Raw genomic sequence first — 70,495 nt, forward strand, 5'->3', positions numbered from 1 at the left:
TTAGTGCTTGGTTGGCCACTCTCCATAAGGACCGGTTCATAGAGTGACAACCTGGGACAACAGCACTACCACAAGGCTAGAATGGGATAGACTTGGCTTACTAATTAGGTCTTTTTGGTTTGGAGTAACTTACCTGCGGGGCAAGAGTAGTAAGCTTCAATGGTCCCTGCTCCTCCGGCTGGTCTGTGCTTGGTTTGCGTACCTGTGCTTGTACCCCCGTGAGGTGGGCCCATCGTCGCTGACCTAACTCTCGCGGTTACGCCTTACCAACGAGATTCTTTGTAACGGCCTCGTAGTGAGTCGCTAGCCATCTCACCTAAGGAAGTGTGATGAACCTCTAGCGTAGCTCACGACTTGTGGGTAAAGATGTGCAACCTCTGCAGAGTGTAAAACTGGTATACTAGCCGTGCTCACGGTCATGAGCAGCCCAGATCCTCCTTTTGATTAGTGGGGTTGTCTCCTTCCGACGAGGGAGGTGCCTCTCGGGGTTACCTTGGTGGCTTGGTTTCGGTTTGGTTCTCAGTAGTAACATGTTTAATCTTGATTAATTACTATGTAACTGGGTTAATGGTAATTCATCAACTCGTAGTAAATAGCTTTAATAAAATTTTGCCAAGACTTAAAAGCTAATGCAGTTGAGTCAGCCAACCTTAGAGCCTCATATTTTGTGTTATACTTGTTGAGTACAAGTTGTGTACTCACTCTTGCCTCTTCTCTACTTTTTCCTCTTGGCTACACTACTGCTGCTCAGTTCCCGCCGACACGAGGGAGTTCGTCCAGCGCTTCCAGGACTACGAGGACTTCTAGGCGTTCGTCTCCCAGTCGACGTCCCTGTGGCGCCCTGCTTCAGCTTCGGAGAGCTTTTATCGTATTTTGTACTTCGCTTCCGCTATATCAGACATTTTGTCATTAATGTAATAAATAACATTCGTATTCGCTTTATTATATCTTTTATGTGATATGTGCTATGATATACTATTCATTCTGTTGTATATACGTGTGACTTGATCTTGGCACGTATATGATTGCTCGGTTTATGTTCTTTTATAAACTGGGTGTTACACACCATCAGATCGGATTTGACGCTTGTCGAATTGCCGCTCTCGGTGCTCGAGGGGCTGGTGGATGGGTTCCGGGGAACCGTAGTTTCCGGAAAACTACCGCAAGTGAAGAAGAACCTGGCGGCGGCTTGCATCTAGACGCTGACGTTGGCGGAGAAGAAGATGCTGGATCTTGATGCCATCGAACTCGCTGCAAGGACTCATGAGAAATCTCCCCTACCTGGCGCGCCAACTGTCGGATTGCTTATCCGGCAAGTCCACCAAGGGTATGCCAGGCGGTAGATTTCTAGGTCAAGGGGGGATTCCGGAGCCAAGATCAGATGGTTGCGAGATGACGCTAGGGTTTAGATAGGTTCAGGCCGCTCGGGAGCGTAATACCCTACGTCCTATGTTTTGTGTATTGTATGAGCTTGATGATGAATGAGATGCTATGATGTGATGTGTTTTCTATGGGTCTCCTCATGGCACCTTTATAGGCCAGGTGCCGTGGGTTACAAGTAAGGGAGGACATCTACTCGGGTTGTTACATGGAATCAGGTCGGTTGAGATCCCTAGATATCCAAAATCCATATCCGCGCCTTGATCCTCATCCTCGGAGGAACCTTCTGACGTCCAGCCAAGTGCCTGTTCGCCGGGTAGTCATACAGAGTGGTCCTGGCCGAGTAGGTACCCAGTCGGGAGATAACTACTCAGCTGGGATCCTGCATAGCATCAAGAAGTGGTATGTTGCCATAAAGCTTCTTAATTACCTCGACGAACTTGCCAAATTGCTCGTCGGCCACCGGCCTCCTTCTCCGCTCTAGAAATGGTAAGGCGGTTGTATCGTGATAGTCCCGTGAAGTTCTAGGGGGTTCCACGGGGCCTTCTTGGGTAGCAATGGTGTTGGATTCTTTGGCCTCCCCCATCTTCAGCATCGGTATTCCTAGCGGTTACAGTCTCCCGCCGTGTACCTACATCCTGCGGAGGAGGTGGTTTCTGTGCGGATTGCCTTGCCCGCACAGTTACCGCATTCACACTTTCTTTCGGGTTCACTCCCAATTGCTCGGGAAGCTCCCCCGTGTTATGGATACGACAGGATGAGACCAGTTGAGTTACTTTAGTTTTTATCAATTCATTGAAACTCAATTGATTTTTAATAACAGAGTCAAACCCCTCTAGTTGAATAGCCAAAGATTCAAGAATTTTATCATTAGCAAGAAACTTCTCACTAATATTGTCATTGATTTATTTTTGGCCGTACATGAAGTTTTTAAGCGAGGGCTAAAAACTATTATTAAAATTGTTACCTTGTTGTTGGCCGAAGGGAAGGTCGGGCTTAGAATTCCAACCTTGCTGAGGATGGCAGTATGAGTCATTGGGAGTGTCATTCCCAATGGAGTTCTCGTCCTCTTGAGTGAACGGGCAAGATTTGCTAGAGTGTCCAGTATTGCCACAATTCTCACATGTCATCCAAGACATAGTCTGGTTAACCTCCTGGTGTGCAGATTCCATCTTTTTCATGAGAAGATCCATCTTAGCTACCAGCCTATCGACACTGTCGATTTCATGTATTCCTTTTGCATGGGCGGCTGCCTATCTTCCTTCCAACTCTGGGTGGAAGCAACCTTGTCGATGAGCACTCTAGCTCCTGCAACATCGAGGCAGAGGAATGCTCCTCCCGCTGCTGCGTCCATGTGATCTTGTGATCGCTGGTTCAGGCCATGGAAGAAGTTCTGGATGATAAGCCATTCTTCCATGCCATGGTGTGGTCATGCTGCAATGTATTCCTGAAGACGTTCCTAGGCTTCCGGGGCTGTTTCATCCTGGAGTTGTTGAAAACTGGTAATCCTGTTCCGAAGGGCGTTGGTTTTGCCCACCGAAAAGTACTTGACTAGAAAAGCATTGGCGCACGCATCCCAAGTGTCGAATCCTTCCTTGTAGGCGTAGAACCACGTCTTTGCTTTCCCAAGCAAAGAGAATGGGAATAACTGAAGACGAATATTACCCATCGTAGTGCCTTTTGGGTTGATTATGCTGCTCACTTCTAGAAAATTCTGCAGATGAGCGTTGGCATCCTCTGATACCTTTCCGCATAAGGGACTTGCTCGGACCATGTTGACAAGATCAGTCCTTATCTCAAAGCCATTAGTGCCTTGGTCATTGGTCAGTCCAGTAGGGATATGGCTATTGGATGGGGCTAAGAATTGACAGAGTGTCTTCTGAGCCATGGGTATTGAAGCTGGTATTGTCAAACCTTGATCCTAGAAAGTTTCTTCTGGTTGGACGACTATGCATCAAATAATTCACCCAATTCTTCTGGATATGAGTTGAAGTGATATGGTAGATCGAATCTGGTCATGCACTGCTCTATAGAAATCACAAAGATACCGAGAGCAATAGTAATCCCGCTAAAATTAGCGGTGATAAATCAGTAAATTTTATCAAACTATTGAACGATATCTTTAGCCAATTGTTTCCCCGGCAACGGCGCCAGAAATGCTTGTTGGTGTTTCTTATGCTCAATACAATATGGATTCCGCAAGCGCACAGAATCACCGTTGTAGCACTTCACCTTGGAGTATCCTAGGGTATCGTATTTTTCCTCAGGAAAGCGCTATGGATAAAGAGTATCGAAGAATTGAATGACAAACTTTACTAGAGATATCAACTGACTAACTTAGTGGTGGTAAGCCTGTGATATGATAGATAAGATAATGGCCACGATGACCGTCTAACACAGGAGACTCTAATCCTTAGAGAGGTAAGCAGCTGGGAGGACAACGAGCGAGAAAGACTCCTAAAACACTTCTAAACTATCGAGCTAGCATCTCTAGATTAAACCTTGCTTCTAACTAGTTATTGGGACCATAGAGCTTACGTCAGTGGCCTCAGGGAAGGACTCAGACTGGGGTGAGAAGGGAGTGCAACGGCAGTCGGCACTACTGCTATGAAAGCACCCGAAGTTGGTGGACTACAAGGGACGGACAGGGCTGTCACCACCTGCCGCATTCGCCTAGTCGGGCGATGAAACAACTGAGAGCCGCCAGGAAACCGTGAGCCTCTACACTCCCTTAACGCCTCGAATGGGGCCCATGTTGGTGATGGCCGCGATCTTGTCGCGGTTGGCTTCGATGCCGCGCTCAGACACCATGTATCTGAGGAGCTTGCCTATTGGGACCCCGAACAAGCATTTCTCAGGTTTCAAATTGATGTTGAACCATCTGAGATTGGTGAATGTCACGCTCAGAGTGGCAACCAGGTCGTCTTCCAAGGGTGTTTTGACGACGATGTCGTCGACGTAAACCGCGACCGTCGGCCGTGGAGGCTCTGTTTGGTCTAGGTCTCCCGGCGGGTTGATTTGATCAGTGAAACACAACTGCATACAGGGCTGATAAGTCACACCCGTGTTCTTTAAGCCGAATGGCATTATAACGTAACAATATGAACCGAACGGAGTGATGAAAGATGTCGTGAGCTGGTCGGATTCTTTCATCGCGATTTAATGGTAGCCAGAGTAGGCGTCCAAGAAGGACATGATCTCACACCGAAGGTGGAATCCACTACTTGGTCTATCCTCGGCAAAGGGAAGTGATCTTTGGGGCATGCCTTGTTCAGGCTGGTGTAGTCGACACACATCCTCCATTGACCATTCTTCTTCTTTACAATGACTGGATTAGAGAGCCAGTCGGAGTGATACACTTCTTTAATGAAGCCTGCAGCTAACAACTTAGCTATTTCTACTCCTATGGCCCTGTGCCTCTCATCGTCGAAGTGGCGCAGTCGTTGCTGAACGGGCTTGGATCCCGGCAAAATGAGGAGTTTGTGCTTGGTGACCTCCCTTGGAATGCCCGGCATGTTAGACGGCTTCAAGGCAAAAGTGTCCTTATTGGCGCGAAGGAAGTCGAATAGCGCGAGTTCCTGTTTGGGCGACAGCTGAGCCCCGACCCGAATGGTCTTGGTCGGGTCGTCAGCATCGATGGCAACCGACTTTGTCTCTTCATTCGAGATGAAAGTAGGAGCCTAGCTTGGCTTGCCAGGGTTGGGGCGATGCTGGCGCGGAGTTGCCCGAGTTCCGCTGCATTCGCTGTCATTGAGGCGAGGTCGAAGTACTCGTGGCTGCTGGTGTAAACCTACTCGAAGGACCCGCTCACAGTGATGATACTGTTCGGTCCGCGGAGATTGAGATTGAGGTAGGTGTAGTTGGGTACTGCCATGAACTTGGCGTACGTGGGGCGTCCCAGAATGGCGTGGTACACCCCCTTCCAGTCGACCACCTCGAACATGAGGGTCTCGGTGCGAAAGTTGCCTTCATTGCCGAAGGTAACCGGGAGGTCGAGGTTGCCGACCGGGTAGGCCTTCACTCCCGGCAAGATGCCGTAGAACGAAAAGACGGAGGTCCACAGGCAGGCCCGTGGAATCCCCTTGTCGTCGAGTGTGTCGATGTAGAGGATGTTGAGGCTGCTGCCTCCGTCCATCAACACCTTGGTCAGCCTCATGTTGCTGACGATGGGGTCGACGATGAGCGGGTAGCTTCCTGGTCGGGGCACGTTCGGCGGGTGGTCGTCTTGGTCGAAGATGATCGGGGTAGATGCCCACCTCAGTTTCTTGGGAACTAAACACCCTGCAGAACAAACTTGGCGGAGACGTACCTTCTGCTGGCGCTTGGAGCAGTCGTCTTCAAGCCCGCTGATGATGACGAGGTAGCGATCCACGTTGGGAAACGTCTCCTCTGCCAGCTTCTCCTTCTCCTGGTCTGCGGGGGGGGGGCGCTTGTCGCAGCTGTCGTTCCCATTCCTGTCGGTCTGTTGGAGGAGGCGCTTCATGAGATCGCAGTCCTTGAACTTGTGCTTCACCGGGAAGCCGTGGTTGGTGCACGACTTCTCGAATAGCTGCTCGAAGTGCTCATTCCTGAGCTGATGCCTTTCGTCTTCTTCTTGTTGTTCTGCCACCGCCACCTCGTGGCCCTTGAGCGGTCGACGCTTCCTCTTGTTCTTCTTCCCCTCGCAGTCTGCGGGGGTTTCACCTAGGCTCTCCCTCTTCGCCCTCGTTGTGGGTTGGTCCTGCACAAAAACAGCTCCAACGGCCTCCTCTCTAGAAGCGTGATTCGTGGCGATGTCCAGGAGCTCACGGGTGTTGAGCGGCTTCTAACACCCTAGCTTGTGGACCAACGTTTTGCAGCTGGTGCCGGTGAGGAAGGCGCTGATCACGTCGAAGTCGACGATGTTGAGGAGTTGTAACACCCTGATTTAAATTTCAGCATTTATTAATAAATTTAAATGGCTTTATTCAAATTTCTAAGGTTTATTGTGTTTAGTTGGCATTTAATCTAATTTTTGTTCCTTAAGTAATTAAAATTTATCATAGGTTTAAATTTTTTGGTGTTGCATTCATGCTGGAGCATCTCTTTTATTTGTTCGAGTGTTAGAGTGGAATTCAAATTCAAGTTTGAATTCAACTAGTTTTGGTTGAGTTTAAATAGGAATTAGAATTAGAAAAGAGAAGGAAAATAGAAAACCCCAACCCAACTTGAAACCCGGCCCAAAGCCAACCACCAACCCAGCCCAGCTCCTCTCCCTTCCGTGCGTGGCCCAAACTCCCCGCGCGGCCCAGCCCGCCTACGCCCCGCGCTCCTCCCTCTCACCCCGCGCTCACCCGGGCCCACCTGCTAGTCACCCAGCGCGGCCCGCTCGCCCGCACCCCCCTTCTGGCCCAGCGAGCCGCTCACCCGCCCGCCGCTCAACTCGTGCGCGCGCGTCTTCTTCCTGCAGCACGGGCCCGCACGTCAGCCGACCCCCGCGACACTGACCGGCCGGTCCCACCCGCCAGGCCCTTCTCCCCCGCCTCTCCCGGCCGCGCAACGGCCATCCGCGATCCCCGGCCCGGTGATCTCGCCGGCCTTCCTATTCGGGCGCGCACGCCGAGATCCCGGCGCCCCTTCTTAAATCACCCCGCAGCCCCCCTGGAGACCTGCCCCAGCCGAGATCCAGCGCCGCCCCGCACCGCTCCGCCGCGCAGAGCCCTCAGCGCCGCCGCAGGTGAGTGGTCCGCCGCCCGTTTTCCTCGCCACCGGCAACCTCGAATGCCCCCTGACCCCTCTAGCATCCCCGCAGGAGCTTCACGAGCCGAACCGCAGGATCCCGAAGCCCGGAAGACCACCACACCGCCCTGTCCGCGAGCTCCGCCCTGACCACGCCGCCGGTACTCGTCGCCGACCGCCCCTGGCTGCAGCTCCGGCCGTTTTGGGCCCTCGGTAAGCACCCTCAGGCCATCCCAAGCCTTTTTGCGCTAGATTAGGTCTGCCGTAGCCCTGGAGTCCCCGGAGCACCCGCTCGCCGGCGAGGGTCTCCGTGCAGAGCCGCCACCGTCCATGTTCACGCCGTCCCGAGCTCCAATCCCCCATCCTGAGCACGCAGGTGGACCACGCGTGCCGTTCTCGAGCTCCTAGGCCAAATCCCGGGGCAAACCATGCACGGGAGCGCCGTTTTGGCTTGCTCCGGCGAACTCGCCGCCGCGGAACCGCGCTCCGGCGAGTCCCGCCGCCGCCCCACGCGCCCAAACTCCCAGGGCCCTCCGATCCGAGCCCAGCGGTCACGATTAGATCGTGGCCTGATCCGATCTGATCCGTCAGATCGTGATCCAACGGCCCTTATCTGAAGATACCGGTTCAGCCTTGTGTTTTTGCTTAAGAGCCCCTCTAGTTTTTCATATTCAACCCGCACTCCTTTGTAGTTCAAAAATAATTGCAAATAAGCCCAAAACTTTGCACAGACCCCCCTGAGCTTTCCAGAAATCAAACCCGCCATCCAGGGCCGTTGGTTTTGCACGTTAGCCCTTAGATTTAATGGTTAATTATGTTTAGACCCTCGGTTTTTGCAGAAAACCCCCTGGAACCTTAGTTTTCTCGCAGATAAGCCCCTAGAACTTGTTTTTGGCCTAGATTATGTGTTTTAACTCCGTTTTAAGTGTTCTTTATGTCCACGCGATCGTTGTAGCGCGTAGAATAGTTTTAGACTAGTTTAGTGTGCTGTTTTTATGTATTGATGTATTGTTTCTTAGTTTTTGCTAGTGTTGGCTTGTATGCTTATTATTGTGCTTTGTTTTGGCCATGTGTTCGTGAGTAGACGTTGATCCATCTGAGGAGCCCCAGTACCAGTACCCGGAGCAGCCGTCTTCGGAGCAGTTTGAGCAGCAGCCAGAGCAGTACGAGGAAGGCAAGTGTAACATGAACAACCTATCACTTTTAAATACATTTTACATACTGCATTTTAATACTGTATGCCTATAAGGACTTTCCTAGCCACTTTATATCCTTTATATATATCCTTTGGGTTGCATTTCGGTTAGTTGTGCTAGGTTGCTGCGCTATAACACAATCTGGTCCTTTTTAATTAATTTGACTAATGGTTTACTTGAACTTAATTCTGAGAGTGGCCCTCTGTGTGGATGAGTGGCTCACGTCTCGTTAAAAGATGGTTTTTGTAGAAACATGGTTTAGGGGGCCAGCACGGTGCTTAGTGCTTGGTTGGCCACTCTCCATAAGGACCGGTTCATAGAGTGACAACCTGGGACAACAGCGCTACCACAAGGCTAGAATGGGATAGACTTGGCTTACTAATTAGGTCTTTTTGGTTTGGAGTAACTTACCTGCGGGGCAAGAGTAGTAAGCTTCAATGGTCCCTGCTCCTCCGGCTTGGTCTGTGCTTGGATTGCGCTCCTGTGCTTGTACCCCCGGAGGTGGGCCCCATCGTCGCTGACCTGACTCTCGCGGTTACGCCTTACCAACGAGATTCTTTGTAACGGCCTCGTAGTGAGTCGCTAGTCATCTCACCTAAGGAAGTGTGATGAACCTCTAGCGTAGCTCACGACTTGTGGGTAAAGATGTGCAACCTCTGCAGAGTGTAAAACTGGTATACTAGCCGTGCTCACGGTTATGAGCGGCCCAGATCCTCCTTTTGATTAGTGGGGTTGTCTCCTTCCGACGAGGGAGGTGCCTCTCGGGGTTACCTTGGTGGCTTGGTTTCGGTTTGGTTCTCAGTAGTATCATGATTAAATTTGACTAATTACTATATAACCGGGTTAATGGTGATACATCAACTCGTAGTAAATAGCTTTAATAAAATTTTGCCAACACTTAAAAGCTAATGCAGTTGAGTCAGCCAACCTTAGAGCCTCATAGTTTGTGTTATACTTGTTGAGTACAAGTTGTGTACTCACTATTGCCTCTTCTCTACTTTTTCCTCCTGGCTACGCTACTGCTGCTCAGTTCCTGCTGACACGAGGGAGTTCGTCCAGCGCTACCAGGACTACGAGGACTTCTAGGCGTTCGTCTCCCAGTCGACGTCCCTGTGGCGCCCTGCTTCGGCTTCGGAGATCTTTATTCGTATTTGTACTTCGCTTCCGCTGTATCAGACATTCTCGTCATTATTGTAATAAATAACATTCGTATTCGCTTTATTATATCTTTTTACGTGATATGTGCTATGATATACTGTTCATTCTGTTGGATATACGTGTGACTTGATCCTGGCACGTATATGATTGCTCGGTTTATGTTCTTTTATAAACCGGGTGTTACAGAGTGGTATCAGAGCCGTATCGACTGTAGGACGAAGCCTAGATAGAACTGGTCGAGTTTTAGGACTTCTTCTCTCCAATCCTTGCCTGCTGAAACTATTTTACTATTGTACCCCTTGACTTCTATGACTTTTACCCTTCTTGCCTTGATTTTTCTCTCTGAAGAATAGTTTTCGTAGATTTTGGCCTGAATCAGTCATCTGACCACCATGAGTATAGCTAGGTGACCTCTTTATAATAATATGATAGCACGTTCTGCGACGCGTTGTGTTAGTCGAGTCTTTTGCTAAACTCGGCTAAGTCGTGAAAATTGTCTGCTTGTTATTATGCTATATGTATGATTTGGATTTTTGAATGATTGCATAGCTTAGTAGTTTAAATTTGTTTAAAGAAAATCACTTTTATGTTAAAGTTAACTAATTAATAAAATGAGTTAGATCGTTGGGAGTAAAACAGTCCACTCTATCCTGTCTACTTTATCATTGCTGAGTCTTTTTCCGCAAAGAGTTATCATATCCATCTGAATTTATTCCTGCAATATCCTTACTCGTGAAACCTTTTGTCCAACATCAGATGGTGAACACCAGGCGTGGTTCTGACCAGCAGGGGCAGAACAACCAGGGTCAGAACACCCAGGGGACCGGGATCCCGATGCCGCCGCCTTTGACTCCGGAGCAGTACTTCCAGCTCCAGATGCAGATGATGGCCACCCTGAACAACACTGCTCAGGCTCTTCAGCAGGCTCACACTCAGCCTCTGCCTCCACCACCGCCGCAGCCTCGCGACAGGCGTGCTGAGTTCTTGAGGGGTCACCCGCTGACGTTTTCACACACGTCCGACCCTCTTCAGGCTGACGACTGGCTCCGTGCAGTGGAGCGTCAGCTGGACATCGCCCAGTGCGATGATCGGGAGCGAGTCTTGTACGCAGCAGGACAGCTGCGAGGGGCAGCATTGGACTGGTGGGAGTCCCACCCAGTTCATGACCGCGAGTCTCTCACTTGGCTCCAGTTCAGGGAGCGTTTCCGCAACCACAACGTCCCCGCGGGCGTTATGAAGATGAAGCAAAAGGAGTTCCTTGCACTGAAGCAGGTAACCTTGAATATAATCATTCAGCGGTTTCTTTTGAGCTAATGCCCCTTGTTCCATCCTTATGAAATCTTGAGTTAATCTTTCGATATCTATCTGTCTTTGTCACTTCAGGGGACTATGTCGGTCACGGAGTATCGTGATCGCTTTCTGCAGCTGGCTCGCTACGCCCCTGCCGATGTTGCGGATGACCGCAAGAAGCATGAGCACTTCATGGAGGGTCTTGAGGAATACCTCCAGTACGCGCTGCTCAACCTCCGCTTCGACGACTTCAACCATCTGGTTGACAGCGCGCTCAACACTGAGCGCAAGGACTTGGAGATGGAGGACAAGAAGAGGAAGATTGTCCCCGTTGCTTCCGGCAGCAACACTCGTCCACGCCTCCAGCAGCCTCAGCAGTACCAGCAGCAGTACCGGCCTCCTCAGCAGTACCAGCAGAGGCCACCACAGCAGTACCCGCCTCGACAGCAGCAGCAGGCGGGGCAGGGCCAGAGGTTACCGGCACCTCCGGCTCGTGCTGCTCCATCGGTACCGCAGGCTCCACGTCCGGCAGCTCCTACCGGATAGCAGGCTCAGGGACCTCCTCGCACCTGCTTTCACTGCGGCCAGCCGGGGCACTACGCCAACGCTTGCCCCCGGAAGGCGCAGGCGGGACAGCAGGGGCGCCCAGCTCAGCCCAGGGCGCCACTTCAGGGCAGAGTGAACCACGTGACGGCCGAGTCAGCGGCCGAGGCTCCCAACGTGGTTATTGGTACGTTCATGGTTAAATCATATCCAGCTACAGTTCTTTTTGATACTGGTGCTACGCATTCCTTCATTACTCAGTCTTTTGTCGAGCATCATGGTATTCATACTAGCACATTAAAGAGGTGCCTGTTAGTATCTTCACCGGGAGGATAGTTGAGGTCTCACACTTACTGCCCGAGAGTCAGTGTTTCCTTGAGGGGAGTTGAGTTCTGTACTGATCTGATGGTGCTAGACGCCAAGGGCATTGATGTCATTCTGGGAATGGAGACTCTGGCCAAGTGGGGAGTTCGGATAGATTGTGCTCAGAGGACAGTCTTGCTATCAGCTTCCAGTGGCCAAGAGGTTGTCATCAATGCAGTGGAGCCTTCGGGATTTCTTCATCAGATGAAGGCTAGACCCACGGACGGTATTCGCGTGGTGTCTGAATTCCCGGATGTCTTTCCGGATGATCTGCCAAGTATGCCGCCTGAACGCGCCATTGAGTTTTGTATTGATCTCTTGCCTGGCACAGCTCCTATTGCAAAGCGGCCCTACCGTATGGCACCTATAGAGCATGAAGAAGTCAAGAAGACTATTGATGAGTTGCTAGCCAAGGGCTATATCCGTCGCAGCTTCTCTCCTTGGGCTTTTCCATTATTGCTGGTAGATAAGAAGGATGGCTCGAAGAGAATGTGTGTCGATTATCGGGAGCTGAATGCAGTCACTATCAAGAACAAGCATCCACTGCCCCGTATTGAGGATCTCATTGATTTTGCTTCGAGGTGCTCGTATATTCTCGAAGATTGATCTTCGTTCGGGTTATTTTCAGCTAAGGATCCGTCCTGGGGATATTTCGAAGACGGCATTCACCTGCAAGTACGGGCTATATGAGTATACAGTCATGTCCTTCGGCTTGACTAATGCCCCGGCTTTCTTCATGCATCTGATGAACATGGTCTTCATGGATTATCTGGATGTCTTTGTGGTGATTTTCATTGATGATATTCTGATCTTCTCCAAGACAGAAGAAGAGCATGAGGAGCATCTGAGACTCGTGTTGCAGAGACTGAGGGAGCATCAGCTATATGCCAAGTTCAGCAAGTGCGAGTTCTGGATTGACGAGGTGCCATTCCTCGGTCATGTTATCTCTCAGGGGGGCATTGCTGTTGATCGGAGCAAGGTGAAGGATGTACTCGAGTGGGAGACACCGCAGACAGTAAAGGAAGTCAGGTCATTCTTGGGCTTAGCTGGATATTATCGGAGGTTCATTGAGAATTTCTCCAAGATCGCAAAGCCTTTGACTTCTTTGCTGGAGAAGAATGTGGCTTTCGTATGTACTGATGAGCGTCAGATGGCCTTTGATGAGCTGAAGAAAAGGTTGACTACGGCGCCAGTCCTGACTCTGCCAGACCAGACGAAGAGGTTCACGGTATATTGTGATGCTTCGAAGGATGGTCTTGGGTGTGTTCTGATGCAGGAGGGCAGAGTGATTGCTTATGCTTCACGGCAGTTACGTCGGCATGAGCTGAACTATCCCACTCATGATCTTGAGTTAGCCGCAGTTGTACATGCTCTGAAGATTTGGAGGCATTACTTGTATGGACAGTGGTGTGATATCTACACTGATCACAAGAGCCTCAAGTACATTTTCACGCAGAATGAGCTGAACATGCGGCAGAGAAGATGGCTAGAGTTGGTCAAGGATTATGACCTGGAGATTCACTATCATCCGGGCAAGGCCAATGTTGTAGCAGATGCTCTGAGCAGAAGAAGTTATGTCAACATGGCCGTGGCTTTCCAGATGCCTCCAAAGTTATGTGAGGAGTTCGAGCAGTTGAGTCTGGGCTTCTTGCATCATACCTCCAGTGCAGCATTTGAGGCAGTACCGACTCTAGAGTCAGAGATCAGGCAGCATCAGAAAGATGATGAGAAGCTGCAGGAGATCCGTGAGTTGCTCAAGAAGGGAAAGGCTCCTCATTTCAGAGAGGATGATCAGGGTACTTTGTGGTACAAGAACCGGATTTGCGTGCCTGATGTGCATGATCTCCGGAAGTTGATTCTGAGTGAGGCCATGATACAGCTTACTCTATTCATCCGGGCAGCACGAAGATGTATTATGATCTCAAGGAACGTTTCTGGTGGTATGGGATGAAGCGTTCAGTGGCAGAGTACGTGGATATTTGTGACACCTGTCAGCATGTCAAGGCTGAGCATCAGAGGCCAGCAGGTCTGTTACAGCCTTTGAAGATTCTAGAGTGGAAATGGGAAGAAATCACTATGGACTTCATTGTTGGATTGCCTCGTACTTAGAAAGGGTATAACTCCATTTGGGTAGTAGTGGATCGACTGACGAAAGTTGCTCACTTCATTCCAGTGAACACTACTTACTCTGGTGCTAGACTTGCAGAGTTGTACATCTCTCGGATTGTCTGTTTGCATGGTATGCCCAAGAAGATCATATCTGACAGAGGGTCTCAGTTCACTTCTCGGTTCTGGGAGCAGCTCCATGATTCGTTGGATACGAAGCTGCGTTTCAGTACGGCTTATCACCCTCAGACAGATGGGCAGACAGAGAGAACCAACCAAGTGTTGGAGGATATGCTGAGAGCTTGTGCCATTCAGTACGGTACTAGTTGGGATAAGTGCCTGTCTTATGCTGAGTTCTCATATAACAACAGCTATCAGGCCAGTCTGAAGAAGTCCCCCTTCGAGGCATTGTATGGCAGAAAGTGCAGGACTCCTCTCTATTGGGATCAGATTGGTGAGAAGCAGTTCTTTGGCCCTGAGATCATAGATGATGCAGAGCAGATGGTTCAGGCTGTGCGAGAAAATCTGAGAATTGCACAGAGCAGACAAAAGAGCTATGCAGATGGCAAACAGAGAGACGTGACCTTCAGTGTTGGTGATTATGTGTACCTGAAGGTGTCTCCGATGAGAGGAATCCGCAGATTTAATGTCAAGGGGAAGTTAGCACCTCGGTATGTGGGGCCATTCAAGGTGCTAGAGCGGAAAGGCGAAGTTGCTTATCGCCTGGAGTTACCTCTCGGCCTCTCGGGAGTTCATGATGTCTTCCATATATCTCAGCTGAAGAGGTGTCTGTGAGTACCCGAGGAGCAGGCACCACTGGATGGAGTAGATGTCCAGGAAGATCTGACTTATACTGAGCATCCGGTGAAGATTCTGGAGACATCAGAAAGGGTTACTCGGAACAAGCGCATCAAGATGTGCAGAGTTCAGTGGAGTCATCACAGTGAAGCTGAGGCTACATGGGAGCGGGAAGATGAGTTGAAGAAGACATATCCAGATCTCTTTGCTAGCCAACCCAGCTAAATCTCGAGGACGAGATTTCTTTAAGGGGGCAGGGTATGTAACACCCTGATTTAAATTTCAGCATTTATTAATAAATTTAAATGGCTTTATTCAAATTTCTAAGGTTTATTGTGTTTAGTTGGCATTTAATCTAATTTTTGTTCCTTAAGTAATTAAAATTTATCATAGGTTTAATTTTTTTGGTGTTGCATTCATGCTGGAGCATCTCTTTTATTTGTTCGAGTGTTAGAGTGGAATTCAAATTCAAGTTTGAATTCAACTAGTTTTGGTTGAGTTTAAATAGGAATTAGAATAAGAAAAGAGAAGGAAAATAGAAAACCCCAACCCAACTTGAAACCCGGCCCAAAGCCAACCACCAACCCAGCCCAGCTCCTCTCCCTTCCGTGCGTGGCCCAAACTCCCCGCGCGGCCCAGCCCGCCTACGCCCCGCGCTCCTCCCTCTCACCCCGCGCTCACCCGGGCCCACCTGCTAGTCACCCAGCGCGGCCCGCTCGCCCGCACCCCCCTTCTGGCACAGCGAGCCGCTCACCCGCCCGCCGCTCAACTCGTGCGCGCGCGTCTTCTTCCTGCAGCACGGGCCCGCACGTCAGCCGACCCCCGCGACACTGACCGGCCGGTCCCACCCGCCAGGCCCTTCTCCCCCGCCTCTCCCGGCCGCGCAATGGCCATCCGCGATCCCCGGCCCGGTGATCTCGCCGGCCTTCCTATTCGGGCGCGCACGCCGAGATCCCGGCGCCCCTTCTTAAATCACCCCACAGCCCCCCTGGAGACCTGCCCCAGCCGAGATCCAGCGCCGCCCCGCACCGCTCCGCCGCGCAGAGCCCTCAGCGCCGCCGCAGGTGAGTGGTCCGCCGCCTGTTTTCCTCGCCACCGGCGACCTCGAATGCCCCCTGACCCCTCTAGCATCCCCGCAGGAGCTTCACGAGCCGAACCGCAGGATCCCGAAGCCCGGAAGACCACCACACCGCCCTGTCCGCGAGCTCCGCCCTGACCACACCGCCGGTACTCGTCGCCGACCGCCCCTGGCTGCAGCTCCGGCCGTTTTGGGCCCTCGGTAAGCACCCTCAGGCCATCCCAAGCCTTTTTGCGCTAGATTAGGTCTGCCGTAGCCCTGGAGTCCCTGGAGCACCCGCTCGCCGGCGAGGGTCTCCGTGCAGAGCCGCCGCCGTCCATGTTCACGCCGTCCCGAGCTCCAATCCCCCGTTCTGAGCACGCAGGTGGACCACGCGTGCCGTTCTCGAGCTCCTAGGCCAAATCCCGGGGCAAACCATGCACGGGAGCGCCGTTTTGGCTTGCTCCGGCGAACTCGCCGCCGCGGAACCGCGCTCCGGCGAGTCCCGCCGCCGCCCCACGCGCCCAAACTCCCAGGGCCCTCCGATCCGAGCCCAGCGGTCACGATTAGATCGTGGCCCGATCCGATCTGATCCGTCAGATCGTGATCCAACGGCCCTTATCTGAAGATACCGGTTCAGCCTGGTGTTTTTGCTTAAGAGCCCCTCTAGTTTTTCATATTCAACCCGCACTCCTTTGTAGTTCAAAAATAATTGCAGATAAGCCCAAAACTTTGCACAGACCCCCCTGAGCTTTCCAGAAATCAAACCCGCCGTCCAGGGCCGTTGGTTTTGCACGTTAGCCCTTAGATTTAATGGTTAATTATGTTTAGACCCTCGGTTTTTGCAGAAAACCCCCTGGAACCTTAGTTTTCTCGCAGATAAGCCCCTAGAACTTGTTTTTGGCCTAGATTATGCGTTTTAACTCCGTTTTAAGTGTTCTTTATGTCCACGCGATCGTTGTAGCGCGTAGAATAGTTTTAGACTAGTTTAGTGTGCTGTTTTTATGTATTGATGTATTGTTTCTTAGTTTTTGCTAGTGTTGGCTTGTATGCTTATTATTGTGCTTTGTTTTGGCCATGTGTTCGTGAGTAGACGTTGATCCATCTGAGGAGCCCCAGTACCAGTACCCGGAGCAGCCGTCTTCGGAGCAGTTTGAGCAGCAGCCAGAGCAGTACGAGGAAGGCAAGTGTAACATGAACAACCTATCACTTTTAAATACATTTTACATACTGCATTTTAATACTGTATGCCTATAAGGACTTTCCTAGCCACTTTATATCCTTTATATATATCCTTTGGGTTGCATTTTGGTTAGTTGTGCTAGGTTGCTGCGCTATAACACACTCTGGTCCTTTTTAATTAATTTGACTAATGGTTTACTTGAACTTAATTCTGAGAGTGGCCCTCTGTGTGGATGAGTGGCTCACGTCTCGTTAAAAGATGGTTTTTGTAGAAATATGGTTTAGGGGGCCAGCACGGTGCTTAGTGCTTGGTTGGCCACTCTCCATAAGGACCGGTTCATAGAGCGACAACCTGGGACAACAGCGCTACCACAAGGCTAGAATGGGATAGACTTGGCTTACTAATTAGGTCTTTTTGGTTTGGAGTAACTTACCTGCGGGGCAAGAGTAGTAAGCCTCAATGGTCCATGCTCCTCCGGCTTGGTCTGTGCTTGGATTGCGCTCCTGTGCTTGTACCCCCGGAGGTGGGCCCCATCGTCGCTGACCTGACTCTCGCGGTTACGCCTTACCAACGAGATTCTTTGTAACGGCCTCGTAGTGAGTCGCTAGTCATCTCACCTAAGGAAGTGTGATGAACCTCTAGCGTAGCTCACGACTTGTGGGTAAAGATGTGCAACCTCTGCAGAGTGTAAAACTGGTATACTAGCCGTGCTCACGGTTATGAGTGGCCCAGATCCTCCTTTTGATTAGTGGGGTTGTCTCCTTCCGACGAGGGAGGTGCCTCTCGGGGTTACCTTAGTGGCTTGGTTTCGGTTTGGTTCTCAGTAGTATCATGATTAAATTTGACTAATTACTATGTAACCGGGTTAATGGTGATACATCAACTCGTAGTAAATAGCTTTAATAAAATTTTGCCAACACTTAAAAGCTAATGCAGTTGAGTCAGCCAACCTTAGAGCCTCATAGTTTGTGTTATACTTGTTGAGTACAAGTTGTGTACTCACTCTTGCCTCTTCTCTACTTTTTCCTCATGGCTACGCTACTGCTGCTCAGTTCCTGCCGACACGAGGGAGTTCGTCCAGCGCTACCAGGACGAGGACTTCTAGGCGTTCGTCTCTCAGTCGACGTCCCTGTGGCGCCCTGCTTCGGCTTCGGAGAGCTTTATTCGTATTTGTACTTCGCTTCCGCTGTATCAGACATTCTCGTCATTATTGTAATAAATAACATTCGTATTCGCTTTATTATATCTTTTTACGTGATATGTGCTATGATATACTGTTCATTCTGTTGGATATACGTGTGACTTGATCCTGGCATATATATGATTGCTCGGTTTATGTTCTTTTATAAACCGGGTGTTACAGGAGTGAGTTGCACTGCTTGGAGAAGCGATGAATGTAGTCCCGGAGGGACTCGCTAGGCTCCTGCTTGCAGCTCTTGAGATCCCAGGAGTTACCCGGGCGGACTTACGTGCCTTGGAAGTTGCCGACGAACATCTTTCGGAGCCGCCAATCGAATCGGCCGGCAAGAACTCAAGCCAGGCACAGACGTTGTCTCCCAGGCAGATGGGTAGGTACTGGATGACGAACAGGTCGTTGTTTGTGCCTCCGGCTCGACATGCAAGCCGATAGTCCTCCAGCCATATGCCAGGGTTGGTTTCCCCTGTGTACTTTACGACGTTGGCCGGTGGCCGAAATAACTGGGGGACCTGCGCCCTACGGATCGCCCTGGAGAAGGCACGCGGCCCCGGAGGATCCGGGCTCGGGCTTCGGTCCAGGTCGATGTCGGGGTCGCACGGACGTCTGCCTCGTCGGAGCGGCGAGAACTCTGGGTGGGGGCATAAGCCTGTGTGCCTTCCGTGCGAGCTGCCGCGTGGTCGACGTCGGCATCGCGCCGCGCTTGCTGGCTTCTGCGGATAACGCTCCGCGCATCATACCCCGGCCCGATGCGACCACGGACAGGAGGCCTCGGTGGGAGCGGAGCAGGTGCAGGAGTGACGGCTGGCGCGTAGTTGCTAGCGTCCGGCGGCGCGGGCGGAGCCTGCTGAGCTGTGGAGAACTCTTTGCGCTGAGATCGCGCATCCCCGGCAGGGCATAAAGCCGCCTGCTGGCGGTGTAGGGAGGAGCTCTCCGTTTGCTGAACCGCGGCGAGTTCCACCAGATTCCTGACTTGGTGCTGCAGAGAACGCTGCGCCGGGTCCTCCGGCTCGACGAGCGCTTGTAGGAGGATTGCTGCCGCAGCGATGTTCTGACCCGCACGGAACTCCTACAGGAGCTGCATGCGGGCATCATTGACGATGTTGCTGTGGACCCCGCGTGCGCGGCGGCTAGCCACTCCCGCAGGCTCTCCCTCCTTTTTCTCGGAATGAGCCCGAGGCGGAGGGTTCACCGAAGGTGGGCCCTGCGCCGGCAGGGTGCGGAGCTCGGCGGCGTGGACCTGAGCATTAGCTAACAAGATTATCCAATGATCCGGAGGAGTGTGAGTCGTGTTCGACAGCTCCACCACCGGCGGCTGCTCGCGCGGTGCGGTGGCCATCGCGCACATGTGCGGGGACGCGTGAGCGTCACCCAGATAGTTGTCTCCTGTGCTGAAGGTGTCGCTCAGAGGCTCCTCGTCACACAGGAGGTCGTGGACAGAGTCGGGTAGCCCTCCGTCATGCCCACGAGCTGGGACATGGAGCGATGCTCGCACCTGGTCTTGTGCGTCTCCCGAACACAGGTGCTCGCGGAGTTCGCCAAACACGAACGATCCCGGGGGTGATTGCGGCGGAGGAAGTGATGCCAGGAAAATGGGCGGCCGAAACGGCCGGTCTCCACGTCAGCAGAGACAAGTTAAATTTTAGTTAACTTGAATAGAACAATGTAAATAAATTTAGGTATTGCGAGTCCATACTTCCATAATTCTTATATTTGCATAAAATTATGTTAATTACATCTCCGTGGAGAACACCCCTGATTAAGAATTCCGGCATGAGTACATAAAAGAAAGATTCTGTGGAGAACACCCCTGATTAAGATTACATCATATGGCTGCCTATTACATGACTACAAAAGAAAAATCTTCAATCTTCTCGCCATAGTGATGAACGCTTGCTGGGTGATGCCTTAATGACATGATGCCCATCCATACATGGGGCACGATCAATGAATATGTGTTTGTATGTATTAGCAATTTGAGTTATATGCTAACACAATCATGATTTTGCCACTAGCGCCATGGCATGTACGCGTGCAGTGTACTTTGGACAAAGAATATTTATTTTATCCATATTTGTTTTGATCATAGCGAGCATCAAGCCTGATCGTTTTGCTAACAAGATTATTACTCCAATCATGCATGGAGCCTATTTCATCCATAACATTTCAGATATTTATTGGTTTATATATGACCAAAATTGAACATAGCTACTGAGCGGTAATGCAGCATGCTCCTAAATACGATGTTCCTTCTTTTAATATTTAATTTTAGAGCCAAGACTAAACAATATGAGTACATGGCGTGATTTTTATTTGAAGCATGTAGCCGTGTCTCATTAGTTACATGCACGGATGGCATTTTTACTTATTTGTTCCAAAGGAAATTACTACATATGACGCCCTGGTGGAAATAACTTGACGGCGCTTTGCAAGAATTTGTTTATATATTTTATTTGGTCCGATTCATGAGCGAGAGACCAAGCATGAATATGGTCAGCTTAGGATTTATGCAATGCCCGTTATACACGACCTCAATTTGTATCCATCGTAGGGACCGAGCCAATATTTATGACTTGTATCCACTAACTAGACCGAATTGAGGGGCATAACGATATCAATAGTGCAAATGCAATGAGAATGAATTCAATTTATCTAGGCTTATATCCAATATGGAGGATCGAACCTAGATAGTAAAATCATTATATATGGCGTCAGTTTGTATCCATCGTAGGGACCAAGCCAACATTAATGGTTTGTATCCACCAACTAGACCAAACTGCAGAACTTGTGCAAAATATATGACAGCGAATGGTTGATGATGAATTTAATGCATGAGCCCCAGTTTGTATCAAAGTAGGGACCGAGCCAACATGAATGGCTTGTATCCGCTAACTAGACCAAACTGCAGAGCTTATGCAAAGTATGATGGTAGGAACAATACATGAAAAGGATACGATGGAGGGGAATTGCAGACCAAAGCAGTGGCGAGAAGAAGCCGATGGAGCATTCTCACCTTCACGCAGGGAAGCGCAGCAGTGATTTCTCGGCGTTGATGAAGAGCGAAGCGCGCGATCTTCCGGCGAGGAGCGCAGCAACCTTCCGGCCTCGCCTCTTCTTGATGATGTTTGCTGACAAAACTTGATTGCAGATCTTCACGCCGGGCAGAACTTGACAATGCTTAGGACAGCGAATGACGATCAGTTGGGAATATGCCGGTGCTTTTGGGCAACCTGGCAGTACTCCTCGGTGATTGAATATGGTCGGCAGTGGATGAGTGTTTTGGATGGTGAATGGCCAGGGGCCGGACATGATCACGGAGGCTTGTATTTATAGATTCAGGTGAGGGGTGCTCTCTTGAACGGCAACGCAGCGCCATGGCTCGCACTTCTCGCGCACGTCCCCAGAGAAACCTGGTTCGTTGAGGACGGGTGTCTTTATCCCAACCTGATCAGCACGTCCGTATCAGCTTTAGGTGCGGAACCATGGGCCACCAGAGGATTTAGTTAATAATTTATTTAATTTGCTACTTGACGGTAACTTAATCCATAGGCCTAGCACTTCCACGGGCACACCACACGTATCCATTTACCATGCCGGATAAGGGTGTGAGGTCCATGACATTCATTGGCTGACAAGTGGGCCAAATTAACAACTTGGTTAGTTAATCCATTCACATGCCTTTAGCAGGTTGTACATTTTTTTTTCTTCACCACACGCGGAGGCAAATATACGTGTCAGTTTTGATCAGCCTAGAGACACCAAGTAGCCATGTGTATTTTAGTTATTTTATTTGCATGGACGTGACTCCTATTTTGATTGCCTTGTATGAGCACCAAAGAAATATTTCAATGTTTGCACATACGCAAACATAATTCATTCTGTTCTCCCGTTATTTAATTTCCTTGCCAAGCCAAGGCTATAATTTTCTCTATCACGCTAAACATGAACAATATTATGTCCGTGTACACGCATTTGAATAAGTGTACACAGATATTTATTTTTATATTTAAAAATTTAATCTTTGGTATTATTTATAGACCATTTCACATATACAGGGGAAAGCCAAAATATGTGTCAACAGGAAGTGGTGGCCCACCCTTCAGCTATTGGGAGATGTTGGCCAACGAGTAGAGGACCATGTCGACATCCTCGACAGCCAGGATGGAAGCCATCATGAGCGCGATGCGTCAGAGCACCGCACGCACGGGCTGCGATGGCATGTGCTTTCTGGTGCGCGGGCGGAGCACACGACGTCGCCTCAGCCTGATGGGCCTGGAAGGCAGAGGAAGTGGCTCTGGAGCGTCCTCCGGGGCCACCGGGGCGGCCTCCTCCTCGCGGAGCCGGAGGGTACCGAGCTTGTCGGTGATGAACTCCAGACTTCCAAAGTGGAAATTCTGGGAAGGCTGGAACGGTGGAGGCACCCACAGCCCTTCGCGGGGGACTGCGGGGAACTCCAAGGTGCCAAAGCGGATCGTCTCGCTTTGGCTCGCCGTCGGAGCAGCGGTGGAAGCAGATGAAACCATCCGATCGCCGAAGCGATGAACGCGCGAAGCGCTCCCCACGGACGGCGCCAATCTGTCGCAACCGGAAATGGGCGACTACCAAACTACTTGATTGCTCGTGTCTCGCGCGTTGGATCGGAATGGTCTACCACACAATGACTCGAGGATTTAGACTGATTCGGGTCGAAAATGCCCTACGTCCAGTATGAGGGGTGGCTCTCTCACTCTGTTGCTCGAGCCCAGGTGCTCAAAGTTGCCGGGGAGCTTACAAGCCTTCGAGTAGTGAAGGAATGGTTCTATTTCTTGCCTACGTGAGTGGGATCCCCTTTTATACTTCAAGGTAGGACCCCCAATTTACACGGTTCTACTGCTAGCGTGCGTTGCTTGCTTCTCGTAGTTGACTCTTTATCTTTGTCGGCATGCGGGCCCCGCTCCATCGGTCGCGTGTGCCGGTAGCCCTCTTGGTCGGTTTTCTTGGGCAATGGGTCTTCGTGCTCCCGTCCCATCCCTGGTCGATCGGGATGGTCTCCCTGCTCGGTCGGGGCTCAACGGTCGTCCTGCCGTCTGCCCATCCATACGTCCTCCGCACGTCCCTCCCTGAGCAGACTCTGACCGGGGAGTGGCAGGCTTGCTGATGGGCTCAGCTTGTCAGGCGGCCTCGCCCGGTCGCAATCGCCTGGCGCTGATGGTGCGGTGTCAGGGTGGTCATGATGACGGCGTGCGGGGCGGAGGAGTTGACGCCCTCTCTCCCGTTTTCTGCCGCAGGTACGGGTAGGTGGCACAATTCGCACTGTGACCCCGTCAGGAGGTCCTGTTCGGGTGCACGAACACGCTCCATGGGAGTGGGCAGTGCGTACGTTGGCATGGGGGGTAGGCGTGACCACCACGCCCTCGGCCTGGGTCGTATCCTTGGCGAGCAAGACCCAGATGGCCCGTACGGATCGCTTCCGCATGTGCCTGCGGTCGGGGTGCTGCCGTGTGTCCCTTCTTCCTCTAACGCGGTCGGGTGTCGGACGCGACGTACGACTGTTTTGTAGACCACTTGAGCCCTTCTTGGGCCGATGGCTGGGCTCTGGAGAGAGGTTGGAATGTGTTTGTTGGGGGACCCGTCCCTACCTATCAGTACCCCTCCCAGCAACCAGGCTTATTTGAATTTCTATTGGGCTGGTCCATTAACCGAGCCGGATCTTTATAATGTGTCCGCCTCCAAAAATAGGGGTATTATCCGAGGCAGTCATTTTAATTGTCTCCACTTCGGTTAATGTATTTTGCGATGTGATTTTCTAACCACCTCGGTTAATAAAAAATGACCGCCTCGGAGCTGCTAAAAAAATTTGCGGTAATCATTTTATATAGTAGTGTGCGCTCCACATCGAGGTGCGTGAACACAAGCCAGAAGAACCAGGAAGCACGGCCGACAAGAACATTGAGGTGCGCGAACACAAGCCAGAAGAATGAAGAGCACCGGAGAGGTGCGTGAATATTGAGGCACAAGAAGGAAAAACAGCACGCGGAGAGGGGACGCTCACATGGCATGAGGGCGATGGCGAGGCGCGTTAACTCCGTAAAGATGCAAAGGGAGGGCGACGGAACACCAATCGAGATAAATATAGAGGAAAAATGAGATTCAGTTGGATCCCGTTTTAACCGGATATTTTCTTTTTTTTTTAACGAGCCAGTCCGTTTTACCACGTTTTAACCGGGTATTTTCTTTTTTTAACGAGCCAGTCCGTTTTACCGAGCCTCTTGGAGATGCTTTTAGACACACTAAATCAAAGCAAAGCCAAATCTACATTTCATTTAAAAAACGGACAAGTCCAATCTACCTTGTAAACACACATAATAGCGATGTGTTGTGTCTTGCTCAATTACAACATTAATGGATTAACACAACAAGCAAGGTATTTAATTTTGGATGACGTCCATTTATCAGCATGGAAGTTGATCTGTTACTGAGGCTAGAAGGAACTCTTCAATCTAAAAGCCAAATTACAGGTACTCCAAAATTGGACTAAGAAAAATCAAGCTCTAAATATCAGACTCGTTAGCTCGACACCATCATTTGATCGCACGCCTGCAGGGCCTGGTTTGCGTAGTATCTTACGTCCACATCAGGGTCCTCGCTGAGCTCAACAAGGCACGGTTTCACAGTCTTCTCCAAAACCTGCAGAGTAAGCATTGATGATATCCCCAATAACATTACTTCAAACGTATTGTAAAAACCCATAGGAACTCACAAATTGATCAAGGATTGGTACAAGCGACTGCAGTACTTTTGCAACATTGAACTTGATGTTAGGAACCCTGAAAAATTTAATCCATGTTAGTGAGACCTTGAAAAGATGGGATTTATCTCAGGATGCTCTGATCACTCACCTGTCCTTTGAAGAATTAATGACGACTGGAAGCAGCTTTTGACAAGTGATTTCTGCACCCATGACAGGGGCCAACAATGAGATAGCTTGCAGAATCGTCATGCGGTACAGGTAGTGCGGATTGTTGATCTTTTCCAGCACCTGAAAAATCAAACAAGAGAGTTTTTAAGGTTGGAATGCAAATGGCACATATTCACTAAAGTTAGTTATTCATTGCCAGGATAATTTGCAGCAGCATGAAATTTGGAGGATGTGCAATTCTTTCAGATATGAATTTACTTTATTTGGTATGACCAAACTTAACTAACATTTGCACACTGAGCTACAAGTTTAATTAATTGATATTTACAAAGTTTACAGCACTTGCACAATAACTAATTGGCATCATGTTAGGTATCAAACAAATCAGAGAAAACCTAAGCCATAGAATAACTGACAATTCTACTGGAATGATAACTTGAGGAATAAAAATGCAAATATCAGGTGTTGAGATAGTAGATAAATAACCTGAGGAATTATATGCTGCATTGCCCACTCTGGACCAAACTCCTCTGCAAGGCGCTTCAAGTTGTTAGCAGCAGCATCTCTGATAGAGAAGACCTGAAATTCAAATTTTCATTAGTTAATCATACTGATCCAACCATCAATCAATACATTACAAGGTCCTATACATGCACTCAGGGATATTAGAAGATAGAGACGCTCGAGAGAAACCATGGAATTACTGTTATGATATTCAGCACATCAATAATTAATAATACAAACCTTATCTTCCAACCATTGCATGCAGAGCACCCCCAACTTGTCATCGAAAAACCCAACACCTAATTGACTTGCTAACAATGGGATGTACTCAATTATTGCAAGCCGGACTCTCCAGTGCCTATCCTCTGCAAGTTCTACAATGGCTGGAAGCAGTGATTGAGACAGCAAGTCAATTCCAATAACCTGAAAGATCAAAACAAATTCACCAATCATCAGGAAATTTGATAATAGAAAACGGTACCCAACATACTTGTAGCTGGAAAAACTAAAAAGAACAGCTAATTTAAAGATCCAAAACGCAAAGAAAAAGACGGACCTGATCCAGTAACAAAAAATGGCACTGACCTGATTCACTTGATCAAGTTTGTTGATTATGTTGAGTCGAACATCAGGAAATTCATCCTTCAACAAAGAGAGAAAAATAGGAAGAAGTTGTTCAATGGTAGCATCCTGCCAAAAATCAGAAATTAAGATCAGCTTTCATGGACTGCCAACAGTTGTTTACAGCAAACTCTAGAAACTACGTTTGCATCACGGATAGCACCTTTCCCAAAACAGGAGCCATCCCCATAATGACTGAAGCCAAAGCTGAACGAACATGCTGGGATGAATCTGATGACAATTCCTGTAAATGCGGTTGGCATGAGTTAGTTCGCTGAGAAAAGAATGTAACAAAATGATGTTTCATAACTTATTCCCCCCCACCTTAACACATGGAAGAATGTGTTGAATTGCGAGCTGTGGACTTAATATGCGACAGAACTTAGTAACTTTTCCAGCAGCGGCTATCCGCACTTCAGCCTCATTGTCACGAAGGAGACGAACATATGCAGGCGCCAAATCAGCTCTATTGCCAAAAAAGAAGAGTTCATCCACTTAAAAAGTTTATGGGGTTATATAGTCCAGAAGAATTTAGAAAATATGTTTTAGTATCCTACAATTGTATGTTTAGCTATCTTGTAAGGAAGACATAATACCTTGTAGGCTCAGGGCCAACAGCCTCACAGAGCTCATACAATTGATTGGCAACCATATAACGAACACGCCAAGATTTATCCTATCGAAGGAAACAAAGGAACTCTAAGCATGTAACATATATGAGTGGTGATGTATTGAATTCAGCAAGTTGAAATCTTAAGAGAGAACTCTGATAAATTATCAACCACTGGCAACTACGAATGTGTTCCAAAGATGTATGGGTGCAACATGGGAGCAATGTACCTGGGAGAAATTGACAATAACTGGGAGAATATGTGCTACACAATCTTGTGGTTCCAACAATTTACCAAGAGCAGCACAGCCTTCAACAGCCAACAAACGCACTGAATCTTGATCTGAAATATAAAGACCATAAGTTTTAGACAGTTCCAAACTTCCAAAGATGCTCAAAATGCATATGACAATGAGCATCCACTAACTCATTGATTCAAGCCTGATTAATGGTTTCCAAATATTGGTACAAAGCCTGGTGTAGTGCACCTTTCAGAGTGAGTTCTGACTTTAATATATTCAAGCATAAAAAATAGCTTGAGTTTTTACTGATTTTAGGATAAATAAAACAGAAGGCATGTTTCAGGTCCCAAGGACAGTCAAAGAAACATGTATAAACACATATAGTTATCTCAAACAATATAGATAAGGAACAGGACATATCCACTGTGAGAAATGAATGAAGAACCATAAAATAATGTATAAAAATTTACCATCTTGGGTTAAATCATCAAATATTGACATTATTTCCGTCTTCAAATGACTTTGTTCAACTGTGGCCGCAAACTTTCCAAGATTTGATGCAGCTGCTCTTCTGACCATAGGCATGTCATCCTGACATAACTGACCATAGATAGTCCTCAATTCTGCTTTCAGTTGGTCCGGGGCACTTGAATAGGCAATGTGGAAAAGACCACATGATGATACCCGAGCTGCAAACCACTCACCTGCAGCTAGCCTCTGAATGGAGTAAAACATGGACAAATAATTCATGGCCATAAGAGGTTCCAATACAACATGACATGCAACCACAAAATTGACATTCACAGATTATTTGTAATAATTGAACACTGAAGATTCACCAAAATGGAGTGGTAAAATCATATTAGAATGAAAATCTGCATAGATAAGAGATCAAATGGAAAACTAGCACAAAACCATGTGATATAGCAATGAGTGGTAACATAACATCTGCTCAGGAATGATGACTCGTAATCAATAATTCGACCTATGAAATATAAACCTGTGAAACTACACTATCAGGAACATCAGGTGATAGTGCACATGGTTCAGAAAACTATGCTAAGCTAATCAATACAAGACATACTGAAATTATTAAAGCATGGGAAGTGGGAAACACAAGAACCATACATGAGTAGTAAGCTAGCCTGTAAGACAAAGCAAGGAAGATTAGATAAATAGTTGCATGAAATATAATGTGGACAGTTTGAGCTAACAACATTCACAAATATTAAATAGAGTTACAATGGCAGCATAATTTATTTAGAACAAATAGCAGCATAATTTATTTAGAACAACAAATGTACTTTCCAGTACTTATGAACCTCTTACCTTTACTACTGGAATGAACCAGTCGACAATGTCATTTTCCTTCATCTGCGCACCAATACGGCACAGAGATTCAACTGCCTTATCACGGACACAAGTTTCCTCCACCGTACACAATGTCTCCAATGGAGGAAGCAAAACATGTGCATGTTCTACACCCCCAACATAAGGAATGAACACACCCAATTCCTCAGCCATTGCAAGAAGCACCTCGTCTTCATCGTCATTGTTTTCACTAAGAAAAGGAATCAGTTCCTTTCTGGTTCTTTCTTCCCCAAGCGCCCGTGCAATTGTGGAAAGTCTTCTGATGGAGTTTAGACGCAATTGGATATCCTCATTCTTAAGCTCGTCAATCAGTACCTCAATCGGATACAGAGGCTCATCAATCATTGCCATCAAGTTTATCAAGGATTTCTGAATTTGTAAATGAGAAAACATAAGCAATTAGTAATTCTAAAATTTCTAACAAATAAAAAGGAAAAATCATCATAACTCCAGTTGCATAAACAAAGAGAAACAAATTAGAAAGGCATGTTTGGATAAAAAATATCAACAATAAAATCTCTGATAACATAATCAAATATTAGATAAACCAAACTATTACAAATTTGCAATTCAAGAAATCCCTGAGATTGACTTGCATGAACATAAGGATGCTACTGTGACAGACATGGTCCAGATAGAAGTAACAAATTCATGTACCCTAGCAGTGTGACAAGTACCTAACTAAAAATGTCATACAAAGATGCATATTTATTGTCTAAACATGATTTTAGTGAAAGAAACACCATCCTTTAAACACGTTGAGGAATTGTATCAGGGCAGGCAGATGCTCCAGAAAATTGATTTTCGGAATCAATAGATCTGGTCATCATGTACCAAAAAAGTTTTTATGGCTTCAACTTGTATGGTTATTTTTTCTTCTCATTAAAGCAGCATGAAAAAAAATCGACTTCTGTTTCGGAAATCTAATTTGTTTAACCAGTCAACCACATTATTCACCTCCACAATTGCTTATTGAGTTTCTGAATAAATTACTGAATTTCAATACGAGATGGATAGTGATGCACACATAACGAGACGGATAACAGACCGACACGGCGATATACTCATCTACAAAACACAACGAGAACCGATCCAAACAAGATATATATACCTACCTAAATAACCAACAGATCACCGCCTCCCAGGCTCGCGCCCATCCGGCAATCAAATCCACCTCCACACACGCCGCCTAACTCTCACAACCAACGAGAACCCAAACCATGACGAACCAGAAACTCCCGCATCTGGCAGGGGAATAACCGAAACCGAACGAAGGCGGCAACAAGCCCTCGACCCGCAGCGACAGCGGCTGGATCGAGGACCGGCCGCGGCGATCGTGGAGCGTGGAACGCGAGAAGCAGATCTAGCGGTGGAAGCAGGCAGAGACGGGCGGCGGATCTCACCTGACCTCGGGGTGGTCGGATCGGCCTTCTGCGGCGGCGGCAGCGGGGCGGCTAGGGCGGCCGGAGAAGGGGCAAGCCGCAGGGTAGAAACTGACGAGGCGGAAGGGGGAGGGAAGGGGATCGAGACGGGACGGGAGGCAGTAGGCAGCGAACGAGGGGTCACGGGAGAATGCGCTAGGTGGGCCGGGCGGAGCGCTGCCAGGGCTGGAAAAAAAAAACTGGTTAATCTGGTTCGGTGGTTTGTTTCAAAATTGCTCCGATTATGTTCGTTTTTTTTTTTAAATAAAGATTAGTTGATTTGGAACAAAAATCAATTTTGGCAGGCTCGGCTCGGCTCGTTATGCTCGATTTGAAGTTGCATATCAAACAACGCGGGAGACTATAATAAATACGAATATATTGATTTCGAATAAAGCTCGAAAAAAGTCGAGGCTCGGCTCGATTCCACCCCTGGTGCCGCTGCCGTCCGAAGGAATGTCGGGTGCAGCTCTTTCGGTGGAGCGGCATCTCAAATGTTTGATAAATTGAACTTATAAAATGTTTCACTTGCTCTTTTCTATACTTTTTTTTCTTTTTTTCTTTTTTTATTTTTCTCCTCTCCTTTTTATTTTTCTTTACTTTTTTTCTCCTCTCCTTTTATCCATCCGCCCCACACCTATCCCCGTCTCCTTCCCCGCACGGCCGCACCTCCTCCCAGCACAGCGGCCCGCACCTCCTCCTCCCCAGATCAAGCGTCGACGGCCCGCGTCTCCTCCTCCCCCAGATCGAGCGCTAGCGGCCTGCATCTCCTCCTTCCACATCGTCGGCACCCTGCGCCTCCTCCTCCCAGCGGCGGCGGCCCGCCCGCGCCTCCTCCTCTTCCCAGTGGCGGCGGACCGCGCCTCCTCCTCCTAGCGCCAGTGGTGGCGGACCTCGCCTTCTCCGTCCTGCTCCTTCCGACAGCGGTTCGTGCCTCCTCCTCCGCCCACGTCTCGCTGTCCCTCACGAGGACAAGGTGGTCCAACGGACAGAATGATCTCCCCAGCTCCAACTCCGTCCTTCTGCTCTAGATGCTCTAGAGAGCGGAAATTCCGAGACTCCGGCGAGGCTCCACCCCTGGAGCCGCGGTGGACATTCCGTTTGGCAGGGCTCTGCATAGAGCCGGAGGTGAAGCCCGGTTTGGAGCCTTGCCAAACAGGGCTTTTTTATAGGAGTGATTGATTAGGTGCACAATCCTCCGCAAGTGTATTTGTGGCGTGCACTGCTGCGCATTGCGCTATCGCAGAAGCACCTCGTGCTGCAACACACGTCTTTTTTATTTTTGTATTTTTCAAAAAAAATTACAGAAATATATTTTTGGTTTTAGGTTTTACAGTTCTGTACCCCTACCGCCCGGCAGGGAGGCGGTAGGGACCTATATATAAATAAAAATAAATTTATTTTTTATTTATTTCTAACAAATTCTATAAGTTTTGAATAAATTATGATTTTAGGAAAACATGTGCTAAAATGGACGAAATTAGGTGAATACCCAGGCCGACCGGCCTATCCTAGGACGACCGACCTGGCACCCCTACACAAGCTACCACGTCTTCGATCCAGGAGCAATGTGGCCCAAGTACAATGCTTCAGAGTCGAGGATTGAATGTCAGTTTGATCAAAGGGATAGGAAGGCATTGGCATGGATCAAAGGACCCACAAGTCAGTTGCCGGGAAAGCAATTGGCTAAAGATATCGCAAATAGTTTGATAAACTTTAATAGTTTGTCACTGCTAATCTTAGTGGGGTTACCATTGCTCTCTCTATCTTGCGATTGACGCAGAGCAGTGCATGAACGGTTTCGACCTTCCAAATAACTTCAATCCAAATCCAGAAAGAATTGGGAGAATTGTGAGACGCCGTGTCGTTGTTGGCGCCTACCAGCGTCGCCACCGGGAAACAGCGATGACGCCCGCAGATGCCAATTGGGGTGATAGATATTTCATGAACCACGAATAAATCCACAAGCGCACGAAATACCACTGCAGCATTTTACCCGGGAGTATACCGGGGTGTCATTTATATTTCCGCAGGGGAGACGGTGAAGGAAGAGATATAGACTAGTTGATGAACTTTATCTCAATTGGATATTCAAATGCATAAATAGGGGTAAGATATATAACATGGTAGGAGTTAGTGTGATACACACACAAACTACCCTCAAGATAAATAAAAGAAAAAGAAGATGCTATAGGCCGGGAGCAAGGTAGAAGTTAGAGCTCGAGTCAACTGTGATAGGCTAGCTATATCTATGCTATCTTATGGTTAGATCATCAGAGATTAAACTACACAACTGGGAGACCGCTATCGAAGTAACGAGAGAAGCCCGTACACCCCGGCGGATTTATGCACCTTCTACCCCCCATACCGAATGTGGAGGATTACTAGGGCTCGATGAAAGTGATCGGGTGCTCTAGCCTAAGAGGGGGAGGGGGTGAATTAGGCACTAATAAAAACTTAGACCTATGGCTCCAACTAGTTTGCACAAAGCTTAAACTAAAACAAGCTATCTAGATGTGCAACTAGGTTGTTCTAGTGTAAAACCCCTATCCCAAAAGAGTTTAGCAACCTATAGCCTTTCCTATCAAGAAACTATTCTATGAAAGTAAAGGTATACAAATTACTAGAATGAAATGCGGAAGCTTAAAGAGCGGGATAGGAGATAGCAAACTCTTGACGCGGGTGTTTATCCCGTGGTTCGGTTAGCCACAAAGGCACACCTACATCCACGTTGTTGTAGCACTCACTAAGAGTATTGCTACTCGGCCACCAAGTCTCTTCCGTGAACACAATCACAGTCACCTTGGCCCTGGGTTCCACTAAGGAGCTTCTCCACAAAGGATGGGGGTCTCCACGTCCCCCGCACAAAGGTGTCGTCGCCGCTCCACACCAAGTCGGAGGGTCGATGACGTTGCCGGCGAGCTCCACGCTCCAAGGTGCCGGCGCACCAAGCTCTTGTTTTGGTTCACTAATGAACCACAGCACAAAGGCTCTAAGCCTTGCAAACTCACTCACTAAGAGCTAATCCTTTACACAACACTCTCAAAGTGTGCTAAGGGCTAAGGATATGATCTTGATGCTTTTGTATGGCTTGGAGATGTTCTTGGGTGTGTGTGGGATGTCCAGCAACTCCAGCGGCTCCCCCTCGACCCCCGTCCGCTAACCGGGTAGCGGAACCCCCGTAGGGGCTGCCCTTCGGGCCTTGCTACGCATATTTTCTCTTTCTCTTTGTCATCACTTGAACCTAAAAGCCTGAGAATGATCATCTTAACAATCATATTAGTCCAAGTGTTCTGTTGTCATTCGATCACCAAAATCACTCGAAATGGCATAAATGGTGCCATGTTCGTTACACTCGAACAGGGCTGTCATCACCTGCCGGCTACCTCTACAAACCGTGGGTATAGTTGACATCTAGCAACTCTTAGCTAATCTAGACACCATGTCTACGCTAGTAAGCAATATTCTAGTGTCGTGGGATTTCTAGGGTACCCACAGCCGGGTGGCGGAACGCACCCGCCTATTCCCAGAGAGGGAGTGCTCGGGGAGGTACTAGGCGATTGGGCTGATCTAGCTCTGAGGTAAGCACACAAGAACACACGATCTAGAGTGGTTCGGGCCGCCGGAGCATAATACCCTACGTCCACTGGGAGAAGTTTTGATCTCTGTTGTGTATGAGTCTATCCTCTGCCGGGCCTTGGCTCCTGCCCAGCCTGAGTCTTCCTTCTAGCGGGCGCGCCCTTTTATAGACCAAGGGGGCGGATACATAGGACGTTGGGGCCCCGACAGGTGGGCCCAACGTGACTGCGCAGCATACTACGCAGAGTATTTAGATGGGTACAGTGGTTACGGATCTTTCCTCCGATACGCCCTGCTAGCGCTACAGTGGTCTTCTCTTGTCCCGTCACCAAGGTGTCCGTTGGGGGAGCGTAGCTTGCGGCGTAGCCTGTGGAGGCTATTATGTAGGCGTCATAATGGGTGAAGCCGAGCCGTCGTATCCATCTGTTATGGCAGACTTGGCAGGCGCGGCATGGGCGGCGCCAGCGGCTCCACTATCTTGGTAATACGCGATCAATAGTGGCCCCTGGTCAAAGAATCGCCTCGGCTTCCACTGCATCAATGCGGGCGTCCACCTACCACAATAAATGCAGTGGTGGGTGAGGCTTAGTATGGAAACGAAGCGGCCTTGTACACGTGTCCGTGCTTGTAGACACGTGACGGCTCCGGACCACCCCGAGGCAGGGCGTCGACTTCTTCCCTTAGCGAGGGGTCCGGTTACCATACAAGGGGTCCGGGACCCCATGAGGGGTCCGGGACTTCCGCGGGGGTCCAGACCCCTCGGGAGGTCCGGAGCCCCGGCTGTTCGGGCTGCCCACCTCTTCCGGGACACGCGTCGTTCCCGGATCTTTCCCAGTCGTGAGGCAGGTCCGGAACCGTCGCCGAGAGATCAGGACTCCGGACCACAAGGGTCCGGCTGTTTGGACGTAGTCAAGGATAACTTCGAGGCCCTTGCCTAGACACAGCAAGAAGGGGTACCCCAGTCCTGGGGTACCGACAGTGGCCCCCGGGCCCACCTCGGGAGAGGTACGAACCCGCGGGGTGGGACCACTACCGTGATGTGTTTCTACGCAACTTGATTACGTTGGTGCGCTCATGGAGAGAGAGAGAGCGAGTGTCCCGGACCCCTGAGGCCGGTACACCTGTTGCCAGGTTCAGGTACTAGAGTGCTCTCCACAGGGCGATGAAGGTGTTGGCTTAGGGTATGGAACCAAGCTAAGCGGCTACACAGACTTCGGATCGCTCAGGGAGCAAGCACTACTTCCCGGACCTGGCTCTTGCCGACCGTGGCGAGCGGTCTCCGCGCGGAGCGGGCCACCGGAGTGGACTTGGAGCGACCGTGACGAGCGGTCTCCACCGGAGCGGGCCACCGGAGTGGACTTGGAGCGACCGTGGCGAGCGGTCTCCGCCGGAGCGGGCCACCGGAGTGGACTTGGAGCGACCGTGGCGAGCGGTCTCCGCCGGAGCGGCCAACCGGAGTGGACTTGGAGCGACCGTGGCGAGCGGTCTCCGCCGGAGCGGGCCACCGGAGTGGACTTGGAGCGACCGTGGCGAGCGGTCTCCGCCGGAGCGGGCCACCGGAGTGGACTTGAATTATTGCTGACGAACCAAAGGAAAATGTCACCGGACCTCACAGTAAGGTGCAAGAAACCAAGCCTTATACTAGAAGGGAGCCCGGGACCTCTAAAGACAGCAGTCTCGGATACTAGAGTACTTGTAACAAGGTAGTGAAGTACGTAAGCTTAGGATACATTACCAGGCTAAGCTACGCGGAGCTCCTCTACCCCAGGATACGAGTACCACTTCTCCAGAGCAGGTCCTTAGGGGTCCGGACTGCCTTCTAGCTAGAAGGGGCGTCCTCACTTGACTTCAAGCCGGCAACTTAACTTGAATCGCTAACAAAAGAAAAGACCCTGTTTGGGGGGAAGAGACGGTTAACCAACAAATAGCCAACCAGAACAAATGAATGTAATTAGAGTAGAGTCGAGACAAGACTAAGAAAATAACTCTCCTTTATTAGTGTGGTTATCACGGTATACATCAGAGGTCGGGATTACGAGGTCGGACCTCCACCGCTCCGGACCGCTTTTTGCCTGTTTGTGTGATATGGCCAGAGGACGGGTTTACAAGGTCAGACCTTGACCGCTCTGGACACACACATAGGCGCCACGTTATTACAAAGGAGGACTCTCTTAATCTTTTCTTAGGAGTAACCTACGGCTGCATGCTATACAGCGTGTTCTTCTCCGGTTGGAAGTGGTACGGCCACTCCTGAATTCTTCATAGTCGTCGGAGGTGAAGGCGCCCTAGATGTGCCTGAACTGCATCATCCAGCATCACCTCGGGAGCTTGGGGGGGCACTCCTTGCCTAAGAGCTGTCATATGCTTAGGTAGCATGAGACAAATTCTTTGGCTTTGAGTGGGAGAGGCCCCCCTACCGCCATCGTCGTCTGCCGATGGAAACCAGACGCCCTTGCGCAGCAGAAGGACCGGTGCGAAGCGCGGAGAGGTGCGGTCGTTCGCTGGCTTGTCCTTGGTGCTAGCGCCAGGGGCCCCCGCGCCTGGCGGCGGGGCCTTGTCTGCAGCAGCACCGAGCTACGCTGAGGCGGATCTCCGGTGCTGGCGACGGCAGGACGACACGGCCAACTTCCTCCGGGATGGCCGTCGGCTCCGGGCTCCATGTTGAGAGAAAGCCTTGAGCCGACGTCATGCCGCCGGAGAGGAAGCATGGCCGTTGCTTGAGAGAAAACCTTGAGCCGACACTGGGATGGCGCGGGGCGGCACGCAACAGGCGTCGACCTCGCGCACCACCGTGCCGGCTCTAAGGCGTCGCCGTGGCGACGCACAGCAGGCGCCGCTGCCGTGTACCGTCGCACCGAGGGCGCTGGTGCCACAGCGTAGTAACATGTGGCGTAGGTGCCACCATGCCTCTCTTCATCTTCTCGTTCGTCGTTGCAGAGGATGAACACGGCCCAGAAGCCTGAAGATCCAGCCAGCGTCTGATCCTCCCCACGGACGGCACCAAATGTCGTGGGATTTCTAGGGTACCCACAGCCGGGTGGCGGAACGCACCCGCCTATTCCCAGAGAGGGAGTGCTCGGGGAGGTACTAGGCGATTGGGCTGATCTAGCTCTGAGGTAAGCACACAAGAACACACGATCTAGAGTGGTTCGGGCCGCCGGAGCGTAATACCCTACGTCCACTGGGAGAAGTTTTGATCTCTGTTGTGTATGAGTCTATCCTCTGCCGGGCCTTGGCTCCTGCCCAGCCTGAGTCTTCCTTCTAGCGGGCGCCCCCTTTTATAGACCAAGGAGGCGGATACATAGGACGTTGGGGCCCCGACAGGTGGGCCCAACGTGACTGCGCAGCATACTACGCAGAGTATTTAGATGGGTACAATGGTTATGGATCTTTCCTCCGATACGCCCTGCTAGCACTACAGTGGTCTTCTCTTGTCCCGTCACCAAGGTGTCCGTTGGGGGAGTGTAGCTTGCGGCGTAACCTATGGAGGCTATTATGTAGGCGTCATAATGGGTGAATCCAAGCCGTCGTATCTATCTGTTATGGCAGACTTGGCAGGCGCGGCGTGGGCGGCGCCAGCGGCTCCACTATCTTGGTAATACGCGATCAATAGTGCCCCCTGGTCAAAGAATCGCCTCGGCTTCCACTGCATCAATGCGGGCGTCCACCTACCACAATAAATGCAGTGGTGGGTGAGGCTTAATATGGAAACCAAGCGGCCTTGTACACGTGTCCGTGCTTGTAGACACGTGACGGCTCCGGACCACCTCGAGGCAGGGCGTCGACTTCTTCCCTTAGCGAGGGGTCCGGGACTTCCGCGGGGGTCCGGACCCCTCGGGAGGTCCGGAGCCCCGGCTGTTCTGGTTGCCCGCTTCTTCCGGGACACGCGTCGTTCCCGGATCTTTCCCAGTCGTGAGGCAGGTCCGGAACCGTCGCCGAGAGATCAGGACTCCGGACCACAGGGGTTCGGCTGTTTGGACGTAGTCAAGGATAACTTCGAGGCCCTTGCCTAGACACAACAAGAAGGGGTACCCCAGTCCTAGGGTACCGACATCTAGCATCCCGCGCGGAGCCCCCACCCTCCGGATGGACAGGCATCACACTAGAGCTAACATACAAATACTGGAGCAGTTGATAGAGTTCCTAGGCTGATGTTAACCATCGCAAGCATAGGACGATCATGCAATGCAAGCATTGAATAATAACACAACCAGATCAAGGAGCATATATCTGATAACTCAGAACATACTTCAAGTAGATATCGGTAACCATAGTCTAATTCTATTACAAACAACCGAATATTACAAGAGAGAGCTAGAGATGAACCCATACCAGAACTCCCGAGCAACTCCGGCAACTCGATGACTACTAAACTTCTCCTAAACTCCACTAAGCCTATAGACTACACAAGATGCACTTGAGAAGAGAGGGGAGAGTGGTGTGTGTGTGTGTGTGTGTGTGTGTGTGTGTGTGTGTTCATTCTCTACCCATCCCCTTGTATTTATAGGAGGGAGCCACAGGATGAAACCCCTGGAACCTACCTAAGCAACCAGTGAGGAGGCGCCACGTGTTGAGGTTAATGCGGTGGGGCCCATGGGACTGGTCGGCCGACCAGGGTGGTCGGCCAACTAGCCCAGGGCGCCAACCGCCCCCAACCTTCTTCTGGTGGGCTGCCCTAGTCTCCCTTGTCTGATCCATGCTGGTCTCGGCCTATCTTGAGTGGTTTGAATTGGATTCTTGGGCTACACTTGGTTGATTTGAGCCTGAATTGGTGCTCTGATATTTTCTATGATTTTATGTCGGACCAAAGTGTGCTTGCAACCTGCATTTTATCTCAAAAACACATCTTGCATTTTCTAGAAGGTGAAGTGTGGTTTAGGGATTTTATTGGATAAAGATACATGTAAGAAATGCAAACTCTCATGATTTTCTAATCAAATTGATGCCTGGAAATAGTCGTTAGTGAGCGTCAACAGTCGTCCCACTTCAAAAAATACTCACTTGGCCCCCAGGTTCCCCATCCACATCAGCTTCATCACCCATGGCTCAGAAGACTCTTTGTCAGTTCTCAGCCTCGTCCAGTAGCCACATTCCTACTGGATTGCACCAAGACCATGCCGGCAATGATGGCTTTGAGCTGAAAACTGGACTAGTGAGCATGGTCCAGGCAAGTCCGTCCTGCAGTAAGGCATCCGAGGATGCCAATGCCCATCTCCAGAATTTTCTGGAGGTAAGCAATACCATCAACCCCAAGGGAACTACATTGGATATCGTCCGCCTTCGGCTATTCCCATTCTCACTGCTCAGGAAGGCCAAGACGTGGTTTTACTCCAACAAGGAAGCTTTCACAACATGGAAAGCTTGTTCAAATGCATTTCTGGCCAAGTACTTTTCAGTGGACAAGACAAATGCCCTTTGGAACAGGATCTCCGGTATTCAGCAACTACTGGATGAGACCATCCCAGAAGTCTGGGAGCGTATCCAGGAGTACATCCAAGCATGCCCACACCACGGCATGGAGGAATGACTGATCATTCAGAACTTCTTTTATGGCCTGAATCAGCAAGCTCAAGACCACGTTGATGCAGCAGCTGGTGGTTCCTTCCTTTCTCTCGATGTCGCGAGAGCAAAGACGCTGATTGACAAGATAGCTTCCAACCAAAGTTTGAAAGGTGAAAGGCACCCAGTCCGTCCCAGGGGCGTGCACCAAATCGACAGTGTCGACATGTTGGCTGCCAAGATGGAACTTCTCATGAAGAAGATGGAATCTCCGCATCAGGAGATTAACCAGGTCTCAGAGTCTCGGATGACATGTGGAACATGTGGCGAGACTGGGCACTCGAGCAACTCTTGCTCGTTAACTAAAGGGGACGCGAACTTCGTAGGAACCAACAACAACCCCAACTCGAGATTCCGTCCTCAACAAGGTTGGAACTCAAAGCCCAACCTCCCCTTCAGTCAACAACAAGGTATGAATTTTAATAACAATTTTTAGCCCACCTTGAAAGACCTAGTGTATGGCTAGAAGCAGATAAATGACAACATCAGCAAGAAATATCTTGCTAATGACAAGATTTTGGAATCTATGGCCGCACAACTCGAGGGTTTTAATTCTATTATTAAAAACCAGTTGAGCTTTAACAAGTTGATAGAACCTCAGGTAGCTCAGCTAGCCTCTTCTTGTCCTAATGCTAACATGGGGAAATTGCCCGGGCAACCGGAAGTTACCCCGAAGGAAAATGTTAGTGTGGTGAGTACGTGTAGTGGTAAGTCCACGTGAGAGCCACCTTTCCCACAAGATGCAGGAACTCGGCGAGCCATACCGACATTGATGATGAGGTGCAGGAGGAGGTCGTCGAATCCAATGCCTCTGCAGTCCATGAAGACCCCGTGGAACCCCCTAGAACTTCACGGGATTACCAGATACAACTGTCTTGCCGTTTTCGGAGCGGATAAGGAAGCCGGTGACCGACGAACAATTCGGCAAGTTTGTCGAGGTAATAAAGAAGTTATATGTCAATTTACCACTTCTTGATGCAATGCAGGTACCCACATACGCCAAGTATATCAAGGATATCCTTGGAAACAAGAGGACACTGCCCACCACCGAGGTTGTGCAGTTAACAGAAGAGTTCAACGCAGCTATACTCGACCCTCTCCTGGTGAAGAAGAAGGATCAAGGATGCCCTACCATCACATGCTCAATCAGGACCCAACATTTCACAAACGCTCTATGCCACTTGGGAGCAAGCGTCAGTGTCATTGCAAAGGTAGTTTATGACAGACTTAACCATCATGCACTTGCCCCTACTGCTATGTGCTTGCAGCTTGCAGACCAATCGGTTCGTTACCCCGCGGGGATAGCGGAGAACATTCTGGTCAAGATCTGGAATTTCTTCATTCCCGTCGACTTCATCGTCCTCGACATGAAAGTCGACACCAAGACGCCTCTCATCTTGGGAAGGTTGTTCTTGAGCACGGTGTTGACGGTCACTAACGACTCATTCTGACCGTCAACTCCTGCACAAAAATCAACCATAATGTGGAATACATGTTAGGATAGTTTTATTTACAAAAGAATTCCACAGATGATGTTTGAGAATGCTTGCAGGTGATTTTAAACTAAATTTGCAGCAAAATGGTGTGGCATGATCCAAGACACGATGTTCTGGTGAATCAGAGCGTGTCACGTGTCATAATATGAATTGGAGGGCCCATCAGAGCAAGAAACCGACATAACAGAAGCCATGCCTCGTGCCAATGACAAGTGGGCCTAGAGCACAGCCCATTAGGACAAGGGGGAAGGTCTGTGGCCCTACTGGGTGGCCGTCCGGCCGACCACCCTGGTCGGCCGACGGCCCAGTGGGCCCCACCGACTCAACCCTGCCACGTGGAGCTTGCGCATTGGATGCATAGGTCTATTTCGAGAGGCATACCTGCAGATGGAGCTCCCCTCGGCCATGGTTCCCTCCTATAAATACAAGGGGGGAGAAGAAATGGAACACACACCACACAACTCACCTTCTTCCTCTCTTCCTTTGGAGCTTGAAGATCTTCATCCTAGATGCTTTAGGCAGCCTAGGGGTGTAGAAGATTAGGAGAAGAGTGAGGAGGAGTTGGGGGAAGTGCCGGGTTTGTCGGCACTCTTCTCTGCCTATACCTCGACGGATGCTTATTCGGTTGTAAGTGTTCGATACTTTCTTTATTTAGAATTAGAGTTTCATTGCAAGTTATTTCTTCTGCCTTATATTAGTTAAGTGTATGCTTAGAGTAGTATTTGATCCTAGCTTAAGACTCCGGATAGAGAAGGATAATCTTGGCCAGGGTTAGGATTAGTACGGAATAGCGTAGAAACCATGTCTAGGCTAGACTTTATCACTCAGTTGCCTTCTGGTCCCACGGTTTGTAGAGGTAGCCGGCAGGTGGTGACAGCCCTGTTCGAGCCGTAGTAACCCTCCACAATTGGATTTTGGATAGAGCACTATTACTAGAGCTACTGGCTTGTATAAGCCAGTCGAAACCGGTAGCTCGAAGTATAAGGTTGTTGGTACTTTGTAACGTCACGAATAAAATCCGCAAGCGCACGGATACTGATGTAGCTTTCACCTAGGAGTATTCCGGGGTATCGTATCCACTGAGAAATGTGATTACACTATCTACGGGTTCAGGCTAATCCAAGGACACACACTGGTGCAGAAGGGGTAGGACAGAGAGGACTTCCTCAGATTTAGAATCTATGTTTAGAGGAAGAGATACTTCGCCGTTATACTTCGAACTACTAGTTTCGATCAGCTTAAATAAGCCGATAGCTCCAATAATAATGCTCTATCCAATATCCGAACGTGGAGGCTTACTAGGGCTCGAACAGGGCTGTCACCACTTGTCGGCTACCTCTACAAACCGTGGGACTACCAGACAACTGAGTGGTATAGTCTAGCCTAGACACCACGTCTACGCTATTCCCTACTAATCCTAGCTCCGGACAAGACTACACTTCTCTATCCATGGTCTTAAGCTAGGATCAAATGCTACTCTAAGCATATACTCAACTTATATAAGGCAGAAATAATAACTTGCAGCGAAACTCTAATTCTAAATAAGAAAGACTCGAATACTTACAACCGAATAAGCATCTGTTGAGGTACAAGCGGAGAAGAGTGCCGACAAGCCCGGCACTTCCCCCGGCTCCTCCTTACTCTCCTTCTAACCTTTTTACACCTCCTAGGCTGCCTAAAGCATTTAGGATGAAGGCCTCCAAGCTCCAAAGAGAAGAGAGGTGAGTTTTGTTAGGTGTGGTGTGTTTCATTCCTTCACCCCCCTTTGTGTTTATAGGAGGGAGCCACGGCCAAGGGGAGCTCCATCTGTAGCTGATCCTCTCGAAATCGACCTATACATCCAATCAGGAGCTGCCACGTCAAAGGTTTGAGTCGATGGGGCCCACTAGGCCGTCGGCCGACCAGGGTGGTCGGCCGGCCACCTGGTGGGCCCACCGACCTTCCCCTTTGGTCCTGTGGGTTGCTCTCTGGGCCCACTTGTCATTGGCACGAGGATGAGCTTCTGAAATGTCGGTTTCTTGCTCTGGTGGGCCCTCTAATCCATGTTCTGATATGTGTCGCACTCTGATTGGCTGGAAGGTCGTGTCTTGGATCATGCCACACCATTATGCTGCAAAATTAGCTAAAAATCACCTGCACACATTATAGAACATTATTTGTGAAATTTGTTAGTAAATAAGTTTATCCTAGCATTTATCTCACATTATGGTTCAATTTTGTGCAGGTGTTGACGGTCAGAATTACGATTATAGCACTCTTTGAGTGAAACCCAAAGATTTTTAGGGTCTTCTTCCATCATTTATTCATTCTTAAGATCAGAATGAAGATGGTGCCTTAAAAGAAATGGAAGGTTGTAAACTTGACCGATGATGAGCTTTTGGATTAGGTTCATTAATTGCATTAATAAATGTTTTTGCTGATATCGTTATTTTCACATCCATAGCCCTAGTTACATAGTTGCTACCATCTGCTGCAAGTTCAATGAAATCTTTATTGACTAAATGAGCCATTTTTCTACATGAAAGATAATGTATAGGATTAACTTACTGTGGTAAATTAAAATTTATGTGTGTGTAAAATCAAGATGATTCTTGAATCATAATTCAAGGTATATTTATTCAATAGTGAAACTATTTTTAATTGTTTTCCTGCAGGAAAAAATAACTTTATAGTCTTAATGTATACAAATTTAATTGTATAGAATAGTTTGGATAGGCACATTATAGGTAAGCAACATAAAATGTAGACTTTTAGTAATGGGCAAATAAATTTTTTAAAAAATTTATTGCAGTCGATGCCTAGATCTCCATTAGCTTGTTTTTCCAAAAATTCAAATTTATATATACCTTAATTTTAATTTTATATATTACTACATGATGTAGAATATAAATTAAGTGTCATATTTGCAATGGTATAAAAAACAAATAGCACATGAAAAATATTGTTCTAAAATAATATTTGTGTAATCAACGTGAGATCTATGGATCACATAAAGTACAATTACTGTGGTAATCATAGCATCCATATTACATTGGTGCTTAGTATTCAAATCTGATGGTCTAGATAGCTATTTACAATAATTATGCAAATTCAAAATAGTCTGATGATTAAAACATAACAATCTAGGGCCTCAAATATAAATATGCAGAACAGAATGTTCTAAATTTGTAAATAGATAAATTCTGGCGGTGGTGCAGTTGTGGAGGATGACACCTGAGGCATCCCCGTAGCGAGGACATCGTGTGCGAACCACCAAGGGCGGGGAAGGACCGACAACCGTGGGCGTTGCCGTGGGTGGGGAAGGGATGCCGCCGAGAGCGGGTAGGTGCCCGCTGCCACCGATGGGGGCACAACTGGCACGGATGTGCCGTCTTCAATGAAGAAGGTGCATTCATCCTTTGAGTTGCAAAGAAAGTGAACAGTCTATTCTAACTCGTTGCAGTTCATGGCCTAGTTTCTGTTGCTCTTTCTGTGGTGGCCAGCAGGGGGCGAAGGGACAATGTCCCTTCAGGTTGGCCCATTCATGAGTTGTAACTACTAATGACATCATTAATCTAATTAAATATTATAGAAATAGATCACTAATTCTAATTTTTAATAACTAGATCAATCCCTAAACCAAACAGGCCGTTAGTGTTATCATTCAAATAAAATACACTGCAATTATGAACATCCTAAGTTCAAAAATAGGCTTACGGAAAACCTGACTCATGTAAAATGACCTCGCTTATGGAAAACCTAACGCTTTCGCAAGGGTTTCATTTGAAAATAGAACAAGAACACAAATGAAGATGGCATGGCATATGCAGAGCACATCTCAGTGCGTTTATCGTTCCATGTTAAAAGGGAAAATACGATGTTTAGAACAAATACGACATTTAGTGCTTGATTGTTTTAGTCCAATTTTGGAGTACCACAAGGCCATGAACACCACCACTAACAAGCTGGGGTATTAAATGTACTCGGAACCAGCACATTCGTTCCCAAATTTTTGCAAGCATCCTGTGTTTCTATTCCAGTCTAAAATAATCCAAAAGCAATTTAGTCATCACTAATGAGCAAACGCCAAAGGGCTATTGATAAACTGGTGCAGCTCTCAGAACTGCTCAGAACTGTTCAACAACTTGAGGAAGCCACATTATGCACATCAAACCGGAAACAGAAAGCAAAGTCCAATCTACCTTCACACATAATAACGTGTTGTCTTGCTCAATTACAACATTAATATCACAATGGACAAGGGACCGAGACCATTTATCGTCATGGCAGTTTCGGTCTGTTACTGAGGCTAGAAGGAACTTATCTTCAATCTAAAAGCCAAATACAGGTGCTCCAAAATTGGACTAAAACAATCAAGCACTAAATATCAGACTAGTTAGCTTGACACCATCATTTGATCGCACGCCTGCAGTGCCTGGTTTGCGTAGTATCTTACATCCACATCAGGATCCTCGCTGAGCTCAACAAGGCATTGCCTCAAGGTCTTTTCCACAACCTGCAGTGTAAGCATTCATGATATTCCCCAATAACAGGAACTTCAAGTGTTGCACCTTAAATTAGAATCATATAAAAGCCATAGGAACTCACGGATTGATCGAGGATTGGTATTAGCGACTGCAATACTTTTGCAACATTGAACTTGATGTTAGGAACCCTGAAAATTTAGAGCATGTTAGTGAGACATCGAAAAGACTTGATCTCTCTCAGAATGCTCCGGTCAATTACCTGTCCTTTGAGGAATTAATGACGACTGGAAGCAGCTTTTGACAAGTGATTTCTGCACCCATTACAGGGGCCAGCAATGAGATAGCTTGCAGAATTGTCATGCGATACAGGTAGTGCGGGTTGTTGATCTTTTCCAGCACCTGAAATATCAACCAAATGAGGTTTTATGACTGGCAGAAATTCCTTGCAAAACAACAAAGTGAATGCAAATGCAGCACATGTTCCCTGAAGTTAGCTATTCATCGCTGGATGCCAACATAATATACAGCAGCATGAAATTTGGAGAGTGGGCAATTCCTTTAGAGAATACAGATTTACTTCATTTGGCATGATCAAACTTAATTAACATTTACAAAGGCGAAAACATTTGCACACTGAGCCATGACCGAACTTAATTAATATTTACAAAGGTTACAGCATTTGCGAATTAACTAATTGGCACCATTAGCATTTACAAGGTAACAAACAAATCAGAGAAAACCTAAGCCTAGAATTATGTACTGGATGCTTAATGCCAAGGTCTATCAGAGGTTAACTATAACCTGAGGCACAGAAATGCATATCAGGTGTTCAGATCAGTAGATAAATAACCTGAGGAATTATATGCTGCATCGCCCACTCAGGACCAAACTCTTCTGCAAGCCGCTTCAAGTTGTTAGCAGCAGCATCTCTGATTGAGAAGACCTGAAATCCAAATTTTTGTTAGTTAATCACACCGATCCAACCATCAGTAAATACATTACAATGTCCTATATGCACTCAGGGATATAAGTAGAGATGCTCGAGAGAAATCCACATGGAATTTCAGTTACGATAACTTCTTCAAAAAAAAAAGAATTTCAGTTACGATATCAAGCACGTCCATAACTGTAATAATACAAACCTTATCTTCCAACCATTGCATGCAGAGTGCACCCAACTTGTCATCGAAAAACCCAACACCTAGCTGACTTGCCAACAATGGGATGTACTCAATTATTGCAAGCCGGACTCTCCAGTGCCTATCCTCTGCAAGTTCTACAATGGCTGGTAGCAGTGATTGAGAAAGCAAATCAATTCCAATAACCTGAAAGATCAAAATAAATTCACCAATCATCAGAAAATTTGAAAAGAGAATGCAAGGAACCCAACATACTTGTTGGTAGAACAGCTAATTTAAAGATAAGCAAAAAGGAAAAAGACGGATTAACTCCAGTATAGAAAAATGACACTGACCTGATTCACTTGATCAAGTTTGCTGATTATGTTGAGTCGAACATCAGGAAATTCATCCTTCAACAAAGAAAGAAATATAGGAAGAAGTTGTTCAATGGTAGCATCCTGCCAAAAATCAGAAATTAAGATAGATCAGCTTTCATGGGCTGCCAACAGTATGCAGCAAATTCTAGAAACATTTGTTTTCATCACGGATAGCAACCTTCCCCAATACAGGAGCCATCCCCATAATGACTGAAGCCAAAGCTGAACGAACATGCTGGGACGAATCTGATGACAATTCCTGTAAAATGCAGTTGGATGAGTTAGTTCGCTGAGGAAAAAAGAGTAAAAAATGATGCTTGACAACTTCATTCCACAACCTTAACACATGGAAGAATATGTTGGATGGAGAGCTGCGGACTTAATATGCGACAGAACTTAGTAACTTTTCCAGCAGCTGCTATCCGCACTTCAGCCTCATTGTCACGAAGGAGACGAACATATGCAGGCACTAAATCAGCTCTATCAAAAAAAGAGATAGTTAGTCCACTTGAAGAGTTATGGGTATCTTAAATTTAGTACATATGTTTTACTCTCCAACTCTGTATGTTAAATTTAGGTATCTTGAAAGGAAAACACATAGTACCTCGTAGGCTCAGGACCAACAGCCTCACAGAGCTCATACAATTGATTGGCAACCATATAACGAACACGCCAGGATTTATCCTATCAATGGAAACAAAGCAACTATAAGCATGTAACATATATCAGTGGTGATGCATTGAACTGCAACATGTTGTAAGTTTAAGATGCAACTCTGGTAAATTATGCACTTACACATGTGTCTTCCAATAACATATCCAGGCTATGTAAACAAATTAGTTCCAATCTTGTATGGAGTAAAGTGGTAGCAACATACCTGGGAAAAATTGACAATAACTGGGAGAATATGTGCTACACAATCTTGTGGTTCCAACAATTTACCAAGAGCAGCACAGCCTTCAACAGCCAACAAACGCACAGAATCTTGATCTGAAAAATAAAGATCGTCAAGTTTTAGACATAGTTCCAATGATGTTCGAAATGCGTACAACAATGTGCATACATTAACTCATTGATTCAAGCCTGGTTCTAAAATATTGGTAGCCTTTAGGTCTAGTGTAGTGTGCCTTTCAGAGTAAATTCTAACTTGACATTCAAGCATTAAAACATATCTTGAACTTTTACTAATTATAGGTTAAAAAAGAGAGGCATGTTTGAGGTCCCAAGGACAGTCAAAGAAGCATAAGCAACATTATGAAAAGAAACAAGTAAAACGCATACAGTTATCTCGCTGTGAAAATGAATGAAGCACCACAGAACAATTCATTATAACATGTATAAAAAAAATACCATCTTGGGTTAGATCATCAAATATAGACATTATTTCTGTCTTCAGATGATTCTGTTCAACTGTGGCAGCAAACTTTCCAAGATTTGATGCAGCAGCTCTTCTGACCATAGGCATGTCATCCTGACATAGCTGACCATATATAGTCCTCAATTCTGTTTTCAGTTGGTCTGGTGCGCTTGGATAGGCTATGTGGAAAAGCCCACAAGATGATACCCGAGCTGTAAACCACTCACCTGCTGCTAGCCTCTGAACAGAGTAAAACATGGAAGAATTAAGTTCTTGGACATAGTGGTAACAATACAACAAGATATGCAAGAACAAAATTAACATTCACGGATTATTTCTAACAAGCACACTGAAGAATCCCTAAAAATGAATTGGTAAAATCATACTGAACGAAAATCTGCATAAATAAGAGATCAAATAGAAAAATGGAACAAAAGCATGTGGTATTGCAAGGTGTGAATGTGTGATAACATAACATGTGCTCAGCAATGATGCCACATAACATACTAAAATTACTAAAGCATGGGAAGTGGGAAACAAAAGAGACATACTTTAGTAGCAAGCTAGTCATGCAAGACAAACATGGAAAATTAGATAAATACTTGAAGGAAATATAATGTGGACTGTTTGAGCTAATAACATCTGCAAATATTAAATGGATTAATCATGCAGCATATTTATTTAGAACAACGAAAGAAGTACTTTCTGCTACTTATGAATCTCTTACCTTTACTACTGGAATGAACCAGTCCACAATGTCACTTTCCTTCATCTGTGCACCAATACGGCACAGAGATTCAACTGCCTTATCGCGGACACAAGTTTCCTCCACCGTACACAATGTCTCCAACGGTGGAAGCAAAACATGAGCATGTTCTACACCCCCAACATAAGGAATGAACACACCCAATTCCTCAGCCATTGCAAGAAGCACCTCATCTTCATCATCATTGTTTTCACTAAGAAATGGAATCAGTTCCTTTCTGGTTCTTTCTTCCCCGAGCGCCCGAGCAATTGTAGAAAGTCTTCTGATTGAGTTTAGACGCAATTGGATATCCTCATTCTTAAGCTCGTCAATCAGTACAGCAATTGGATACAGAGGCTCATCAATCATAGCCATCAGGTTTATCAAGGATTTCTGAATTTGTAAATGAGGAAACGTAAGGAACTTTGCAATTATAAAATATCTAACAAATAAAAAGGCAATTTATCATAACTTTGGTAGCATAAACAAAGAGAAGCAAATTAGAAAGGCATGTTTGGCCAAAAAAATCAACAATAAGATCTCTGATAAAATAATCAATTATTAGATGAACCAAACTATTGCAAAAATTACAAGTCACGAAATCCCTGGGATTGACTTGCATGACTCGCATGAACAAATATAAGAATGCTACTGTAACAGACATGGTCACGAGAACCTATCCAAACAACAAGATACCAACCTAAATAACCAATAGGCACCGCCTCCCAGGCTCCCACACACCCAGGAACCAAATCCATCTCCACACACGCCACCTAGCTCTCCCAAGCAACAAGAATCCAAACCAGACGAACTCGCACAACCTCTCCAAAAGCAGCGCAATCGAACCAAAAGAACCCAGATCTGGAAGGGGAACCACCTGAAGCCGCACGAAGGCGGCACAATGCTCCGACCCGCGGTGCCAGCGGTTGGATCGAGGATCGACCGCGGCGATCGTGGAGCGTGGAATCGAGAAGCAGATCTAGCGGTGGTTGCAGGGAGAGTCAAGAGAGCCGAGCGGCGGATCTTACCTGACCTCCGGAGGGCTCGGATCGGGCTTCGGCGGCGGCTGCTGGTAGGGCGGCCGGAGAAGGGGCAGGCCCTAGGAGCTCCCGAAGGCGTCGCCGCTGAGAGAGAGGGAGAAGGCCGGAGAGGGATGTCAGGAGGTGTTACGGGTTCGCGGAATGCGGACGGGGAGGAGACGGACGGGGGAGTGGACGCCTGGACAGGAAGAGGCCGCAAATATTAAGGGTCACGCGCGGCCCGCTCAATTCCTTTTTTTTCTCACCGGCCCAAGTTATCGGCCCAGTTTTTTTTTTTCTTCGTGGTTTGTTTAGGTTCTCCAGAGTCCGAACGCTCCGACGGCTTCCGCGAGGAATCGCCACTCGCCGGTGGGGGATTATGCTCAGAGGCGTGTTTGGCAGAGCTCCAGCTCTACCAAACCAGCTCTGGAGTTGCTGCTCCACCACAGAGCAGCTCTAGCGTGGAGCTGTGTTCTGAATTGTAATGTGTCTGGCAGATATAACAGCTCCAGCTCCGCAATAGAGATTTTGATTAGATTTTCCCTTTTTGCCCTTGTTTTTTGTTGGCTGATTTTTTCTTGTTGCGGCTCGTGCATGGCGCAAGCTGCTGGGACATATTTTTTTTCTTGTTGCGGCTGGTGCATGGCGCAAGCTGCTGGGCCTCTCCTGCCATATCGCTCGGACCGTGGCCATGGCCGCCGGCCGCGTGCAGACCCTGCTGAACGCCGGCGACGCCCAGGCTGTGGCCGCCGGCCGCGCCCACGCCATGAAGGCCGGCCGCGCCCAGTCCCTGCTGCCCACCGGCGACGCTTAGGTCGTGAAGATCGGTTGCGTCCACGCCTTGGCCGCCGGCCGCGCCCACGCCAAGGCCACCGGCCGCGCGCACGCCAGGGCCGTGGGTCGCGCCCACGAAGAAGGCCGGCCGCGCTCAGCCCGAGTTGGCCGCCGACCGCGCCCACGCCAAGGCCGCCGGCCCCGCGCACGCAAGTAAGGCCGGCCGCGCCCAGGCCGTCGTGGCCGGCCACGCCGCCGTCCATGGAAGCACCAATAGCCGGATGAGGAAGATCTATCCTAGGGTTTCTTCTAGGTTGATTGGAGGACGAAAACGGAGGCGGCGGTGGAGGAGGAATCATCCCTGCTACTTGCCGGCCACCGGACGTCGACGATCTTCGCCTTGGCCGCCGGCGAGATGCAAGGCGGCGCCGCCGGCACCCTCCTGGAAATAACGAGAAAGGGGAATGACGATGCAGGAAGGGGATCGACGGAAAAAAAGAAACTAAAGCGTTGGTGGGTAATTTCCACCAACTCCACAAAACAAGAGTTGGTAGAGTACCCATTGAGATGCTCCATGGAATTGGTAGAGTTGGGAGCTAGATCCATATTTTTTGCGGATCTGGAGTTCCCGGAGCTGAGGAGTTTGGCTAGAAAAATTGGGAGTGGAGCTGTTTTTTTTAGATCTGGAGCTGCTTGGAGCTGTGCCAAACACGCCCTTAATAGCCATGTTCTCGGAACCGTTCCCGTTCCGGAACGAGGAACGTTCCACGTTCCCGGCTTCTATGGTTCAGAGGCGACGGCTTGCGCGGGAGGGTTCATGCAAAGCGACACAGGAGCCATTAAATGGCTAGGGTTTCCTGTCGAGGTAATGGAGGATCTTCAATTTGGACTCTTATTTTTATTTAGCTCGCTGATTAATTGGTACGGTTTGCTGATTCCTTTCCCAATATCTTCTTGTGATGATTTGTTCATTCCTTCCACAATATTTGCAAGCAATAGGTGTGCTTTGAGGCTGTACAGATGCAACTTGTTTATGCTCAGTGCTACTGTTGATCCCATTTTCTAGTTCCTTGTTTAATTCCTTTCCACAATTTCTTTATGCATATTCCATCCGTATGTCTCTAGCTATTTTATCCAAAGAATTGTCTATGCATTACATGAATTTTTATGCTTCTACAGACTTTTCAATGCACCGTCACATTACTGACTGCTTAAAACATGGCTAGGTCCTTCACTTATCAGTGATGCATATGTGGTTTCTCCTCTCTTTTCAGAAACAACCTGGGAGTCGAAGGCTTCCTTCGTTGGATAGGGTTCCACTTTGCTGGTGAATTTGGAGGCGATTCAGAGATTGGTGGATGGGTTTTTCGTAGATTAGATTATCAAATTGATTGGTGTGATTTGTTTCCCAATCTATTTTCTCATTCACTCCCGTGATGTGTCTCAGTCATTCATTTCTCCAATCTATTTTCCCATTCATCTCACTGGTTGGGATGTGACTTTTAAAATATGATGAGCAGATGCAATCCATAGGTATGATATATTTTATTGCAGTATTTCCATTCGATTACTGGTTGCTTGATAGAATTGTTTGCCCAATGTCCATATGGAATCATTAAAGTGCGCTAGTTTGTTTGCTTGGTTAATTCATTAACACAATCTATTTCTCATGCATTGGATCTCTTACACTACCCAATAATTCATCATTGATTACCTCGTTATCCAATAACTCATCATTGGTTGCATCGTTATGTGGCTGGTTGGTCCCTTTTCCCATAATGCTTACAGTACGCAATAATTCTTTGATCATGTCACTATCGGTCGTTTTGAGCTCACATCATTTCTTGACTCAGGGTCAACAACATACTTCATAAGCATGGAAGCTGCACAACAAGTGGGGTTATACTTCAATGACAGCACTGGTGTCAGTGTCATTGTTGTCAATGGTGACCGGGTGGCCTACCGGGGTTTAGCTCGCAATGTTGCCACGCGCATTGGCGACGAGTTCTTTGAAATTGATTGCTATGCAATTCCCCTCGACTGCTATGACATGGTCCTTGGCACCTCATTTCTCAGGACGTTGGGTCCAATTTTATGGGACTTCGATGATCTTTGCATGGCATTCACACACAAATGACCACTGTGTCCTATGGAAAAGGCATTGGCTCTTGGCACTGGGACATTCAGTCTACTGGCCGTCTGCACACCATTCGGACTGATGATACTCCACTCCTTGATGAGCTATTAGATTCCTTCCAGGATGTATTCGAGCCACCAACAGGGTTGCCTCCCCAAAGAGAATGTGATCATCATTTACATTTGCTACCAAACACTGCTCCTGTGGCTGTCCGACCATACAGGTACCCACATCTTCAAAAATATGAGCTCGAGAGTCAGTGCAAAACTATGCTGGAACAAGGGATAATTCGACCTAGCACTTCACCATTCTCTGCCCCAGTGCTTCTCGTCAAAAAACAGGATGGCACTTGGCGGCTGGCGCTTTTGTGTTGATTACAGAGCTCTCAATCAGCAAACTGTCAAAGATAAATTTCCCATCCCTATAGTGGAAGAGCTCATTGATGAACTGCACGGGGCTCAGTTTTTCACCAAACTAGATTTACGAGCTGGATATCATCAGGTTCGAGTTCACCTGATGACATTGCCAAAACAGCTTTTCGCACTCATCATGGCCACTTTGAGTTGTTAGTCATGCCTTCCGGACTAACCAACGCTCCAGCCACATTCCAAAACCTCATGAATTCAGTACTGCAGCAGTTTCTACGCAAATGTGTGCTAGTGTTTTTTGATGATATACTCATCTATAGCAACTCTTGGACTGAGCACATGCAGCACTTGAGAGCTGTTCTCACTGTCCTTCGATCCCACAAGCTTCAAGTTAAACGTTTCAAATGCTAATTTGCAACATTTTCAGTGCATTATCTCGGTCATGAAATTTCAGCCTCGGGTGTGGCCATCGATGTGGATAAAGTGCAAGCCATTCAGTCCTGGCCACAACCCAATTCAGCATGAGCATAGCGCGGTTTTCTTGGCCTCGCCGGCTATTATCGGTGCTTCCTCAAAAACTATGGACTATTGGCACCACCACTTACCAGTTTACTCAATAAGGACAGCTTCCAATGGTCAGATGCAGCAGCTTCTTCCTTTCAGTCCCTAAAGGTTGCTCTCTCCACGGCTCCAGTTTTGCACCTACCAGATTTTTCTAAACCGTTCATAGTGGATTGTGATGCTTCGGGCATGGGTTTTGGTGCTGTTCTACACCAAGGTGATGGTCCACTAACCTTTTACAGCAGGCCATTTGCAGCACGACACATGAAAATTGCAGCTTATGAAAGGGAACTTATTGGACTTGTGCAAGTTGTCCGTCACTGGCGGCCATATCTATGGGGCAGACAGTTCATTCGCACCGATCACTATGCTCTAAAGTTTATGCTTGATCAGCGTCTCTCGACAGTGCCTCAACATCAGTGGGTAAGCAAGTTGTTTGGGTTTGATTTCTCCGTTGAGTACAAACCAGGCCGGCTCAACACGGTTGCAGATGCTCTATCCCGTCGTGATCAGCAGGAGCACCATTTGGCAGTCATCTCCTCACCATCATTCCAGTTGCTTGATGACATCCGACAGGAAATCAACAAAGACATTGACCTCAGACACCTCCGGGACAACATTGTCACCAGCCTTGGTGAACCGTGGCACACAGAACAAGGGCTAATACTCAAAGGCAAGCGGGTTTACATTCCTCAGCACTCTGCAACTCTTCCGGAGATACTTCAAATATCCCACACATCGGCTCATGAAGGAATTCAGAAAACCCTTCAACGCCTTCGACGTGACTTCGTCCTTGACTCAGATCGCGTTGTTGTACGTGATTTGGTTCGTTGCTGCACCACTTATCAACACAACAAAACTGAAGCTCTTCATCCAGCGGGGTTACTACAGCCACTGGAAGTTCCTGACCAGATTTGGTCCGATATCTCTCTTGACTTCGTCGAAGGCCTTCTGAAAGTCAATGGCAAAAGTGTCATTCTCACAGTGGTAGACAGATTCTCTAAGTTTGCCCATTTCATTCCCCTTGCTCACCTGTACACTGCTGCATCGGTCGCAAGAGCATTCTTCAACGATATTGTTCGCCTTCATGGTTTTCCACAATCCATTGTCAGTGATCGTGACCCCATTTTCACTGGCCATGTACGCGAGATCTGTTCAAACAAGCAGGAGTCAAAAAGCTACGCATGAGTACTGCGTTCCATCCGCAAACTCATGGCCAATCCGAGGCAGTGAACAAAACCATAGCAATGTACCTACGCTGCATTACCGGCGATCGACCAAGGGCTTGGTTGGATTAGTTACCATGGGCTGAATATGTCTACAACACTGCTTACCATTCTGCCTTACGGACCACTCCATTTCATGTGGTCTACGATCGGTACCCTCCGCCCATGCTCTCAATCCTGCATTGGCAAGAACAGCAACAATTGACACTCTACTCCAAGAGCGTGACCCCTTCATCGCTGATGTTCGGGAACGTCTCCTTCAAGCTCAGGAACATGCCAAACGCCACTATGATGCCCATCACCGGCCATTGGCGTTCAATGTTGATGACTGGGTATGGCTTCGGCTCCTAAATCACCACACGCGGTCCTTGGAGCCGGGAACGTGCGGCAAACTCGGTCCCAAGTACGTTGGTCCGTTTCAAGTCATTGAACGGATAGGCGAAGTTGCATACCGCCTGCGCCTGCCTAGTGGAGCTCGCATTCATGATGTCTTCCATGTCGGTGTTCTCAAGCCCTTTCATGGGACACCGCCTACAGCTACACCTGCATTACCTCCACTGCAGCACGGCCGCACACTTCAACAGCCCGAGAAAGTGATCAAGTCCCAGCTTCGCCATGGCACTTGGCACATCCTTGTTCACTGGACCGGCTTCCCGGCTTCGGAAGCTACTTGGGAACCTGTTCCAGACTTCAAAGCTGCGTACCCAGACTTCCAGCTCGAGGACGAGCTGTTTTCGGAGGACGGGAGAGATGTTATGACCGGCAACGTATATGAGAGGAGGAGAAGACAGAATGGCTGATCAACTCACGCCCAGACGCACGTTTGCACGCTCCTCGCCGGTTAGAGTCCTAGATCGTGTGTGCTAGGAAGTTGCATGAGAGTCCTATTTGTATGGCAAATATTGTGTAAAACAGGCAAATATTGTGTAAAACAGTTAAGTTGGAGATTAATAGATCTCTTGGCTTCCACCTCGTACGCTCCTTGCTCTCGCTCTGCTCTTCCTCGACGCCAGCGTCAGGACGGCGTCGAGGCAGCGCCGCCGCTGGGATCCCTCGCCCCGGCCGCCAACGTTCCACAGCTACAATCTACGTGCTAGTAGCAGTCCTGACAAATACAAATGACAAATTTATGGAAGTACATCTTTCTAATATATTATGTCAAATAATTCATGTATGTGTATGTGTGGCACGCAATAACCGGATACTGGGGTGGAGTCACCGAGTCAGGCCAGGTATTGTTGGAATGGAGCACTATGAATCAAAGATGCAGCACCCTGTGTCATCACCTGGGGTTCAGAACAACTAATGGACTGGGCATTGTAAACCCTGAAAAAGTATTCAGTTTCTACAATGAGCTCCATTCTTATCTTGCATCCGCTAGGACCGATGGAGTTAAGGTGGACGTGCAGAACATCCTTGAGACACTAGGTGCTGGCCATGGGAGAAGGGTACTGCTGTCTAGAAAGTATCAGCAGGCTTTAGAAGCTTCCATCGCTAGGAACTTCCCTGACAATGGCATCATATCATGCATGAGCCACAACACAGACAACGTATATAGGTAACAGCTAACATCTTGTGCTAAAATATCTTGAAAGCATTGCTTGGTGGTTGGTGCAATTACCTGACATTATTGCAGTTTTTAACACGCCTCCTATTCTTGCTGCAGTTCAAAAAGGAGCGCAGTTATGAGAGCCTCTGATGATTCCTAGCTGAGAGACCCGGCTTCCCATACTATACACATTGCATATGTCGCCTATAACACTGCTGTTTTCCTAGGAGAATTCATGCAGCCTGATTGGGATATGTTCCATGTGAGTATAAATATTTTTCTTCTTCTCTGTTTTCAATGACTTCTTTTATGGCTTGGCTGCTAATGTCCTTTGTTTCCTTCATCCTTGCCATCAGACCCTATGGCTGAATACCACGCTTCAGCCCAAGCAGTTGGTGGTTGTGCCATATACGTCAGGTAAATAAAAAGAAGTTTGGGAAACACAGAATTATTTACATTGCAATGCATTGAATTATATATGCTAGCAATAAGATGATGGTTAATTTATTTGTGATTTTCCAGTGACAAGCCTGGAAGCCATGACTTCGATTTGCTGAAAAAGCTTGTGCTTCCTGACGGATCAATCCTGCGTGCCAAACTCCCCGGGCGACCAACCAGAGACTGCCTGTTCTCTGATCCTGCCAGGGACGGCATAAGGTTAGCAGCAGCCTTCTAGCAACTTCATTACACTACATGCTGTGAGCTCAGCCGTTCTGAAACCTTCTTATGAACACTCTGGTGTCATTGGCGCCTTCAACTTCCAAGGTGCCGGCTGGTGCCGGGTAGGGAAGAAGAACCTTGTCCATGATGAGCAGCCCGGAACGGTCATCGGTGTGTCATCCAGGCACGGGATGTGGACTAACATGCAAAGGTTGCTGATCAAAGCTGGAACGGCGACGTGATAATGTATTTGCACGTAGGAGGTACATCATCATTTTTGCTGAGTCGTTCATCTTATATATTAACTTTCAGAGTAGTGACAAGCAATCTGCTGCCCATTTTTTAGGAGAGGTGGTCTACCTGCCGAAGAAGGCCTCCTTGCCTGTGACACTGAGATCACGTGAGTACGAGGTGTCCACCGTCGTCCCTGTGAAACACCTGCCGAGTGGCGCCTCCTTTGCGCCGATCGGCCTGACCGGAATGTTCGACTACGACGCGGCGCGGTGAGGGAGCTGAGATTTGGTGAGGGCGCATGCGTCGAGCTCAAAGTGCGGGGCTCAGGCACGGTGGCAGCGTACACCTCAACAAAACTCGAAGAGTGTAGCCGTCGATTCCACGGTATTGATTTCTCCTAAGACGATGCGGTCTGGTCACCTTTGAATAGTATGGAAATAATATTAAACAATAATATGGTTTCACCTTAATTACAACTCTCTCTGTTGGTGGAGAGCGTCTCCGGGACGGAGGTACACTACAACAGTAATAATGCACACGCAAAACAAGGAGGAAAATGTTCTCTCTATTCAATGTGTCCCATCAATGAACATTACAGGGGGTATTTATAGGTGGCGTTATGCCTCTCATGTATCATTACTCTTTTACCCTCTTACAACGGTCATATTCCCTGAATATTCCCGGACGTACACGTGATTTCCCTATTACAGTGTGGGTGCGGTACAGTTTAGAAAGGCCCACAACCCCAGGCGGTCCTCTTCACCCCGTCTGACGAAGACCGCGGGGCCTACTGACCACTCCCTATCATGATGCTGGCGCCGCCCGGTCTTCGCCTATCTTCGCGTTCCGACCCGAAGAATAGCGAAGATGGGTCACCTCCGTGCTTGCTCCTGGCGTCGGCTTCAGTGCTCTTGGTGTATTGCCTTCGCCTTCCGACCCGAAGACAAGCGAAGATGGGCCACCTCTGTGCTTACTGTTGGCATCGGCTTCAGAGTCCTTGACTTCCTGTCTTCGCGCTCCTTCGGCGACCGGTCCGAAGGTGGTGTCCCCAACAGTAGCCCCTCGGAGCCTCAGTCCGATCTTCGGGAGGGGCGCGGCTTCGACCCCTTGGGCGCCGTCGGCGTCCCGAAGCGCCACCCTTCGGGCTGGGCGCCGCGACGGTAGTCGGCGAAGCACAGTCCGTGTTCACCTGTAAAAGAGTTGGTCTCCTGACGAGGAAGCAAAATTTTCATGTTCATAACCGTTAGTTCGCGCTCAAATCATTAGATTCGAACTTTGGCGGGAAATCTTGCGCTGGCTCGTGGACCTAAAAAGACAGATATACCCCTCGGTTTGTTAATCTCATGCGTGCAGCGCGGGGTTTTGGCGTCTTTTCATTTCGCGGTGGCATGTGGTAATTCTATAAATAGTGGCGCCGTGACGGCTGTGTTTTTTTACTTTTCACCGTCCTTGCTTTCCAGCCTCCTCGCTTCTCGCTTCGCGAAGGTTGTTTCTGATCGCCGTTTCCTTCGAACCAGTCTGGTGCTGAACTTCAAGAGTGGCGCTCTCAGAATGCTCAGCCTCTTCGGAGATGGCCCCGAAGAGGAATCTATCGGGAGGTCCGACGACCACTGTACTTGGCTTGTCCAAGATGACTCCGTCCCTCCTCGACGATTTGGCTCGTCGAGGCTTCGTCTCTGCTGATGATGTCCGCGCTCCTCCGACGGGTGAGACTGTTGCTCATCCCCGCAACGACGAAGTGGTTGTCTTCCGTGATTTGTTCACCGCCGGACTTCAGATGCCCTTGGACCCCGTGGTGGTGGACATTTTTTGTCTGTTCAAGGTGTATTTACATCAGATGACGCCTACTTCGATCATGAGGCTGAACCTGTATATGTGGCTGGCGAAGACCTGCCGCCTTTCTCCAAGCGCCGAAGGCTTCGCTCGTGCCTTCAGGGTGCATTACCAACCGAAGAAGATTTCTGTGGAATCAACCGGAGGTGCGGAGATATCAGCCATTCCCCAATATGGCTGTTATACCTTCGCCTTTCACAAGAATCTCCCGAGTCCAGTCCCCGCGAGCAAGAACAAGTGGGCCAACGATTGGTCCTCATACTGGTTCTATCACAAGGTGACATTGGACCCCGCCATGAGGACCCATCCCCTCGTCGTCGACAGCATTGCTGCTCTTGGCGATGTGCCAAAGGCCGCCTGTCATGTCCGAGCCGAAGATGAGGTTCTTCTTTCCCTTCTGCAGAAACTATCGAAGACCTTCAGCACGCGTGACATCATCGAAGAGTTCGTCGCCTGCGGCTGCTTTCCCGCCAGGGCTGGCTGGGACATCTCCAGCTGGTTGGCCGAGGACCGCTGGATCGAAGGTATTCCGGTACCTGATTTCGTGACCATCTTCAGCCTTCGAACCGACCGTGAGTTTTTGTACTTAAGCTCATGTTATGGAGGTGCATGATTCGCCCTTTTGCTTACACTTTTTGCCTCTTCGGCGATGCAGGGGTGGACCCTGTTGTCATCGAGAGCCGGGCCGACGAGATGGTCGGGTCGGTGTCAAGGGACGAGTACAAAGCCCTCGTCGGTCATCTTAGCGGGGCTCGACGGAACCGGGTGTTCCACGCGCTGGGCCTCTTCGCCCCTCAGCGGGCGGCCGAGTTGAAACTTGCTGAAGGCCAGGGCGGCCCGGAGAAGGCGAAAGCACTGGAAAAGGCGAAGCGAAAGCAAGCGTCTTCGTCCGCAGAGACGAAGAAGAAAAGCTGGCTCATCGACGCCATTTTGCATCCGTCTCCCTTGCAAAGCAAGGGGGAATCCGAAGATGATGGGAACGAAGATAGCAACCGTCCTCCTGCTGAGGCGACGCCCCTCGGCGTTCCACAGGTGGCGGTGCCATTGAGGGCGGTCCATCCCGGCCTAGACCTTGAGTTCAGGACCGCCCAGGAGAGAGAAGACGAGGGCGACGTTGAGGTGGTCAATGTCGTGGTCGACTCCCCCCGTCGCTCGTCTCCTCCGCGCGGAGCCGCAACCTCCGGCAAAGAAGCCGAAGTTCCTTCCGAGAAACCCGCCGAAGCCTTATCCTCTCCCGGGAAGTCCACGTCCTCCTCCGGGGCGAAAAGAAGTGGCAGCGGAGACTCCAGCAGTTCGTCGGATAGCAGTAGCTTCTTCATTCGCAACGCTGATCCTGAAGCTGCAGCTACGGAACTCGGTGCGAAAACCACTACTGTGTGGCTCGGCGGGAACATCGTCAAGTCTCTTCGTTTTGAGAGCCGGGACCGCGAACGTGGGCTTCTAGCAGCGGCGGGGGACTCCTTCTGCTTCCCCCTCATGGAGAAGGACTTGATGGGGAGTGGGCTAAATAACATCCTGGAGAGCGCCCAAGACCTGTCGCTGAAGGCCTTCGTGGCTGCGCGCTGTGCTGCCCGGCAGGTGGCGGCTGAGAACAATTCAAACGCTGTCGTTGCTGATCTGGAGGCGAAGGTAGCCTCACTGGAAAGAGAGAAAACAGAGCTGCAAATGCGCCTCGCCAGATTTGCTGAGGAGAAAGCGACTCTTACCACGGAGCTACTTGCGTCAGCTGATCGGCTGGTGAAGGCGGAGGACGCCGCGAAGGCCGCCAAGTTGCTTGCTGAAGACGCTGAGAGACGTCGAGATGCGATGCAAAAATGGCTTCGCTCTTTTAAAGAGGCTATAAAGACCGGTTCTGAGAAGTTGCAGGAAGAGCTTCCTGACCTCCTCGCCAGTTACGGGCTTGTGGCTCCGGATATGTTTCCGAAGGGCACCGTCACAGTTGGCCTGGGCTCCTTTTTCCAGTGGCTTCGCGCTTGCGTCGCCATGCTGGACGCAGGGGCGCATTTCCATGAAGATATCAGTGCCATGGTCGCCGTCCGTACTCTTAGTGCCGTGGTGTACAGTCTCTTTCCCTCCGAAGCTGGGCAGGCTAGCGTGGTGACGAAGGCTCAACTTGGTTCCCTTCGTGATCCCTCCTTCCGGTGGCCGGTTGAGGAAACTGTTTGTCCGGAGACACTGCCGGCTTTGGCAAAAAACATCGCCGTTAGCTTCATGGAGCGCTTCTTCAAGGGCGAAGGTCGTGCCGTTGTACAACGCAAAGTCGAGCGGATGAAGCCTCAGGTGCTTTTTTTTACGAAGAACCTGCTGACTTCTAGTTTGCCTCTTTTAGCTCCAAGCCAAGGCTGATGCCATCACGGATCCCATCCTCCATGAAGCTGTGTCTGCCGAAGAAAGACCTGGTGGCGAGGGCGCAAATGGCAAAAACGGCCGAGACGCTACCGACGGAGCCCCGGCGCCCGAAGGCCGGACAGGGGCGTCCTCTTCTCGTCCTTCGGCTGGCGAGGTGTGAGGGTCATTGTAGGCTATTGTGTTTGGGTCTTCTGGTTGTAATTACTTTTGTAAGCTAACATCTTCGGTGCCTGCGCAGGACCCTGCTTTGGCCCCTGTGCAGGTGACCGAGGACGTGCTTCCTCGCCAGATAAATCGAGAGGATTTCTATGTCGCTGGTGCGTCCTGGGCAAAGTTCCATATTCGTTACCCTTCGGTTTCATTTGAAGATTTCTGGGTGTATACGATGCGTGTTTACGACCTTCGGAATGCCGATGCGAAGCAATTTTTTGCCGAATTTCGGCGTGATCCGGAAAAACACACGAAGATCCTTGCTGATCGCGCGCTTCGTCGCGAAATAAAATGGATTCTCGATACTGATAGACCGTATAGTGCTCCCGCCGGTCTCCGTGAGCCGAAGCCGGAGCCGGTGAACGAAGAGCCCCTTCCGCCTCACGAATTCATGTACCGGCGCAAAGGCACCTTCGTTGAAAGCTCTAGTTAATTTGCATTGCCCTCGGTTTTAGGGGACGTCTTCGAAGCATTTCTTCGACGGACAGCCGAAGGAATAATAGATGTGGCGGTCCGGGAAATCATCTCTGAGGTGGACCGCCTAGTCTTCGAGGAAGAGGCCTCGGATATAACTATGTAACTTATTTCTTTGTGCCTTTGCGTGAAGTGTATCTTCACAGGTGATAAACTCAAATGTAACTATGTAACTTATTTCTTCGTGCGTTCGCGCGAAGCCTATCTTCATAGTGTAATAACTTGTATCTTCGCGGTGTGATAAACCTGTACTTTGTGCGTAATAAATTATGTAATTTTTTGGCGTTTACCCTTCGACTGAGCACATGTATATTCTGCGAACTGCCACCCCCCCTTTGCGCGGGCGAGGTTGCAAACGCCATTTTGTTCGTTCATCTTCACCGGCGTCGTGCGTGCTTCTTGTTTTGCGAAGCGCCACCCCCCCTTTGCTCGACTGGAGGGGATGATGACTATGAAAACGTGTTGTAGCCCCTCGGGCCTCGTTTTAATTATGCACGCCTTGCACAAGGTTCTTCGGCTCTCTTGCCGGGGAAGTTCACGCCAAGCCTTCGGCTTTCGCGCGACGAGATTTTGTTAGGGGAACTTCGGCTCTTTAGCCGGAGAGGTTCGCGCCTAGCCTTCGGCTTTCGCACGACAGGACTTTCCACCCTTCGCTTTCATGCGGCGGGATTTTCTTAGGGGGCCTTCGGCTCTTTAGCCGGAGAGGTTTGCGCCTAGCCTTCGGCTTTCGCACGACAGGACTTTCCACCCTTCGCTTTCATGCGATTGGATTTTGTTAGGGGACCTTCGGCTCTTTGGCCGGAGAGGTTCGCGCCTAGCTTTCGGCTTTCGCACGACAGGACTTTCCACCCTTTGCTTTCATGCGGCAGGATTTTCTTAGGGGACCTTCGGCTCTTTAGCCGGAGAGGTTCGCACCTAGCCTTCGGCTTTCGCACGACAGGACTTTCCACCCTTCGCTTTCATGCGATGGGATTTTGTTAGGTGACCTTCGGCTCTTTGGCCGGAGAGGTTCGTGCCTAGCCTTCGGCTTTCGAACGACAGGACTTTCCACCCTTCGCTTTCATGCGATGGGATTTTGTTAATTTCTTCGGAAGTGAAGCTAAGAGGAGCGGAGCCCTTAATCGGGGTTGCGTCTCGTGCTTACTTCTTTCAAGCGTTATGGCTTGTACTTCACGCCGATGACTCCCCTCTTCGCTTTGACGAAGAGGGATAGACGCTTCGGCGCCTTTCCAGCGTGCTTGTTCCTTCGAGACTTTTTGTGGGGGCCTTGTTTATATTTCACAAGGGGTTACATAGGGTCCCGCCTCATTAAAAATCTCACACCTTTGGCGCTCGAGTGGACACTCGAAAGCTTCCCCCGTGAGGAAAAGAGTATGGGCCCTTCGGTGCATTGTGCGGATTTACACATGGGAAAAAGGAAAGACGCAAAGAGAAAAAGAAATTGCCCTACAAGCCCCTTCGGTCATTTTCCTCCGGTGGCTCTTACACATTTCCTACACATAGTACTTTTGTAGCATGTCCTTGTTCCATGAATATGGGTCTTCGGTGCCTTCTAGTGTGCGGAGCCTGTAGGCCTCTGGCCTTGCCATAGATGCGACGATAAATGGGCCTTTCCACTTGCTGTGCATCTTGCCCTTTTGTTTGGCCTTCGGTATTCTTCGAAGCACCAAGTCGTCCTCTTTGATGTCTCTGGGCTTCACTTTCTTGTTTTTCCACCTTCTTGTTTCCTCTTGATATTTTCCTAAGTTGATTGATGCTTCTATCTTGCCAGCTTCGATTGTGTCAATTGAGGGCTTGATGTCTTCTTCGATGTTTTTTGCCCCTTCGGCTATTCTCCAGGATTTGAGCTTGATTTCCTCGGGTGTTACGGCTTCTTCGCCATATAGAAGCTTGAAAGGGGTGAACTTCGTGGTCCTGGACTCTGTTGTGTTATGAGACCATATGACTCTCGGCAACTCATCCGCCCATTTCCCCTTCGGCAGCTCAGTGATGTTTTTCTTGATGCCTGCGAAGATGATGCCGTTGGCCCTTTCCACCGCGCCGTTGGACTGCGGGTGGTAAACCGAGGCAAAGCATAAGTTGGTGCCGAGTTGAGTGGTGAACTGCCTGAAAGTTGCACAATTGAACTGCTTGCCATTGTCCACTGTAACCTCCTTCGGAACCCCAAGGCGGCAGACGATGTTCTGCCTAAAGAATTTTTGCAGGGCTCCTGCTGTGATGTCCCTGAGCGCTTTGGCCTCAACCCATTTGGAGAAGTACTCTACCGCCACAGCGGCGTACTTGTAGTTTCCTGGAGCTGTAGGTAATGGCCCAACAATATCAATGCCCCATCACGCGAGGGGCCATACCGGAGGCAGTAGCTATACCTCGTCGGGTGGGAATTTGCTGTATGGGGCATGCCTTTGGCAATTTGGGCATGTGCGAACCACATCGTGAGCTTCCGCCACAGCCGATGGCCAATAAAATCCTTCGCGGAAAGCTTTGCCGACCAGGGCCCTCATTGCGATGTGCGAAGAACACATCCCTGCATGAATCTCTTGAAGCAGCTGTTTTCCCTCTTCGCGTGAGATGCACTTTAGGAGTGGTTCGTAGACTCCCCCTTGATATAACTCTTCGCCTATGATTCTGTAATTCCTGGCCCGAAGTGCCATTCGCTTCTCTTCCTTCTCATCCTCTGGGACGAAGTTTCACCGAAGATAATCCATTATGGCGGCCCTCCAGTCTTCGCTGGTTATGGCGTTGACGAATTTAGCTGGTTCTTCTGCACAATTGATGGAGGCTGCTTTAATGTCTCGAAGAAGACATCTGGCGGTAATGGATCAAACTGCGCTACTGCCTTCGCCAGTTGATCAGCTTGCTTGTTATTCGTTCTGGAGAAACTACGGACACTAAACCCGAGGAAGTATCTCTCCATGCTGCGCACTGCTGCCAAGTACTTCGCCAATTCTGGCTTGAGAGCCCTGTTTGATTTGTTTATTTGGCCTGTGATCAACTCTGAGTCAGACCTGATCATTAATCTTCATGCGCCCAGCGCTCTTGCTTTGCGAAGACCCAAGAGAAGGCCTTCGTATTCAGCGACATTGTTGGTGCGGCCATTGAAGTTTAGTCTGACTGCGTACTTCAGTTGGGTACCCGAAGGTGCTGTCAGGACTGCTGAAGCTCCTGCTCCATCTCTCTGGTAAGCCCCATCACACTCAAGTTGTCATATTGCCTCTATCCTCGGCTGCTCTTCCGAAGGTGCGACTGGTGTCCAGTCTGCGATGAAGTCTGCCAAGACCTGTGACTTGATTGCTGATCTGGAGACGAAGTCAATGGTGTGCTCAGCTAATTGCGTGGCCCATTTGCCTATCCTGCCGGAGGCTTCTCTATTTTCAAACATGTCTCGAAGTGAGAAAGAGGTTGGAACCTTGATTTTGTGGCTCTGGAAGTAGTATCGAAGCTTAAGTGCTTCCATGACCACCGCATATGTCATCTTCTCCATTTCTGAGTATAGCAATTTTGACCCGTTCAAGGCTTCGGAAACGAAGTATATAGGCACCTGTGTCAATGCCCCTTCGACCGTGCGCTCTTCAACGAGAGCAGCACTTACGGCTGCACCTGATATAGAGATGTATAACAGCAACTCCTTCGAGGGGCTGGACAGGACTGCCAATTTCTCAATGTACTGCTTGAGGTCTTCGAAGGGCTTCGCCTGCTCTTCGCCCCATTCTAAGTTGCCAGAGCCTTTCAGCGCCTTGAAGAATGGGAGGCACTTCTCTACTGACTTCGAGATGAATCTGTTCAGCAAAGCCAACCTGCCTATTAGCTTCTGCACCCCCTTTCTTGTGGTAGGCGGCTTCATCCGCCTAATGGCTTCGATCTTCTCCAGGTTTGCCTCGATTCCCCTTTCGGTGATCATGCAACCCAATAGTTTGCCTCTTCGCACGCCGAAGACACATTTCTCCGGGTTCAGCTTGAGGCATGGCGACGAAGATTCGCAAACATTTCGCGAAGATCTTGGATATGATCCTCCTTTCTGCTTCTCACAACCACATCATCAACGTACGCAGAGATGTTTCTCCCCAATTGATCCCCCAATACTTTTTTGATCATTCTGTTGAAAGTGCATCCGGCATTGCGCAGGCCCTCAGGCATTCTCACGTAGCAGTATGTCACGAAGGGGGTGGTGAAACTGGTCTTCTCCTCGTCTGCCTTGTTCATGAATATCTGGTGATAACCCGAGAAACAATCCAACATACTGAGCATCTCCGAGCAAGCTGCTGCATCGACCAGGGTGTCGATTTGTGGTAGTGGGTATTCGTAATTTGGGCATGCCTTGTTCAAGATTGTGAAGTCAATGCACATTCACCACTTTCCGTTCTTCTTCGGCACCATGACAACATTTGCTAGCCACTCCGGGTACTGGACCTCGCGGATGACGCCCGCGTCCAGCAATTTTTGTACCTCGGCCTGAGCCGCTTTCTGCCTTTCTTCAGACATTTTCCTTTGTCCCTGCTTTACTGGTTTTGCCTTTGGGTTCACCCTGAGCTCATGCTCGATGACCTCTCGACTAACCCCTCGCAGATCCGAAGAGGACCAAGCAAACACATCTTGATTGTTGCGGAGAAACTGTATAAGCCTGGCCTCTTCGGCCTCTTCAAGCCCTTTTCCGATGATCACCATTCGGTCAGGCACATCTTCGCATAATGGCACCTTCTTCGTGTGTTCCACCGGGGATACCCCTCCTGACTTCTCCGGCTCTTCGCTGTTTGCAGCCTCTTTGTCCTCATTTGGTGTTTCAATGGCATAGACGTTTTTGTTGCCAATTGATGCATTGTCTTCGCATCTCCTTGCTTCTTCCTGGTTGCCGAAGACTGTGATAATTCCCCCGGCCGAAGGTAACTTCATGCATAAATAGGATTGATGAATCACTGCTACAAATTTGACCAAGGTGTTGCGCCTGAAGATGGCATTATATGGGTAGTTGATGTCGACTACATCGAAGGTTATTGCTTCGGTTCTTTGTGCTGCTCCTTCGCCGAATGTGACATTGAGCTCTATCTTGCCAAGAGCTTCTATTCTCTTGCCTCCGAAGCCAATGAGCGGATACGATGACTTATGCAGGGCTGTTTCTGTGAAACCCATTTTTACAAAGCACTGCCATACAAGGATGTCTGCAGAGCTCCCATTGTCCACCAGTATTCTCCCTACATCGTTCCCTGCGAAGTGCACTGAATTCTTGCCGATGTTGGCCCTGATGATGAGAGGGTCATTGTGTGGATAGTGTTGTAGCCGAAGGTCCGCCTGTGTGAAGGATATCGGGACATGCGACCAAGTTGTTCGGAAGCATTTGCCCTCGCTGACATGAGAAACTATTCTGAAGTACTCCTTGCGCTGCCTCTTTGTCTCAAGCACTAGTTCATTAGACCCTCCGGAGATGGCGTTGATGATGTTCACCCTGCTGCCCGAAGGTGCATCAATTGCTCGCTCTGGAATCTGCCCCGGCTCAAGTTTCGGAGGTAGAGGTAGAGTTGTGTCGCAAGACAATGGTGTTGAGCTTCTGGACCATGTCTGACTGTATTGCGGAGGTGGTAGCATTGGTGTCGATTGTTGCGGAGGTGGTGCATATGGTAACGGGTTGTAATTGAAAACCGGGTATGACACCGGCCAATTTGGCATAGGAGCCCAAGTGGTTGCCATTGCCGAAGACTGAGGTGGCAACTGCGAGGTATGATTGACTGGCTTCGCTGGCTGGAAATTTTGCCGGTCAAACTTTTCTTTTCTTTCAATGGCGAAGGGGCACTCATTTGTCCAATGGCCTTTGTCCTTCCCATGGAAGAAACAGAATGGAATTTTCTCTCTTTGACCGCCGCCGTCTCTTCGGCCTTTGTTGTGTCGTTCTTCGCGATGGTGACGATCATCGCGGTTGGATCTTTCTTCATGGCGGTCCCTCTCGCCTTTGCCCCTGTGATGGTGTCTGTGCTCTCGGGCTCCTCTTCGGACACGTTGTTCACTGTTCTTCTCTGCTTCGGCTCGTCAGCGTGCCACGGTTTTGAATGGGACCTCTCGCTGCTTCGTGACTTCTTCTGCTCGTTCTTCTCCTCGAGCCTTCTCCTCTTCACCCGGTCGGATATGCAGTATTCTTGCATTATCTCGAACAACTTTGTCACTGTCTTCGACTTGCGTCGAGATATGTATTCTCCGCATGGTCCTAAGTTGATTCCCTTCACCACAGAGTCGATGATGCTCTGGTCGGCGACATTGGGTGCTCTTGCGCGAAGCTTCATGACGCTCTGAAGATATTCTTGCAAAGTCGTACTTCCTTGACTCAGATCATGAAAATCACATGATGTGACTTCGTCGGGCCTCACTGTGCGGAATCTTGCACATAGCTCGAGGCGAAGCCGCTTCCAAGACAGAATGGTTCCTGGTGGGATGTTTGCATACCATCGCTGTGCCAAGCCCTTCAATGCGAGGACGAGCGCCTTCACTTTACACGCGGTGCCTCCTCCTGATGCTTCTATGGTGGCTTCGTATTTGAGGAGGAACTCTTTGGGGTCTGACTCCCCATCAAACTGCGGCAATATTACTGGGTTGAGGCGATGGGGCCACTGCACCTCCTCCAGCTCTTCGGACAATGGTGATATTCTTTGATGCCTACTTCGGTAATGCTCTTCAGCGTCTGACTCAGAGTGGTCAGAGATCTCTTCGACCGGCACGAGTTTTGGGCGGAACCTTGGTGGTTCTTGTTGTCGCGGGTTGACCCCGATCATCTCCTTCTGTGGTGGTGGTGGTGGTGATGGTGGTGGGGGTGCCTACAATTTCTCGAGCTGCAGCCGCTGGGCCCGGAGCTTCTCCTGCATCGCCTTGCAGTGAAGCTCCTCCTCCCTCAACCTGTTGTACTGCTCTTGACGTTCTGCTTTGGTGAGCATGGTCTGTTTCCCCTTCGCTCTTGTTGTCATCTGTGGCACGGAAGGTTCTGCTTCCAGGGCCTGCTGCTGAGCCCTTCGCGCCTCTTCGATGCGAGCGTCAATGCGACGCATCGCCGCGATGTCTTCGGCTGAGACACCGAGGTCTAGGAGGTTGACTTCAAGCTGGCCATCTGCAAGGGCGTTGATGGAGACGCCGTCGCTGCTAGCCCTGTTCGCCTGTGTTGCTGCCACTTCGGCCTGCGAGGGTGTTGTCGTCGTCGTCGTCGTGTCCTCCGAAGTGGTTCCGTTCGTTCCTCTCTTCTTCGTCGCCGCCATGTGGTGTATCGAACCGACGGGTGGGCGCCAAACTGTTGGTGAAGAGCGTCTCCGGGACGGAGGTACACTACAACAGTAATAATGCACACGCAAAACAAGGAGGAAAAGGTTCTCTCTCTATTTAATGTGTCCCATCAATGAACATTACAGTGGCGTTATGCCTCCCATGTATCATTACTCTTTTACCCTCTTACAATGGTCATATTCCATGAATATTCCCGGACGTACACGTGATTTCCCTATTACAGTGTGGGTGCGATACAGTTCAGAAAGTCCCACAACCCCAGGCGGTCCTCTTCACCCCGTCTGACGAAGACCGCGGGGCCTACTAACCACTCCCTATCATGATGCTGGCGCCGCCCGGTCTTCGCCTATCTTCGCGTTCCGACCCGAAGAATAGCGAAGATGGGTCACCTCCGTGCTTGCTCCTGGCGTCGGCTTCAGTGCTCTTGGTGTATTGCCTTCTCCTTCCAACCCGAAGACAAGCGAAGATGGGCCACCTCCGTGCTTGCTGTTGGCATCGGCTTCAGAGTCCTTGACTTTCTGTCTTCGCGCTCCTTCGGCGACCGGCCCGAAAGTGGTGTCCCCAACACTCTCGACTACTGACATCTAGTGGACGATCCCGACGTCACGTCAGCGCAAGAGAGTACTATCGTTTTGCTACAAATTCGTGAACATCAATTCAATGTGTTCTTTCATGCTGACCGGCTCTTTTAGCAATTTACAGTTGATATGTATATATATCAAGATTGAGTCAATGCGTCTAGACTGGTACGCAAGGCTATAATTCGTGTAGATTTATATCAGGTGAGCTTGATTTAACTAACATTCATCAAGCTCGCAATTGAATGTAATTCCATAAGTTAACGTCTATAATTTTACAAATTTTTTGTGGTTAGGGTCTTCTTACATGCTCGCCGCTGAAGAGGCTGATGCTTCCAAGGCTAGGCTCAGGGTCGTTTTGAGTAAGGATTTTCCTAGTAGTGATCCTATCGAAACTCAACCAATAGAGATGTAAATACAATTATTCTTTAAACATGTGGTATTTTTAAATAATAATAATTTTTTAAACACATGCCTGTGCTACGTGCATCTCCACTAGTGAAGAAGAAAAGGTCGACGTGGCCTTTGGTAACATGCCATTTTTTAAATGTTCTGGGAATGAAACATATAGGACCCCCGTTGGAGAAGAATTATTTTTTTATGTCCATTTTGTTTTGAAAGCGCCCAACTATTGGAGGTGAATATCTTAGGCACTTTTAAAGATGCTCTTAGTGCATTTCTTTCTTGAGTCATGACTGTCTTGATTAGTAAATCCAACTTGATTAACCATATTGGAAAACATTCGGACTGCTTCTAACGAATTTTTTTTGAAGGAAATAGCAGGTGCTCTGCCTTTTCATTAATAGTAGGAAGCAGGAAGAACAAAAACAAAAACAGGAACCAAAAGCACAACAAAAAACAAACAACTAGCGCCGGCTATCAGAAGCGGCAGCACGGGCGCAACTAGAAAGGGAAAACTAATTTACAACTTGAACGATG

The 70,495-nt window shown here is 48.9% G+C and overlaps 2 protein-coding genes, 1 long non-coding RNA gene, 2 other non-coding genes and 1 pseudogene across 11 annotated transcripts; 3 read left to right on the forward strand and 3 right to left on the reverse strand.

The window, feature by feature from the left end:
- The first annotated feature begins 2,795 nt into the window (after positions 1–2,795).
- LOC120701630 lies at positions 2,796–2,902 on the forward strand. Its single transcript, XR_005686195.1, has one exon. It is a non-coding gene; the product is annotated as a small nucleolar RNA R71 (small nucleolar RNA).
- Positions 2,903–24,240: 21,338 nt separating this feature from the next.
- On the reverse strand, positions 24,241–29,790 carry LOC120698958 (serine/threonine-protein phosphatase 2A 65 kDa regulatory subunit A beta isoform-like). Of its 6 annotated transcripts, none has more exons than XM_039982769.1 (13): positions 29,616–29,788; positions 28,171–28,581; positions 27,312–27,558; positions 26,830–26,942; positions 26,586–26,665; positions 26,314–26,455; positions 26,153–26,233; positions 25,954–26,058; positions 25,609–25,791; positions 25,351–25,443; positions 24,845–24,984; positions 24,706–24,772; positions 24,241–24,632 (listed from the first exon to the last, which is right to left on the reverse strand). In XM_039982769.1, the coding sequence occupies exons 2-13, from the start codon at positions 28,561–28,563 to the stop codon at positions 24,513–24,515; spliced, it is 1,764 nt and encodes a 587-aa protein (XP_039838703.1). In that variant the 5' UTR covers positions 28,564–28,581; positions 29,616–29,788; the 3' UTR covers positions 24,241–24,512. The 6 variants fall into 6 exon arrangements, with proteins under 6 accessions (XP_039838703.1, XP_039838704.1, XP_039838705.1 ...); XM_039982770.1 differs by having other exon boundaries at positions 29,328–29,621; XM_039982774.1 differs by having other exon boundaries at positions 24,268–24,632; positions 29,621–29,790.
- An 8,832-nt stretch (positions 29,791–38,622) lies between these two features.
- LOC120701724 lies at positions 38,623–38,729 on the reverse strand. The gene has a single exon (XR_005686279.1). It is a non-coding gene; the product is annotated as a small nucleolar RNA R71 (small nucleolar RNA).
- A 5,612-nt stretch (positions 38,730–44,341) lies between these two features.
- LOC120698957 (serine/threonine-protein phosphatase 2A 65 kDa regulatory subunit A beta isoform) lies at positions 44,342–49,549 on the reverse strand. Of its 2 annotated transcripts, none has more exons than XM_039982768.1 (13): positions 49,362–49,549; positions 48,316–48,726; positions 47,582–47,828; positions 47,109–47,221; positions 46,836–46,915; positions 46,570–46,711; positions 46,410–46,490; positions 46,208–46,312; positions 45,876–46,058; positions 45,584–45,676; positions 44,993–45,132; positions 44,855–44,921; positions 44,342–44,750 (listed from the first exon to the last, which is right to left on the reverse strand). In XM_039982768.1, exons 2-13 carry the CDS (start codon positions 48,706–48,708, stop codon positions 44,643–44,645), a joined length of 1,752 nt encoding a protein of 583 aa, XP_039838702.1. In that variant the 5' UTR covers positions 48,709–48,726; positions 49,362–49,549; the 3' UTR covers positions 44,342–44,642. The 2 variants fall into 2 exon arrangements, with proteins under 2 accessions (XP_039838702.1, XP_039838701.1); XM_039982767.1 differs by having other exon boundaries at positions 44,342–44,762.
- Positions 49,550–50,927: 1,378 nt separating this feature from the next.
- LOC120698959 lies at positions 50,928–52,256 on the forward strand. Its single transcript, XR_005685140.1, has 3 exons — positions 50,928–50,991; positions 51,401–51,885; positions 51,980–52,256. It is a non-coding gene; the product is annotated as an uncharacterized LOC120698959 (long non-coding RNA).
- A 3,405-nt stretch (positions 52,257–55,661) lies between these two features.
- LOC120701405 lies at positions 55,662–57,102 on the forward strand (annotated as a pseudogene).
- Positions 57,103–70,495: the final 13,393 nt, after the last annotated feature.

This window comes from Panicum virgatum, chromosome 3K, assembly GCF_016808335.1.
Source record: "Panicum virgatum strain AP13 chromosome 3K, P.virgatum_v5, whole genome shotgun sequence".
In the NCBI taxonomy this organism is placed as follows: Eukaryota; Viridiplantae; Streptophyta; class Magnoliopsida; order Poales; family Poaceae; genus Panicum; species Panicum virgatum.

Coding starts and splice junctions, on each gene's coding strand:
- LOC120698958 (XM_039982769.1), bottom strand. CDS start 28,563: ATGGCAATGATTGATGAGCCTCTGTATCCGATTGAGGTACTGATTGAC. Junction 26,234..26,313: donor ACATTCTTCCATGTGTTAAG/GTGGGGGGGAAT, acceptor CCGCATTTACAG/GAATTGTCATCAGATTCATC. Junction 24,633..24,705: donor TACCAATCCTTGATCAATTT/GTGAGTTCCTAT, acceptor CTTACTCTGCAG/GTTTTGGAGAAGACTGTGAA.
- LOC120698957 (XM_039982767.1), bottom strand. CDS start 48,708: ATGGCTATGATTGATGAGCCTCTGTATCCAATTGCTGTACTGATTGAC. Junction 47,222..47,581: donor TGATGATCTAACCCAAGATG/GTATTTTTTTTA, acceptor TTTATTTTTCAG/ATCAAGATTCTGTGCGTTTG. Junction 46,059..46,207: donor AACTTGATCAAGTGAATCAG/GTCAGTGTCATT, acceptor TTGATCTTTCAG/GTTATTGGAATTGATTTGCT.